This window comes from Chaetodon trifascialis, chromosome 5 (assembly GCF_039877785.1).
Source record: "Chaetodon trifascialis isolate fChaTrf1 chromosome 5, fChaTrf1.hap1, whole genome shotgun sequence".
NCBI lineage: Eukaryota > Metazoa > Chordata > Actinopteri > Chaetodontiformes > Chaetodontidae > Chaetodon > Chaetodon trifascialis.
In genome coordinates, this window is record NC_092060.1 from 5,120,849 (window position 1) to 5,178,666 (window position 57,818).

The 57,818-nt window shown below is 40.3% G+C and overlaps 3 protein-coding genes across 4 annotated transcripts in view; 1 reads left to right on the top strand and 2 right to left on the bottom strand.

Moving 5' to 3' along the window:
- Nucleotides 1-6,379: 6,379 nt before the first annotated feature.
- trappc11 (trafficking protein particle complex subunit 11) lies at nt 6,380-23,948 on the bottom strand. Its single transcript, XM_070962552.1, has 30 exons — nt 23,585-23,948; nt 22,665-22,893; nt 22,274-22,443; nt 20,311-20,381; nt 19,335-19,449; nt 18,941-19,040; nt 18,629-18,702; nt 18,212-18,308; nt 17,630-17,763; nt 15,644-15,785; nt 15,032-15,125; nt 14,824-14,903; nt 14,320-14,398; nt 13,875-13,929; nt 13,408-13,553; nt 13,150-13,211; nt 12,605-12,737; nt 12,241-12,371; nt 11,691-11,816; nt 11,280-11,473; nt 11,025-11,173; nt 10,742-10,863; nt 10,461-10,580; nt 10,166-10,231; nt 9,758-9,914; nt 9,513-9,624; nt 9,257-9,348; nt 8,955-9,088; nt 8,285-8,452; nt 6,380-8,187 (listed from the first exon to the last, which is right to left on the bottom strand). Exons 2-30 carry the CDS (start codon nt 22,869-22,871, stop codon nt 8,143-8,145), a joined length of 3,375 nt encoding a protein of 1,124 aa, XP_070818653.1. The 5' UTR covers nt 22,872-22,893; nt 23,585-23,948; the 3' UTR covers nt 6,380-8,142.
- Nucleotides 23,949-25,679: 1,731 nt separating this feature from the next.
- On the top strand, nt 25,680-47,217 carry LOC139330835 (uncharacterized). Of its 2 annotated transcripts, XM_070961954.1 has the most exons (7): nt 25,680-25,861; nt 39,501-39,556; nt 40,533-40,755; nt 43,259-43,321; nt 43,653-43,716; nt 44,780-44,956; nt 45,049-47,217. In XM_070961954.1, exons 3-7 carry the CDS (start codon nt 40,554-40,556, stop codon nt 46,928-46,930), a joined length of 2,388 nt encoding a protein of 795 aa, XP_070818055.1. In that variant the 5' UTR covers nt 25,680-25,861; nt 39,501-39,556; nt 40,533-40,553; the 3' UTR covers nt 46,931-47,217. The 2 variants fall into 2 exon arrangements, with proteins under 2 accessions (XP_070818055.1, XP_070818056.1); XM_070961955.1 differs by lacking the exons at nt 25,680-25,861; nt 39,501-39,556 and adding an exon at nt 39,607-39,637.
- Nucleotides 47,218-54,483: 7,266 nt separating this feature from the next.
- Nucleotides 54,484-57,818, bottom strand: part of LOC139331555 (F-BAR and double SH3 domains protein 1-like) — a 15,997-nt gene continuing 12,662 nt past the window's right edge. Inside the window, exons 14-21 of the mRNA XM_070963059.1 lie at nt 57,593-57,721; nt 56,959-57,042; nt 56,642-56,786; nt 56,385-56,485; nt 55,138-55,254; nt 54,892-55,042; nt 54,716-54,771; nt 54,484-54,547 (exon numbers count right to left, since the gene is read on the bottom strand). Coding sequence (XP_070819160.1) covers nt 54,497-54,547; nt 54,716-54,771; nt 54,892-55,042; nt 55,138-55,254; nt 56,385-56,485; nt 56,642-56,786; nt 56,959-57,042; nt 57,593-57,721 — 834 coding nt within the window. The 3' untranslated portion in view covers nt 54,484-54,496. The remainder of the gene's footprint in view (nt 54,548-54,715; nt 54,772-54,891; nt 55,043-55,137; nt 55,255-56,384; nt 56,486-56,641; nt 56,787-56,958; nt 57,043-57,592; nt 57,722-57,818) is intronic.

Here is a 57,818-nt window from a genome sequence, read left to right on the forward strand (position 1 = left end):
ATCACTTGCAGGATTTAACTCATCATTTGCAGGATTGAACTCATCATGTGCAGGATTTAACTCAAAATTTACAGGATTTACCTCATCATTTGCAGTATTTTCATCAACATTTGCAGGATTTAACTCATCATTTACAGGATTTACCTCATCAGGTGCAGTTTTTAACTCATCATTTGCAGGATTTACCTCATCATTTGAAGTATTTACGTCTTCACTTGCGGTATTTAAGTCATTGTGTGCAGAACTTAATGAATCATTTGCGGAATTTTCATCATCAGGTGCAGTATTTACCTTTTAACTAATTTAACTGATCACTTGCGATATTTAACTAATTATTTACAGTATTTAACTCATTATTTACTGTCTAACTCATCATTTGCAGTATTTAAATCATCATTTGCAGGATTTAACTCATCATTTGCAGTATTTAAATCATCATTTGCAGTATTCAACTCATCATTTGCCGGATTTAACTCATCATTTCCGGGATTTAACTCATCAGGTGTAGTATTTAACTTACCATTTGCAGTATTTACATCATCATTTACAGTATTTATCTCATCACTTGCAGGATTGAACTCATCATGTGCAGGATTTAACTCAAAATTTACAGGATTTACCTCATCATTTGCAGTATTTAACTCATCATTTGCAGGATTAACCTTATCATTTGAAGTATTTACATCATCATTTCCAGGATTTAACTCATCAGGTGCAGTATGTAACTCATCATTTGCAGGATTTACCTCATCATTTGAAGTATTTATGTCTTCACTTGCGGTATTTAAGTCATTGTGTGCAGAACTTAACGAATCTTTTGCGGAATTTACATCATCAGGTGCAGTATTTACCCTTTAACTCGTTTAACTGATCACTTGCGATATTTAACTAATCATTTGCGATATTTAACTAATCATCTGCGCCATTTAACTCATCATTTGCAGTATTTACCTCATCATTTGCAGTATTTACCTCACCATTTGTGGTATTTAATTCATCATTTGCTGTATTTAACTCATCATTTTCAGTATTTTACTCATTGTGTGCAGCATTTTACTCATCATTTGAAGTACTTAAGTCATCATTTGCAGTATTTACCTCATCATTTGCAGTATTTACCTCACCATTTATGGTATTTAATTCATCATTTGCTGTATTTAACTCATCATTTGCAGTATTCACCTCATCATTTGCAGTGTTTAAGTCATCATTTGCAGTATTTTACTTATCGTGTACAGCATTTTACTCATCATTTGCAGTATTTACCCCATCATTTGCAGTATTTAATTTGTCCTTTGCAGTATTTAAGTCTTCATTTGCAGTATTTAACTCATCACTTGCAAGATTTAACTCTTCATTTGCAGTATTTAGATCATCAATTGCATGATTTACCTCATCATTTGAAGTATTTTCATCATCTTTTGCAGTATTTAACTCATCATTTGCGGGATTTAACTCATCATTTGCAGGATTGAACTCATCATGTGCAGAATTTAACTCAAAATTTACAGGATTTACCTCATTATTTGCTGTCTTTAACTCATCCTTTTCAGTATTATCTCATCATTTGCAGTATTCACCTCATCATTTGCAGTATTTACCTCACCATTTGTGGTATTTAATTCATCATTTGCTGTGTTTAACTCATCCTTTGCAGTATTTAACTCATCATTTGCAGTATTCACCTCATCATTTGCAGTGTTTCAGTCATCATTTGCAGTATTTAACTCATCATTTGCAGTATTTTACTTATCATATACAGCATTTTACTCATCATTTGCAGTATTTACCCCATCATTTGCAGTATTTAATTTGTCCTTTGCAGTATTTAAGTCTTCATTTGCAGTATTTAACTCATCACTTGCAAGATTTAACTCCTCATTTGCAGTATTTAGATCATCAATTGCATGATTTACCTCATCATTTGAAGTATTTTCATCATCTTTTGCAGTATTTAACTCATCATTTGCGGGATTTAACTCATCATTTGCAGGATTGAACTCATCATGTGCAGAATTTAACTCAAAATTTACAGGATTTACCTCATTATTTGCTGTCTTTAACTCATCCTTTGCAGTATTATCTCATCATTTGCAGTATTTAAGTCATCATTTGCAGTATTTACCTCACCATTTGCTGTATTTAACTCATCCTTTGCAGTATTTAACTCATCATTTGCAGTATTCACCTCATCATTTGCAGTGTTTAAGTCATCATTTGCAGTATTTAACTCATCATTTGCAGTATTTTACTTATCGTGTACAGCATTTTACTCATCATTTGCAGTATTTACCCCATCATTTGCAGTATTTAATTTGTCCTTTGCAGTATTTAAGTCTTCATTTGCAGTATTTAACTCATCACTTGCAAGATTTAACTCCTCATTTGCAGTATTTAGATCATCAATTGCATGATTTACCTCATCATTTGAAGTATTTTCATCATCTTTTGCAGTATTTAACTCATCATTTGCAGGATTTAACTCATCATTTGCAGGATTGAACTCATCATGTGCAGAATTTAACTCAAAATTTACAGGATTTACCTCATTATTTGCTGTCTTTAACTCATCCTTTGCAGTATTATCTCATCATTTGCAGTATTCACCTCATCATTTGCAGTATTTAAGTCATCATTTGCAGTATTTAACTCATCATCTGCAGTATTTTACTCATCGTGTACAGCATTTAACTCATCATTTGCAAGATTTACCTCATCATTTGCAGTATTTACCTCACAATTTGTGGTATTTAATTCATCATTTACTGTCTTTAACTCATCCTTTGCAGTATTTACCTCATCATTTGCAGTTTTTAACTCATCATTTGCAGTATTTTACTCATCGTGTTCAGCATTTTACTCATCATTTGAAGTATTTACCCCATCTTTTGTAGCATTTAAGTCATCATTTGCAGTATTTAAATCATCAATTGCAGCATTTAAGTCATCATTTGCGGAATTTAATTCATTATTTGCAGTATTTAAGTCATCATTTGCTGTATTTAACTGATCATTTGCAGTATTTACATCATCATTTGCAGTATTTAACACATCTTGTGCAGCATTTTATTCATCATTTGCAGCAATTAATTCACCATTTGCAGTATTTAACTCATCATTTGTAGGATATAACTCATCATTTGCAGTATTTAACTCATCAGTTGCAGTATTTAAATCATAATTTGCAGGATTTACCTCATCATTTGAAGTATTTCCATCATCATTTGCAGTATTTAACTCATCATTTGCAGGATTTAACTCAAAATTTACAGGATTTACCTCATCATTTGCAGGATTTAACTCATCAGGTGCAGTATTTAACTCATCATTTGCAGGATTTTCCTCATAATTTGAAGTATTTACGTCTTCACTTGCGGTATTTAAGTCATTGTATGCAGAACTTAATGAATCATTTGCGGAATTTACATCATCAGGTGCAGTATTTACCTTTTAACTCGTTTAACTGATTACTTGCGACATTTAACTAATTATTTATAATATTTAACTCATCATTTGCAGTATTTAAATCATCATTTGCAGTATTCAACTCATCATTTGCAGTATTTAAGTCATCATTTGCAGTTTTTACATCATCATTTGCAGTATTTAACTCATCATGTGTGTCATTTTATTCACCATTTGCCGTACTTAACTCATCAGTTGCAGGATTTACCTCATCATTTTCAGTATTTAAATCATCATTTGCAGTATTCAACTCACCATTTGCAGTATTTAAGTCATCATTTGCAGTTTTTTACATTATCATTTGCAGTATTTAAATCATCATTTGCAGGATTTACCTCATCATTTGAAGTATTTTCATTAACATTTGCAGTATTTAACTCATCATTTGCCGGATTTAACTCATCATTTGCAGTATTTAAATCATCATTTGCAGGATTTACCTCATCATTTGAAGTATTTTCATTAACATTTGCAGTATTTAACTCATCATTTGCAGGATTTAACTCATCATTTGCAGTATTTAAATCATCATTTGCAGGATTTACCTCATCATTTGCAGTATGTAACTCATCTTGTGCAGCATTTTACTCATCATTTGCAGTAATTACCCCATCAATTGCAGTAATTACCTTTTAACTCATTTTACTGATCACTTGCGTTATTTAAATAATCATTTGCAGTATTTACATCATCACTTGCAGTATTTACATCATCATTTACAGCATTTAACTACTCATTTGCGATATTAACTCATCATCTGAAGTATTTACATCTTCACTTGCGGTATTTAAGTCATTGTGTGCAGAACTTAACAAATCATTTGTGGAATTTACATCATCAGGTGCAGTATTTACCTTTTAACTTGTTTAACTGATCAATTGTGATATTTAACTAATCATTTGCCATATTTAACTCATCATTTGCAGTATTTACATCATCATTTGCAGTATTTAACTCATCATTTGCAGGATTTACATCTTCACTTCCGGTATTTAAGTCATTGTGTGCAGAACTTAATGAATCATTTGTGGAATTTACATCATCAGGTGGAGTATGTATCTTTTAACTCATTTAACTGATCACTTGTGATATTTAACTCATCATTTGCAGGATTTAACTCATCAGGTGCAGTATTTAACTCTTCATTTGCAGTGTTTAACTCATCATTTGCAGGATTTAACTCATCAGGTGCAGTATTTAACTCATCATTTGCAGGATTTACCTCATCATTTGAAGTATTTACATCTTCACTTCTGGTACAACCCAAATCTAACCCCTCCTCCTCCCCTACATTTCCTTTAACACATTTATGTATATGTCTGTCCAGACTCATATATAATATGTTGTGAATACCTTGACGAATGGTAATAAAAATATAATAATAATACTAATAAGAAGACGATAAAATTAATAAAAAGGCATTAAGTGTCTTTTGGGGAGAAATGAAAGGTCTCACTACATGACGTGTGAGTCCAGTGAATAATTTCCACTGAGAAACATGCTGTCTCTTGTTTTTACAGAGGAGGACAGAGGACTGTACCATGGAGTTTCAGGGCCACGTTGAACAGAAAAAATAAAGTTGTACTATTATGAGGAAAAAATTGGAATACTATGAAAATAAAGTCATAATATTATGAGAATTAAGTCATTTTTACGAGAATAAAGTCATAATATTACTAGAATAAAGTCTTAATTTTAGCAAAAAGGATATTAGGGTACCTATCCAACAACAGGAGTAAACAAAACAGGCAACAGCAAGGGCAGCCCTCCACCAACACCTGCGTCGTGCCGTCACACGTCAACATGTTATACGTGAAACGTTGATTGAACGGTGCTGCTCGGGGTTTGAGATACAGTAAAGTTACTTGTGATTTTTGGCTGCTTCTGTCACAGGGTGAAACGAGCTGCTTAGTTGTAGCCACTGTGGTTTGTGTGCATTTATTTTTGGTGTGTGTGTTTCGCTCCCCTTTTGATGTGTGTTTTTTTGTGGAGGGGAAGCAGTTTATTTCATTGCATGGACTAAACCTTGTGGACATTAACTTTCATAGTTCCGCCCCCTGTCACCTCCTTCTTTTCCCCGTGACTGGCTGTCAATTAAGACAGCTGATATAAAACAGCTGGCGATCATCAGCTCGCCCTCTTCCTGGCGTGTCAATCTGTGGGTCGGGGCGATCAGTCGTGCTGTGCTGTGACGAGACGAGACGAGACGAGACGACGCTGCTGCTGCCACTGTGATACTGTGATGAGCCAGATATCTCGATAAGTAAAGGAACGAAAACCCGCCTGATCTGTCTAGTTTGTGTGAGTGGGCTGCTAACTGCTGCGGTGCCCATCAGTAATTGTGACTGTTGATGATTGCAGCAATACGGAACGACGACGAGTGGAGAGACGAGAGCAGCGCAGGGACAAGATAGTTTATGTTACTGATATTACAGAAATGAAAGACTGAGTGGAGGGACATGATTTGGGGGCCTCCTTTATGAGTTTTGTTGTAGATGATGCATCTCTAAAGATTTGACTTTTGTTTATTGTTTTTGTTAAAATTATGGGGGTTTTTTTGTTTGTTTTTTTTAAAGGTCCATCAGTTAATTCCCACAATACTATAAACCTGCAACAAAGACATTGCACATGCTTCTTTACCTGTCCCTGTGGTTGTGAACATGTTGAACGCAAAGAAATGTCAACCTCATGATAGTGTTGGAGGAAAAGTCAAAGGATCACCAAAATTCAGGATTCATCCTCTAGGGACTATGAATGTTTGTACAAAACTTCATGGCAATCCATCCCAAAGTGTTGAGACATCTCAGTCTGGATCAAAGTGGTGGGCTGAACAAACTACTGACAACAAATGAAGATAAGGCCACCTCTGTGAATCCCTAAAAAGCAGTAGGTAGAACAAACGCGACTCATTTTCAGATGATTTATTTCTCTTGACATACAATAATATGATCGACCGACATCTGTTTCATCTCATTTTTAAATTCTAATGATGTAATCTCAGGTTTTTGGAAGCTACATATTGGTTCTGTGTCACACTGATGCCCTCTACTGTTCTGGCTTCAACACAGGACGTCTTCCACTTAGTTTGTCTGCAACACTATGGAGATGGGTTTGGCTATGCTAGACTACCATTGGCCATTCCCCCTTAAATGGAAATTAAGGCTTTCTGGATGATTCCCCCCCCCCCCCCCCCCCCCCCCCAATCAAATGTCACAGTCACAATTAAGCCCTGGACACACATTAGATATACACACAGTATTTCTGGATGTCCTGTTTATTTTTTATTACACTTTGTAACAGTTGGTATGAAAACTTTTTTAAAAGTAAAAAAGTTTTACTTTTAATGTTTTAATTTGTTATAGAAAACATTATGTGGACTTTACACACACACAAAACTCAAATTGATTTTTAAATCATTGTGGTGCACAGCAAATTGTGCGAAACCTCACAGCTAACACAAACCTTAACACAGCACATCTGTACATGTTAAACTGCATAGTAGCGTAAACTGATTGATTACAACTGATAAGATGTGATCATTCACTTGTACATTTTGCATTTTTGGACCTGCCACCAGAGCACCACCAAGTTTTAGTCTCAAACGTACACAATAAAAGTTCAAGAAGCTTGTTATTATTAAATCAGTGATACTTTGGTTCAGAGGTGCTGCATCAAATGTAGATGTTGTTCTGTAATAATGTAATATGTTAGTCAAGTCAATGCACTGAAATGTCTGAAAAGCCCAGAGATCAAATATAGTTTCATTTGCCCACTGAACACATGTGGGCTCATGTGTTTTAATTTCTTGGTTAATATTTACACTTCATCTGAGTCACAATGTGATGTGATATTCATAAATTAGCCTGTTACTTGTGACATTATGACAGCACTTGGCATCAGGTGAAAATGTTCTCATACTGACAGCAGGATTATATCTTTCTCGTGTAACTCTGTATATGTCTCAGTTATTCTCCTCTCTTCTTATCCCACTAATGTGTCTACTACATTTATTGGATGCAAAACGTTCAGAACTGAGAACTGAACGCAACTCTCTCTGAAGCACCGGTGACATTTGAAGCTTCAGACGTCATCAGTTATGTGGGTTTCTTCATTTAACACAACGTCCTGAAACAGTGACTTCACAGGAGGGAAATAAGCTTCAGAGCTCCGGTTCCATCTGCCCATCTCGAGCTTCTACATTTCTGTGATGCAAAGCATTGTGGGGCAAATTTTAAGTCTACATTTTTTCACATGACCAGTAGAAATAGAACACATACTGGAACTCTGTCACCAGTCTTTGTACAACATGCACATAGAACACAACTAGTTTACATCATGTCAATTTAATTAAAATTTCAACACATTCAATTTTCATGTATATCACTCTTTCCAAATTTCCGTATAGTTCGCCTCAGATTCATCCATGATTTCACTGTTCATTGAACACGAGTCCATTCACCAGCCGTCTATCATGCTCATCATGTCGTCACATTCACTCTGAACAGAAACACTGGAAATAAAGGTCTCCTCACGTTTGGTCAACAGATGGGTTTCCTGGTGTCTTTTTACACAACATATAGTGTTAATATTGTCATCTGTGAGGAATCATACATCTACAACAACCTACACAATGTTGCTTTGTTTTCATATTTACAGTAAACAGTTTGTGTGTTCTTCTCAAGCTGCAGCAATGGAGGCATCGTCCAGCTGTCGACCCTGAGGCTGAGGAGAAAGAAAACAGCACGTGTTGCTTTGGAACGTTGAACATCTTCACATTGTAACATCATAGATGCACATATGCATTTCACTGACTGTTTACCTTGACAAAGATGCGCTGGGGCAGGAAGCGTCTGAGTGTCTGTGTGTTGGTGTTTGGGCAGCGCGGCAGGCTGATGTTGAGCTGTGGTAGTGTTTGGTAACCAGCCATCAGTGGGTAGAAGTTATACAGCATCTGCTGCTCTGAGCCAGGAAGGATACGCAGACGCACCTGCACATACACACACGCACACATACACAGAGACAGTAAATCCCTGTTCACTTATTAATCTCTCAAGTATACATTTTCCATTCTGACAGTGAATATGGGTTTGTGTTAAACAGTTAAACAGTAATAGTATCAAACCTGCAATAATATTCAAAACCTGTAACTAGTCTCTGGTCTTCAATTAGGTGCCTGTTCACGAGTCAGCATGTAAATGCTCTGAACCGTATCAAAGTGAAAAGCAGGTGAAACAGTGAGGTGGTTTTCTTGTGTTCTTCATATATACATCAAAGTCTTTCAGCAGTTCCTCATTAGGTCAATGAAACATAGGCCAAACAGTGACTGTCCCTCTGTAATATAACTGCAGAAAATGTCTCATTTTCATCCTGTTTCTAACTTTTCATTGTGATTCATGAAAAGAAAATAGTTACTTGTTTTGACCCATCTGACGCAGCTACATTGTCTTTAATATTAAATCATCTTTATTTAAAAGTGAACACAGTTGTACCTGTTTGAGTCCAGAGAACATGAAGGCATCAGAAGGTTCAACAGCCATCTCCACCTCCTGCACCAGAGCTGTTCTGTTCTCTATGTGGTAACGAACTGAAAGAGACTCTCTAACTCGCCCGAATGATGGCAAATCTACACCGAAACAAAGACAAAAGACAAAAATAAAATGTCTACCTGTAACACCACTGACTGATTCGAGACAAATTCTAAATGATAAATGTAAAATCAGACCCATTAACATAAAGTACCATGTGCCATAAGGTGTAGGGCGTGTGTGATGTGTGCATGCGGTTGACTGACCAGCGTGGATGTAAAGGGGGACAGACTCCAGGATGACATGAGGTAGAGTGACTGTAGTTTGGATGAGAGGACTGTCTGCACTGGAGGACTTTCTGTACGACACAGTTAAAACAGGGTTAAGAGCTTTAAAAGCCACTCATCAGTCTTCCACATCCTCTTAAAGTGTGTGTGTGTGTGTGTGTGTGTGTGTGTGTGTGTGTGTGTGTGTGTGTGTGTGTGTGTGTGTGTGTGTGTGTGTGTATGTGTGTATACGTACCTCCTCCATGATATCAGGTACTGTCCTGTAGCTACAGTGCTATTGCTGTTGGTCAGTGATGGGCACCGGAGACAGAAACACTCGCTGGCACACTCACCTGTTTGCAGAACCACTGATGACACACACAAAAAGACACACATACACACACACACAATATGTTATAGTCATAGGACTTGCACTTTTTAATAACATCTATGAATCTAAAAAAACATCCTTCACAGTGACTGTTAACACTGGACAGGTACCTTCCTGCAGCTGTGACTGAAGCTGTGGTGTGTTGCTGGTCATTGTAAGCAGCTGCAAGGAGGAGGAGACCAGCAGAAGAGGCCAGGGAGACGATGAGAGGATGTCTGTCATCAACAAGAAGGGGATGTCCACGGCGACTCGGTCCAGAGGCTCAAACTGCAAACACACAGAGAGGCACACACAATAGTTCTAATAATAATACCACTTCATCCACCACAGTTGTAAGGCTCCCTCTGTAAACCAACAATCTAGACAGACAGACAGACAGACAGACAGACCAACAGAGGGACAATCCAAAGACATAATGTCTCCAGCCATGGCTGTTGCAGAGGCATAAAAATGGATAGAAACTACGAGCACTGGCACACCTGCTTTATTGATAAATCAATAAAGCAGTGGCTACAGACCTTGGTGGACACAAACTTGACAGACACCTCAAACGGGACCACTGTCTCAATAGCCACTGTCTCATCCTGGAAGACAAAAGAACAAGAGAGGAGTAACCCAGATGAGAAAAGAGTAAAAAGTGCTGGAATTTTAACACGAACAACACAAGATGACAAGCACTCATTTAACACGGACAATGGACAGAGTGCATACATATGAATACAACATGACAAGTCACCTCACAGAATGAGAATATGTGAATAATTGAATAATCGGGTGACGAGCTGTGTCTGCAGGGCAGACAGGATTCTTTACCTTATGACATTTGCAGACAATCTGCCGTCCTTCCACTGTGGTATCAATGCTGTAGGCCACATGGAACAGGAAGACCCTTGGTCCAGTTGACAGACACTTCACATAAACGCACCTCTCCAACTACAGATGAACACACACACAAAGATACTGGAATTACTACTTTTCACTGTGGGCAAGCTGAAAATGTACACAAACATGCATGTAAGGAAGTTACAACGCAGAAAAGGTTGTGTTACACGTTTCTCTGCATATTCCCATTCTATCTGAACATGTGTGTTTACCTTTTCGCCTGGTTTCAGATCGCCTAGAGGTACATCAGGGAGCAGGGCAGGTGCAGTGTCGTCACAAACCTCCGAGCCGTCCAGTGTCACGTGCGTGGTCTGGCCTAGATTGGCATCCTGGCCTGCACAGACCAATCAAGACGACAAACGCAAAACCATGAACTGATGCTATGAAGTACATTTGAAATAACTGCTGTCAACATCATTTCAAACGAGACGACTGATGTCTCGTCTCTTGCTTGTTCAATCCATACACATACACAAATATAAAAGCTCAGTGTACCTGGTTTGAGGCCAGCGGTCAGTTTGACGTCCTTTGCCACACCCTCCTCCTGTGATTGGACAGTGAGGTTGATGCAGTACATTTCATTATTGAGTGCAGGAGGCTGGTGGCTCAGCTGAACAGAGATCTTTGGGACTCTGGAGATGATCCTGAACAACAAGCAGGAACAAACAAAGTAAACATGTCAGGATGCAGTATGGATGATATACTTTTCCAGGAACACCGGGACTGTGCTGTGTCTGAACGAAGCCTTACATGGTGCTGTGCTGCATTGTCACGCTGTCCCAGTCCAGCTCTTGACGTGCCTCCATGCACCGACCCCATCGACGAGATGACCTGCTGGCCTGTAAGGCTTCGTGGGTAGACGCCGCATCTCCACCCGCCCCTCGCCAGCTCACAAATACACAGCGGCCACTGTCGCTGCCCAGCATCACCTCAATACCTGTCATCTAATGAGCCAACCCAGGAACACACACTTAGTTACACAGTCAGTAACAATCTCTTTCTCTCGCTTACACACACACACACACACACACACACACACACACACACACACACACACACACACACACACACACACACACACACACACACACACACACACACACACACACACACACACACACACACACACACACACACACACACACACACACACAGCCTCACCTCTATCTTCTTGCCAACGTCTTCAGTCTTGGCTACAAAACTGAAGTTGAAGCATTTGTTTTTTCCTGGCAACAGGCTCATATTCTCCTGGCCTGAGGACTCCACCACACACCACTGGTTGTACTCCTGTGCACACGCACACACACACACACACACACACACACACACACACACACACACACACACACACACACACAGATGAGGAATTAAGTGGTTAAAATAGAATGCCCTCACCAATTAGTCAGGTCATAATGCATGCAGTGAAGGCTTTGAAGCAATTTAAGAAAATGTATTAAGTGCGGGTATCACTATTCTGACGTATGACTCCAGTGAATTATTTCCAGTGAGAAACATGCTGTCTTCAGTAGCTGGACTTGTTACTAGCTTTAATGATACTGTAATTCTGCAGAGGCAGCAATGTAAGAGGCAATCATTACGATCTCTGCTAACTAAAAGCTATTTGAAACAGTTTTCCATGACACTGTCTTTCTGTGCAATGAAAATCTTACAACCAGTCAGTGTGCCTGATGCTGGAGTAAAGAAACGTTACCTGGTTACTGAGGCTGACAGCCAGCTTGTTGAAGGCTACAGGATGAGGACAGTCAGCTCGGAGGAACACCTGGAGCTGGATGGGCTGGTCTACGTGGAAACTGGGAGACTGGAACTTGGCCTTACACTGGACTGGAGTGAGAGAGGAGAAGTCAGAGTGGAAACACACTCCTATATAGAACAGAAAGCATAACATATTTGTTTGAGATGAATTATTAGCCTCATGCCTGAAGCTTAAAATGCTTGAGGAGGTTTTTATTTCAATTACCCAATTTTTATGACATTGTTTTCATCTGAAAGCCAATGACATGAAGGAGGACAAAACTGACTTGAAATGTGACTGTTGAGTTTGAGTGTTTACTAACTGAATGGGATGTAGTCCTGCACTTCTATAGTCAACTCATTTGACCCAGCCAAAGCCATGCGGTCACTCCACAGCGACCTGGCTGCACTAACAGAGGACGCGTCACACTCTGGCTCAGCGTCAGGGACCTCATTCTGAAAACGGAAAGACAATGTAAATGTACACGAATGAATTCAAATATTTCCTGGTGTGTGACCTGGTTGAGCTGTGGGTCAGCTCATCACTTGCTGGTCAGAGTGTGGGTCGTGTGGGATATAAGAAGTCATCCATAACACCTTCAACAGAAAGAGCTGCAATGTTCCCAAAAGAGCCTTTTCCTATTACTGTCAGGTATTGGTACCATGTCAAAAGAAGCCCACAGTTCATGCATGTAAATCAGACCCTCAGTGCACACAGTGACAGTCTGACATCGCTCAGTATTGCGACTGGTTTTGAGGCCATCAGCTCTTTGATCTGAATCTCAGATGTTTTGGTGTTGAGTCCTCTGGCTGGCTGACTGATTTGGTGAACACGCTGTGTTGAGCCGAGTGTCATCCTCCCACTCACCATCAGGACTCTGATGAGATTCTTCTCAATCCTCGACTTCTGTTCCTCCTTCAAGGTTGAAGCTAGAAGACAAAATGACTGAACCATTACCTCCTCTAACATGTATTATGATATCAAAAATGTCACAGGAAACAACTGAAGTTGAAGTGAAATGCTGAAAGGTCTGTATAATCAATCAAACACTGTGTTGCCTCCATCGTGCCAGAGAAGGACGACGCTGATTTCCTAATAATGACTCAGTGTAGCCTTCTTGCTTACCTCTGCCCAGCAGCTCCATGCAGTATATGATGTAGTCTTTAACACTGGCCATCAGATAAGCACAGCGCAGAGCTGTTGTCAATATGGCTGTCAGGAGGCCCCACCATCGCTCCGTGCGGTAGTCACACATCACGTAGTCCAACAGCCTGATAACATAACACACATACAAATACTCAGACAACTTGCTCACAAACAGATTAAGGAAATTCTACGGGCAGACATAAACGGTGCTGTGTGGACAACAGACTCACCACTCATCATCCATTACATCCAATTTCCACACAGGGTGGATACATTCCATTATAGGTTCTACTAATCTGACTGTGAAAGTTTGGATTCTTCTCTTGCAGGACAAACTGTGTCGTGTGCAGTGTGCATGTTTGATAGTTTCAAAGATTTCAGGTGCAGTATCACTTTAAGATGAAGTCTTTCCTCAGCATCTAGTCAGAGGGTGACCTTGTCCTTACTTTAGGGCTTTGGTGTAGTCTTTAGCATGGTAGTACTCCTCTCCCATCTGCACCACTGTGAAGGAGACAGGCAGTGAGGCAAATACTGAGTGTAACGAGGTTAAACACAGCAGGGGCAAATACAATCTTAAAGGACCAGTATGTAAGATTTAGGAGGATCTTCTGGCAGAATAAGGCAGAAATGGAATATAGTATTCATCAGCATGTTTTCAAACATTGGCTTTCGAGAGCGCTATTTGTGAGTTTCCTGGTCATCGTAGGCTCTCTTAGACGCTTGGAAAGGGAGAGTGAGGCGAAGGGTATTCATTAAGTTGCGATCTTCAACTTCAGTGACAGATGCCACTAAATCTTACACACTAGACCTTTAAGTGTGTCAGAAAGTGATTCTACATGGAAAAAATAAAGTGTTTAAAAAAGGACACTAAGCGAGCCCTATGATACTCACTGAGGTGACTCTTCATTCGAGGGCACTTGTACTTCTTAAACTGAGCGACAGCGTTACTGAGAAGTGCTATTATCAGCTCCTGTAGGGGCAGAGACAGAGAGAAGTATGTCAGCGGGACAACACATCCACACAATAGCTAGATGGAGTGCACACTGGGACATCGATGAATGTGGGGCTGTGATGAAAAAGAATCCATATCTAACAGCAGGAGGTGCATCTTTCTGAACGCTGTGAAGCATTTTGAACTGCAGGTGCTTCAAACAGCTTGTCTCTCAGGACTGAAAACATTGCTGCTGATAGATGTTAAAATCTCATATCAATTAAACACTCCTCATAAATAGCAAGTTTAATATTTGCTGCCTAAAATGGTACAATGAACCAGGGAGCACCACTATGGCCACATTTGTGTTTTCTCTGTGTGTGTGTGTGTGTGTGTGTGTGTGTGTGTGTGTGTGTGTGTGTGTGTGTGTGTGTGTGTGTGTGTGTGTGTGTGTGTGTTCTTACAGAGTGAGGTACATCTCTCTCCTTAATCTGCAGGGCCAGAATCCCGGCCTTCTCCTTCTCAGCATCTGGAGGATCAATACCTGGGAATACAATAATAAAGAAGTCCTCTTTTACCCAACACCATGTCAGAGACTCATTAATGGACAAAAAGATGTCATCAAACACTTTTTAATTAGACGTGAGACAAACTATTCATGTATGAACTCACTCTGGTGTCCTTGTCTCCAGGGTCTCTGGCCATAGAAGTCCAGTCCTCCACTCTGGGTGTCCAGTGGTTCAGGGGAGGGATAACTCGCTCCAGCCTAGAACAACAAACTCATCAAATTAAACCACGAACTGGTGTTTTACGGGAAAGAGTGTAACAAAAATGCTCTATGACAAAAGATTAGCCAGTACAAGCTGCACCAATAGCATGAAATGTTGTACCCTTCCTGTCTCCTAAATGGGTGTGGTCACCTCTCCCACCTATCCCCATTGGGTATTTTTAACACTACTGCATTATTGAAAATACAACACCAGATAGAAAACTGTAGAAATGTATACACTAGATACAATCCAAATGGAATGTTTGCACCTTTTGCTGCTTGTTTTTAAGCAAGAGAAAGTTGAACTCTAGTATTAGCGTTCAAGGTATTATGTGGAGCAGCAGTTCCAGCAGTGAGAGCAACATCATCATGTCTGGCTCTTCACTGCACCTTCATGTGTCAGGTACAAAGCCTTTAGATTTCTGACGTGGTCTGACAACACGCTGCATGAACCCTTCTTGTCTAGCATAAGCTGGCCCTTAGAGAGACGTTAACAGTAGCTGTAGCGTTGTCACCTGACAAAGCTGCTGTGCCTGCTGTTTCCTGTCCTGGCTGTAGCAGGCAGCTTGCTGGTAGTAGAAACCAGGGTTCTGGGTCTGGATGGCAGTTAGACCCAACTTTATGGCTTCATCGAACAGCTCACCAAACGACTGGAACCTGTTAGGAAACAAAGACGGATAAATAGTCATTTGAGTTTGGGATCATCATATCCTCCTGACTACCAGCAGTTCAAATATGTCCTCTGTGGAGGACATTTGTAAACCTGAATATCTCCCACCCACTGCATACCACTGAATTAACTTTACTATCTACAGAGGACATTTAGGGCTTTTCAATGGTACCAAATGTGAAGGGGTGGGGCTTTGGTACCTTCTCTTTCTCATTAAGGAAAATGGCGTCCATCAGTGCAAGCACATTTTATGGGAAGAGGAAAAGTAAGTGCAAAATACTTTTTATTGAGCAAATTTTGGTTTTAAATGTTGTTGGCATATTTTAGATAAGTCTCTTAACAACACATTAAAACTCTGTCTGAATTATTTTAACTGTATTTCAGCATAGTATTAAAGTGTTTAAGAAGTATCCTAAAAAATAAATCTTTTTTTTTCCCCAAAAAATTTTTATCAGCATTCTAATTACCTTACAAAGATTGGGGAATTTAAAAAAATGTGATTGGACAATATTTTTTTTTCCTGGTGGAGGATATATGGGCACTGCATGGACGATGTACACGTTCACCCTTGTCAGGCATAATGATTAGTTTCAAGAACTAAATTGCTCTGACAGCACCTAGTATTGGACAACTGTGTTTAAAAACGCCCAAAGTGTCTTCACAAAGTCTCCTAACTCAGCTTTTTATTTTTTAATCTGGCTAAACTTTCCTTTCAGGAGCACAGTATATGAGCATTTTGCACAGGTGAAAAAGGCGAATGATGGCTATCTGAGCTGACTACAACAACACACAGGTCTGTCAATAACAAAAACCTATGTGAAGAAAAAACTTCCATTGTTGAAGCAGGAGGTTTCAGGAGCAACAGTGGAGAAGAACGCTGCTGGTGCTGCTGGTGCACAGGTCTATCATGTCAACAGAACAAGCCTGGCAACCACAAAAACACTGAATGACTCCTGCTTTATTGTTGTGGAAGGATTAAGTTCATCAGCTGTGCATACAAGTCAGTAAAGACCTCTTAATTTTGTTTTTATCATTTGTAATAGATGTGTATTCGTAAAGCTGCGGCAGATAACTTGTATAAAAGTAATTTTTTTGTCATATTTGCTAAAACTGTCCCTACGCCCAGACAGCAGTACATGAAACATGTAATCTGTGAAAAAAACGTCTCCATTGATCCCACCTACTGCTCCTACTGCGGTTTACAAGAATCCACCGCACCCGACACAAAACAACCAATCAGAGCCAGAGGAGCGTCTGCGGGAGTGTCTCACATCTGTCAATCACTACTCACAAACGCTGAGAACCGCCCCCTCCCTCTACTCATGCTGCTGGCTGACGCTCAGTCAAACAGCTCTGTGAACAGCGTCAGGAGGCTAGTGGAAGCTATGGCGGAGCAACAGCCACCACAAAGGAGAAACTGCCCATACTGCTGCTGCCAACAACAGCATACGGCTAAGACAACTAATAACCATGAGGCTAATATGGTATGGTAATACGGTGTGTTAGCAACTGTGATGTAGCGGCTGGGCAGAGTTGTTTCCAATTTTAAGGCTAACATCACTGGTTGTCACGGCAGCTGCACAGACGTCACAGGGAGGAGGGGCTTGGAGGCAGGGCATGAGTGCAGCGGAGAGGGAGGGGGAGTGACGAGGAACATGTGTTGGTTAAAATTTTCAGGCTGTCTTCTCTCCTCTCCATCTTACCTACTACAGCTTTCATAAAGCTTAAGTTACTTTAACATGTTACACACAGGGTGTGATAGGTCTGCATTCATGACTACACATTGCATATGTGTGATTTTATGTGTATTCATAGAGGGTGTGTCTCTCACTGTTTAGACATCCATGCGGCATGCTCGAAGGCCAACTCAGCACTGCCTATCTTCTTCTTGCACAGGTCAATGTGCTTCCTGAACTGGGCTATAGCATCGAGAGGAGTGTTATGCTGGAAACACAGACGGCAGATCTAAAGAGACAAAAAAAGGAGAGACACATGAGGAGAGAAAGACGAGACATATCTGGCTGCCTCCTAAACACTGATGATTTAAAACATCAGTCACATCTTTTTCTCAATCAAATCACTGCACCTTGTTTTTAGCTGTGCCACTGTACACAGAATAATGCAGGATAACAGCATGGCAGTCTGTAAACTTAAAGTTGTGTCTCAAAATGACCCAACTCCAAAACTAACTGCAAAAGAAACAGAGAGGGGTGATGGAGACAAAGGACAGCATGACTCGGATTGGTGCACCTCTTTACTTCTGACTGCTCCAGTGTTGAACGCAGCACCATTAGCTGAACTACAACAGCCGTCAGCAGCCCCTCAACTGATCGATACATTAGTGTTTGAGATACCATGTCACTGATCAGAACATTTTCACCTCACAGCTACAAACATACAGACAGAGATGTACCTTATAGTTGATGAATCCAGCCATAGTTTTGATCTCCAACATGTTGGTCTCATGGGCTCTGAGCTCGTGGACAAGACTGTATGCAGTTCTGTAGTACCTACAAACACAAAAAAGGACTTACATAAGAGAAATATGTGTCTAAACAATGAGCAACTTTTAAAACGGTGTGCTTAGGTAAGAAGCACCATAGCTGACAATAGCTAAAGAGCAACAAGATCCCTGTGTCCAGACATTTTTTAAGACTTTCTGATTTTCCATTGCATACATCTTTCTTGAGGTCTGATATTATTTATTTCCTTCAGTCTACTGATAGAAAAACACTGCTGAAAACATTCAATCTCATAGATTCCAAACCGGAGCTGATCACAACAAGAAAGTATCACTGTATCCATTATGAAAGAATGGGCTCAGACTTACTTGAGAGCATTCTGGGTGTCCTGTTTCAGCTCACTGAAGAAGGCAATTTTAAACTGGTGTCTAACAAACAGCAGCTGGGAACAGAATCACAAAGCAGAGAAGAGATGAAGAGGAGGAGGAGGTGAGGTCAGGTGTGAGGAGGAGGCATTTTAAAGTTACCCTCAAGTTTACCTTACATCCCAAGCAGCTTTATTTGTACACCCAATATTTGCATTCACACAATGGGGTGTGTGTGTGTGTGTGTGTGTGTGTGTGTGTGTGTGTGTGTGTGTGTGTGTGTGTGTGTGTGTGTGTGCATGCGTGCCTTCCTACCTGATGTGTTGTCTTGTTGAGGAACTCTTTATGTGATTTCACTCGACGGATCTCAGTGTAGTAGTATGTCTGAGCATGCTCATAGAAAGCATTCTCCAACCTAGACAATCACAGGGAAGAATACAAATTAATAAACAGACACTGTTTGGGAGAGATTTCATGATATTCACCAACTGCGACTGTTAGACATTTGATTAAATTCAGAGTGTGAAGACTGCACCACATTAAAACAACATAGTTTAACGGCTGTCAATATCACACTGTCAATAACACACACACACACACACACACACACACACACACACACACACACACACACACACACACACACACACACAAATTCAAAACTTGTGTAAAATGTTTATCGATATAGCATTAGTGAATTGGTAACTACCGTATAATGTAGCCCACTAAGTGGTCGGTGTGTGGCAGTACAAAGAGACTCTTGCCAGACAGATCACAGGCGTTACAAAGAGCTGCTGCTCTCTCTGATGCGACCAGGTCCTCTCCTGTACAAGCAAGAAGCTCAGTGATGTTTTGGCAGGTAAAACAAACTAAAGACAGACAGAGCAGATCGCTTGCGTTGTGTTAAACAATAGATGTAAAGTTGCTGTATAATGTCTTCAGCTAGTCTGGCTTTGGACCACAGGTTGACAGTTCTAAATTCACCTTTAAAAGGGTCCACTGTGTAGGATTCAGGGGCATCTATTGGCAGAAATTGAGTATAATATTCATAAATACCTTTTCACTAGAATCACCTGAAAATATGGTTGACTTTTCGTTACCTGAGAATGAGCCCTTATAATATCTGCAGAGGGAGCGGGCCAAGAATGGACAATCCGAACACTAGTTCTAGAGGGCAACTTTTGTGTTTTCCATAAGTTTCTTATCAAGTTTCTTATCCACCGTGATCTTCAACCTCACCACTAGATGCCACTAAATCCTACACTGGACCTTTATGAATTTTGAGATGATTATAAAGCTGCTGAAATGTTTTTTAGGTTTTCCAGTACACATGGGATCCTGGTTTATAAAATGTACAACAGAATTTTAGACTTCTGCCAGTCACAAAGAGAGACTGGGATATACTGGAGATACAGAGTGAAACAGGATGTGACACATGACCATAACCTAATACAGGGGTGGGCAAGCTGTTCCACAAAGGGCTGGTATGACTGCAGGTTTTTGTTCCAACCAAGCAAGAGCTCACAGTTTGACCAATCAGCTGTCTGAAGAGTGAGATCAGTTGATTGAATGAGTCAAGTCTGGTGTGCTGCTGCTTGGTTGGAAAAAAGACCTGCAGCCACAGTGGCCCTTTGTGGACCAGGTTGGCCACCCCTGACCTAATATGATTCAGTAGAGATTCTGACCTGGAGGTAAAGGAGTTTTCTTCTGGATGAGCACCACAGCCACCTTGGTATTCCTGCCCTGAAGACTGGTCCTGAAGTCAAACAAACACAACACAGATGAGTGCAGGTGAAATTTAATGCAGTTACAGTTCTGCTCGGCGTGTCGATGGCTGATCAGCAGTGGGGTGGGGTATGTCCGGACTCTAGGCCGCATGTGGCCTGTGAGACAGGTTGATCCAGTCCATGACAATATTTAGAAATACAAAACTACCAAAAAAATCCAGAGACATCAATTACTTTTTTCCTGCAACAGAAAATAACATAGGATAGCAGAATAACACATCCTATGTAGGTGGTCCCATGTAGCAGTTGCATGTAATGGATGACATGCATCATGGTGACTGTCAAGGAAAGAAAAGTAGATGCAGAGTGTCATATTCTCAGACAAACGATTATTTTTTTGTTGACGTTAAAGGTGAGCCGGTGTCCCCACGTTAGTTTGCTTGCAAGCTTGCAGTCATGACAAAACCTTGAGCGTCATTACAGCTCGAAACATGTTAACCTGGATGAGCTGCAAAAGTGAATGTGCTTGGATGAAGTTAACACTTCAGCAGGGTTTGGGTGCCCAACAAGCAGCTTTCACAAGACCCCATTCTGACAGACAGTGTTAATGCAGCAAGTTTTGTGGTGAGCGAGCTAATAGCTAAGAAGCGGAAACTTCATTCAGAAGGAGAATTTACGAATGAGTGTCTTGTTGCTGCTGTGGAGCTGCTACAACTGGGCAAAGTAAAATTGGGCTATGGCTAGTGCAAGTGGAGAGGGGAGCATTTTTCTACTCTGCAACAACAAAAGCTTGCACTCACATGTGAAAATGCTGGTGGGTGTGAAAACTCTTTAAGGCATTTGACAACAGATTTCAGGACATGAAAAGTAAAGCAAAGGAGCATATTTGGTATGTCGTTTAATGTGGAAACAGCAGATGTACCTGACAACCTACAACCAAGGTAGGAAATTAACTTTTTAAAACACCAGCCGCTGGCACCCAAATGTTCACGTTCACCAGGCACTCAATAGTAATTCATTTGTGTCTGAATTTACCAGCCAATTTCATGTGTTAAACAGCATTTGGCTGGTGGTTGGTGCTAATTTCCCACCCTGCCTACAACACATCAGTGTGCAAAGTAATGGTGAGCTCAAAGCTACGTTCAAACAACACCCGTGTGTTTGTGTTCTAGAAACTGTATGTATGGCCTGAGGATGCACAGAGGTCTGCATGTCTGTTTGGGACGACCTACTCCTGAGAGCAATTCTTTTCAAAACTGACTCTTGCAAAGACTCAGTTCTGTTCAAGACTGACTGGCCCAAACCTGGAAAACCAGCTGTGAGCATCATCATCATCACTACAATCTGACATCGGATGCCTTACCAAAGAGAAGCAGCTCTAGCCTTCGCAGTAGAGGTTAGTGTGATATATGTGTTCAATAATTTAGTGTGGCCCTCAAAGGATGTTATAAAAATTTAAATGGTAAGGGTTCAGCATTCCTCATCTGCAGGATACTGTCAGTTATACACATCCAGCTCCATTCCCAATCATTTCATGTTATTCAAAGTATGGCAGCCATCAAAAATGCTCTCAGTACAAATATAACAGGAAAAAGGAATTAATAAACATGATTTACTATGAGACGACAGCCTTCTCGCAGCAGCATTTATAAAAGTTATTCTTTTCAAACTGGAATAATTGCAATGCTGAGAATCCACATGACCAAGTTGTGTCAGATGACAAAGCCAACCAGCAGAAATTGAAACCATCAAGGATTCCTCTGTGTAGAGCAGACCCACACATATACGTACAGTACATAAAACCAGTTTAGAAACTCTACCAGCTGAGTGTGATAAAACAAAACCCTGAAGCATCTACCTGCTCTCTCATTCTTAATCACCCATTAAACTCTTTGTGAAGGAAAATTAAAGGTACACCAACCTGACAATCTCCACTTTAGTTGCACATTCAGACTGTTTCTCTTTCCACTGTGGGTCATCCCAGTCCAGTTCGTAGAAGAGAACAACCAGAGCTGGTACCAGGTTCAGATGTTTATTCATCCAGCCTGTTTTCAGGATGCCTTTAGGGATGTACCACTCATAGGATGTTCGCTAGACAGGCAGAAAGATAAAATAAACTGTTTAGAGACAGTGACTTCACAGCTCCTTTTTGGGGGTGTTTTTCCATATCTTAGCACTGATGCAGTAATCTGCAAGTGAGCAAATACAAACTGAATTTCTGTTCTTATTCCATGCCATAGGTTGGGTTTTATTGGGACATTATAGTGTCTCTGTTGTTGAAGAACTTCTAGATCTCTCTATCCACTGCTCACCTTAGTGCGACACTTGGGATACTCGTGGTCTCCTGGGAGGACTTTGAAAGAGATAGGAACTCTGTCAGCTCGCCGGTTGGCGCAGAAGGCATCCCAAATGGCCCGGTGCACAGCATTATACACCACATCTAGACCAGTTAAGGCCACAAAGGCCATGGGCCGACAGCATAGCTCTGGAGGAAGCTCCCACTGGGAACCTGCCGTCATGATGGTTCATTAATGGATACACCTACACAAAACAAAACAACATCACTGCAACAAAAACGCATTTTTACACAGAAAGTATTTCCTCAGATTCTCATTCTGTGCAAAATATCCTGGGACAGAACGGTTATCATGCACTGTACATGAGCAACAATGCTTTGAGGATTACTATCAACATTTTGGGGACAAAACTGAACAAGGTGTTTTTGTATTTAAATTGACTAAAATGCATTTCTCGACTTAATACTAATATCGTGCAGGAAACCAGCACGGCATCATTAAGAATTACAACACAAAACCTTCATCGACTCACCGAGCATGAACAGTCAGAGCCATTGTGAAAAACAACTTAGCTGTCACAAGACTTGCAGGTTAGCACTAGCTAAGCACAGCTGAGCTAAGTTGATGCTAACATAAGTTGTTTACATCTTAACGTTACAGACCGGATTCGACTGTTCAGCCCCCACTGGGATTTACGGATTTGACAAGGAGATATGTGCCAATAAAATAATTTAAACATCTGCTGTACATTCAACAACCTGGTGACACATTATAATCATAATTATTTTTTGTTAGCAAAGTAAATACCTTAATACAGAGCCCGGTAAGACAAAAGCGGAAGTGAGATAACCTAAGTCGGCTAACGACACTGGCATTGCTGCTGTCCGGTTAGCAACATATTTGTGAACCCATGGATACATTAAACGACAACATACCTTAGTTGCATCACTTCCACTTAACAGTTAAAGGTGCTAGGTACAGCTAGCTTGGCTGAATTAGCTAGCCACACTTCAAAGACTGTCAGCAGTCCAATGGGGATGTCTATCAAGGTTAACTGTTAGCTATGCTAGTGGGCGAGGTTGTAAATGTAGCTAGTTAACTAGCAAAAACGACAGTGCAGTTTTAGTTTTAGGCTTCCTGGCTTCGTTTTTGCCAAGTTCTAGCGCTGGTCAACATCCATACGGCTGGTCACCGATGTGTCAAACTCGAAAGAAGCAGAAAATAATAGCTAATTTCGCCGCTATTACTGCAGCGACAAACTAGCTACTTTCCTACTTGTGGCAGAACTTGAATAACACTTCCGGTTCGGCTTTTCAAAATGAATGTGCAACGTCACAAACAATACGTGCAAATGACTGCAAAAAATATTTGTAGCAAGCAAGGCAAATGAGGAAAAAAATGTCAATAATAATGATGATAATACCCATAATAACCTTGTATCTCAACATAACCTCGTAAAATAAAGCAATCTGTTTTCAAAGGATGCCATGTTAACATTCATAGGCCTGTAGTCTATGATGTGTTACAGTAGCAACAAGCTCACCTGGATTTCTAATCTATGACCTTTTATTCAGCCTTTGATACCTGTTGTGGCACAACCTTGGTGCTGTAAGTGAGGAAATATGATGTGCAATGAGAAGGTGGAGAAAAAAGCTAATATGAGACTTTTATATGATATCAGTGTAATGTTATGTTAATATTGCAGCTGACAAAAAAAAGCTCTAATTAGATGTGTCATTTTAGCTCAAATGAGAGGTTGCACTGGCTGATAACATTATTGCTGATGACACCTTGACAGGCAAAGTGCACACTACCATACTCTGTTATCCCTGTGTGAACAGAACACAGCACATTATTAATAAATAGGAGCAACAGGTGATCTCCACCAGCCTGGAGCTGAGAAACAGTAGAGCTTAGAAACAGTGCCTCAACAGATCATGATGTGATGAGCTCTTGAGGGATGAGATTTGGAGCAGAAGACACAGTTAAAGATAAAGCTTTTTGTGAGACGCAGCAACTCAGGTGCTGCAGGTTCCTTTTACTTTCTGAATGAATGGGATTGAAGAGTGGCAGCAACAGTGTTTTGTAGGCTCAAATGGATGGAAAATGGGAGTGTTTAACAACAAGAGTAGAAATGGATCAGGATCAGTCTCTTAAAAAAAGTTTAAGAAAGAATGGCAAGAGAAGGTCTTAATTTAAACAAAGGAATAAAAAGTTTAGAAAATCCCAAGGGCTTCAGGACTCAAACACACATGAAAACAAGATTGTAATCATAAGGAGAGTAAGCCAGGATGGAAAGTTGATGACTTAACACAAAAAAGGAAACGTTAATTATTGTCATCAGTTTTATGCAGGTGGCAAAGGCCAAATACAAATGCTTACTAAATGTACAGAAGTAATTGAAAAAAAAAAAAACTACTAAAAATGGGTTTCCTGTGTGTGTGACAGTGCATAAGGACAGAACAGAATAGATATAATACAGTGGAATAGAAAGGACACAGTGAGTTGACAGCCACATAGTGGCGACAGATTCAAGCTAAAACTTTTCAAGAGATCCTCTGAAAGTGTTGTTATCTGATGTGATGATTTGCTGTCTCGAATTGCATTAGAGCACTCACTGCCTCCACCTCTGAAATAAATGGGTGTTCAATCACTGATCCCATTATTTAGATAAAAATGATTTTTGATATCAACACACAAACCTATCAGGATAGTTTTGGAAGGAGGATATCTTTCCCTTAGATAGTTCAGTTTTTCTTAGTTTTTATCAGTTTCAAAAGGGTTCAATGAGACCTGGTTACTTTTTTCAGGAACAATTAGTCAATTAATCAGTTAGCTGATCAACTGCAAATGTAATTATCTTTTTTTTTTTTAACTGTAGTAACCATGGATAATCATTTGTTCAAATAATACAGACATTGTAAAACAGGGTGTGTGCTGCATAGGTGGAGGGTAAAACCTATAAATAGAACAGATCAGCACAGCATATTTCACTTTCTCTGGATAAACAAAGGTTACATGCAAACTTGCATCAGGAGCAGCCCATGGTGCAGACAGACAGATGCCTCCCAGCTTCCTGTCATTCTGCCCTCCTCAGCAGACAGTCGCATCCTCCTGCTCCAGCCAGAGGACACGGAGGAGGCTGCAGCCATGGGACAGCAGTGCGCCAGCAGGAACACTGGAGAGGACCGCGTGTCCCTGCCTGACTGAAGGTGAATATCCCAGCTACATGTCTCTGATTTGTGATGCCTGGGGACCAGTAGTCTTAACATACTGACTCATTAGGTGTTTAACCTTCAGGATGCAGATAAGGTCTCACCGTAGCTCCGTGCTGGCTCAGTGAAGGAGCCGCTTTGCTTTGGGTGATCGTGCCTGCAGAGATGGTGATGGACGGTGGGGCTTGGGTGTTATTGACTGGGTGGGGAAGGTGGTGCAGTGAATCAGCGTGGCGGTGTGGTATAGACGTCTTGTACCGTGCATGAAAAATGACACGCCAAACTCCATTGAATATTTTCCCACTTGATGGTTTTCTGCCAGTGGAATGTGCCCTCACAGAATAAAACACAACGAAAGGTACTTCGAAAAAATATATGGGATCGACTGCTAAATTCGGCATTTGACATGCAATATCAACTAATGTCAGTGTCCTAAAGTTTAGAAATGTTTCGCATGTTATGTGAAGTCTTCAAAAAAAACAAACAAAAAAACACCAAGCCGCGCCTCGCTCAGCCAGTTTCAGCGTGTGAGGTGAGATAAATTAGGAAAAGGTTATTAACGGATTTTGTGTGAGCCGAATTTTAAGAGCAGCGCCACGTGATTCAGGTGTTCAGATGTTTTTTTTTTTTAAGAGCTCTGTAGCTGCCGACTGATGCAGCCGAGGAAGGTTGGAACATTTTCGAATGACGTCTGGTGTGAGTGATTCTCCGGACTGTTCAACAGGACGACAGCCTGACCTGACGCACAACGGCGCCGTAAAGCTTCTTAAAGACCAGTAGCAATTTAGAAAAGCTGTTGATGGTGAGGGTCGTCAAAGTGGAGTAGAGTAGGCCCACAAAAGAGCTTTGGATAAGGTTGTGGTTTTTCATTCAGTGATTGGACCGCGGACGGTTGTGGACAGTTTGGATGAATTTTCTGGAATGTAGCCAAGGGTCGAAACTACAAAGTTCCCAGTCTTCCCACAGGAAGTTAGTCAAATATTTATCAGAGCACGGGTGTTATTTCAGATGTAGCCTAGTGCATGCTGGAAGGCAGAATTCATGCGCAGAAATGTTGCTGGAACAATTTCTGTCACCAGTTGTTTATTTGATGTGGGTGTTTGTGCGCTTTTTTTGTGCCCCATGACGCACAGCTTTACATTTCAGGATGAAGACTTGAGTTAAGGTTAGATTTAGGTTTAGGTTAAGGTTAAGGGAAGGCAAGTAACGGTTAGGGTTAGGGTAAGTCGCCAGGGAATGAATGTAAGTCTATGTAGTGTGTGTGTGTGTGTGTGTGTGTGTGTGTGTGTGTAAAAGGTGATCGTCATTCTTTAATATGTAGAAAAGTCCCCTCACATTTTACTCATGGAAGGAGCCCCTCCACACCAAGCATCCCATCTAAAATGACCGTGAACACATTAAGACATGAACACATACTGTGGTCGACTGTAAAACATCCTTTAGGAGGAAGAAAAGAGCAAAACCTGCATACAGCACATACACTTGACACATAACTGACTTGTCATACACAGTTAGGGCTTACAATCCATCTGTACATATTTAATAGAAAAATCTTCATATTTGCACCGTGTGTGAGTCTGAGGAAGACAATGCTCATAACCCCATTCAGAGATGGATTGTGTACATTTTTTCCTGTTATTGCTTGCGGATAAACAGTTGTTTGACCAGTAAAACAGAAGATGTATGAGAATAATTACTGTTTATTTCTGTTTATCCATCATTTTGTCAAACCTGCTTTCTCCTGTTTGAGTGTGGGTGGTCTGGAGGCTTGCTCATGCTATGTCTAGCATACCCTAATTCTACACATCGAGTGGAAGGCGAGGAAAACACTGGGCAACCCGAGAGAAAACACTTTTATGGAAAGTTGTGTTTTGGGTTCACCTGAGATGCATGAATGTCTGACTGTTTTGGACTTATTTGCAAGTATTTTGGATTGTAGGAACTCAAGTCAGCACACGGAGGACAGGGGCTGATACAGTGCTAAACATGAAGGCAAAGAATACAAATGACCTACTGTCTGAGGTGATTCACTCCTTTTAGGTGCAAAAGATTCAGGGGAAAATTTAAAGGGATAGTTGGGTTTGCTTGAAAGGTTTCTATTCTTCCTTTGAATTCAAGAGTTAAACAAACATATGGATTTCTTTTTTATTTCTATCATAAGTGTTGTGTCAGTGTAAATTAGAAATATGGTGAAACGGAATGAAAGTAAGGCTGACGATCGTGATGGGTGATGTTCATGTAATAATAACGAAGTAGTGTTGTCATTTTTGTGTGTGTTTTAAATGAACTATAAACTAGCTTCTGTTCTTGCTCCAGAGTGACAAATATTGTCGGCATGAATTAGCTACACATGCTGTAGATGGTTGTGCATTGATTTCCATTAGGTCAGATATTTTTGAAAGTTGAAATTTAATAAGAAGCAGTAAATAAACAGCTTATAGGCAAATGATGAACATCAGAATATCAGAATATTTACAATTAACAAAAAAAACAATCAGCCAATGTAAAGATTTGTTTATGTTATGTGTTTATGTAAACACATAACATAAACAAATCTTTAACAAAAGGTACCTTAAATTTGGCTATTAAACAAGATGTATTTTGAGTGGCACAAATTACTGCCAGTGCTCTCTAGTGGACTAACAATGTACTGGAGACATTAATGCAGAGGGGGATATGTCTATGATAAGATAATATCGGCTGTTATATTGGCATGGTGGATTTATCGGTCTAAATCTAGATTATAAGCAAATGCAAGGATTCACACATGTAGCACTTCCTGCATATTTAAACCCTTATACAGCCTCGGTCAATTTAAAAACATGCCACAGACACCAAATCCTGAAGTCAAAGCATTTATTAGACATGACATGTAATGTTACAGTGCTGATTGATATCCATAAAGACAAGCATCATAATTTCTCAAATACTGTAGTGACCAGGGCCTTTATTTGCACCAGGGTTATATTAGAGGCAGGCCTTTATTTCTAATTCCCTCTGTTTGATAAGTAGAGTTGATCATATTTTAGTACAAAGCCTGCTTTTGATCCACTCCTGTTTGCCTTGTTAAAGTTACTGCTTCACATCAGTACAAACAACACCTGTATCAGTTTCAAATTAAAAGCCCTCTAACTTTTCAGAGACAGAAACCCTTCATTTGACCATGCCACCAGGCATTATTTGACTACCATTTAGCATTGGAGGACATGCAGTAGTCACCTAAGTTGAGGGAACATAGAGCTAGTGTCCATCTAGCCTAATAATTAGTCAAAGAATCGACCAATGAATTTACTATTTTATTACCACTTCATAATTCGTTTTCAGTTGATTATTATGCACTACCCAGTTGTCCCAGAGACTTATACAGTTGCTCTAACCTCATTTCAGCTGACAGTGAGGAAGTGTTAGCAAGTCTTTATCATTCTATTCACTTAAGTTTAAAGATTCAAAGAGTTAAAGATTTGTAGTCACTGACTCTATATTCACGTCTCTTCCCAATCCAAGCAGTTGCACCCCTTGTTCATGGACCTGTGTGTAGGAATTAATGTGGTGAGTTTGCAGATTGCAACCAACTTACTCGCGAAAAACTTCTTTAAAATCAGTTTTTGGTTTGTTTGTTCTGGACTAATGTAGAAACATGGTGGTGCAACTTCACTATACATTACAGCTGTATTATGGTTTGTAATAATAATGCTATAGCTACTATTGCCAGCCTCAGCATAACCTGGTCTCTGTATGATTGGTTTTGACAGTACGTGTGCAAAGGTGAGGTTGATGAGCAGTAAATTTCATTTGATTCTCTGATTATCTGTTTGGGTTGACTGGGCAGATATGTGAGCGTTTGGGACAAGAGTGGCTGCTCATGGTTTTATATGATTCAACATTGCTTTGCTTCGTCACACTAGCCAAAAACAACTAAGAAGAACACAAACCCACAAACAATGACAAAACAAGTTGCAGATTGGTGTTTTCATGCATCATTTCATGTTAAAGAATTGCTTTAGTCTGTGTAATACATGTACACTTTTGGACTCAAAGACAACATTTTATTGATATATTTTTTCTGTTTCCACAGAGCAGAGAAAGAACATGATAGCTGACTCACAATTCACCTGTGTGAGGCAATCAATACTATTGCTGAATTGCACGACCTAACTATTAATAGCCATTGTACTATTCATAGTTTAGTGACCTTTTCCAGCACACAAAGGACAAATGTAAAGGATAGAAAATAGTTTTTGTGTATAATATTACACATTCAACATTTTGAACTGAACACACAATGAAGGGAATGGTGTAGCGAATCATAAACTCAAGTTTAATCAACTTGTCAGTCTGACCATACACAGTCTGGCTGGTTTTACTGCATCACTAGAGTAAATGGCGTTCCACCCTACCCTCTCTCCTCTCTGTCGACATGTACGTAAACTATTCTAAATGCCTGTGACGTCAGAGTTCTCTGACGTAATGACTGCAACCAAACATACCCACCCCTTCACACGCACACCACGCATCTCCATCCCTCCTTCAAAACACTGCACACACACACGCGCGTCACTGGAGGTAATTCTTTGGAGGTCATGATGATGCTGAGTCATCTCTCTGCTTTTTTCAGCTCTTTGCCTCTTTAAGTGAGTGTGTGTAAGAGAGAGACTGTGTGAGTGGGCATACATCAGCTACCTCTCAGCATCAGACATATTCCATCAAGTGGGTTTAACAAGAAGTGTTACTATCCACATATATTATAGTTGCTGTAAAAGACCTTGGGAACATGGAATTAAAAAATGTCAGAGGTTTTATTGAGAATAAATGTCTCCTCTATGCTGGTTTGGACCTTTCGACAAGTTACTGATTTAGTTTTGCCCTGTTAACAAAAGGGCCGATAGTACTCATCTTTCTGGTGTGACAATGCTGCAAGAGGCTGTTAAATTCAGACAGAGGGCCAGAAGTGAAAACTGTAATGGATGAGATTAAGGAAAGTTCTTACTGGGCTAATTTAAATGAAATTATAAGAGAAAGGAACACACAGAAAATCAGAACATATGTTAGGTAAAAAAATGATTTTTTAACTGAACTAGAAGATTTGCCTGCTACTGAGGCAGTAGATAGAACAAACTACATGGTCCTTCACACATCGTTCTACCAATGAAAACAAATGAAAGCAGACAAAAGTGTGGAGACAAACAACTTTCTTGTTAGTAGTTGGGTCCATGACCTCAGTACGTCAGTAAGTGCTCCAGGATGACCGTCTTTTGTTCTAGGGTGAGTAGCTTTTATTTTTCAGTGGATTAACCGAGCAGCATACTCTCAGTGCCTCGGTGCTGAATGATGATATTATATTGCAGTTGTTTGCTAGGCTAGGTTAACGTTAGGTTAACATTAAAGGTCCAGCGAAACGTCCCTAAAGACGTGGATCATCTCGAAACAAGACAGGGTACATTATCTCCATTCACCTTTCTTACTTGAAACCGTTCAGGCTGATTTAACAACTGTTAGTTGTGTTGCTTGTGGCTATTACTTTATTCTGTCACCATAGATTTAAAACAATAGCTAATGTTACACCATTTCCACCATTAGCCGACTCGGCTCCTCTCAGACAGTTAAGAAGACATTTTTTTCCAGTGGTTTTCGGTCCATTTCCTGCATTTTTCACCCTTATGAACAACAACTTTTGGTAGTCAATAAAAGCTCCTTGTGGTTTCTTGATTTGATCGATCTGAGCAACCGTAAACGACACAAAACATCGGCATTTTGAGTGTGTGCTATATTGCTTTGTATGCAGAAAATCACTGCTGGCCCTCCATCTGCAGTTAGCGCCACAACAAAATGCAAAACAACTGCAAACAACCTATGACGTGCCCACTTTTCAATGTTCAAATCAAATTCCTCCAAACATGAAGTCCCGTCGGAAATGCATCACAATATGGAAGCTAGAGGCTCTCAAAATACCATTTCATCAGGACCTTCGGTACTTGACCAGGAATGTGTGCTTGCATTTGATTGGCCAAAGCAGTGCCATGCCTGCAGGATGACGCATTGTGTTGCAGCAGAAGTTGTCCAACTGTATTGTAGAGTGTAGGGAAAAGTGCCCTCCCTAGTGCCTGCTATGGACCATAACACCCTGTCTGTGCAGATGTGCTTCAGTTTTGATGAGTACAGCTGTCTACACAGACCTTTAAGCAACTTAATTGCTACATGTGCTTTCTTCTGACTCCAGTATGTAACTCCTTTGAGCACACTGAGCTGAACAGTCAGTGTGACACTGACAGAGGACTGCAGCTGCTTTTGTTCCTCTGACGTGTTGCTTTTGCATCACGGATGGTTTAGGTTTAGTGTGGATCCTCCTTCAGTTAGATGAAAACGGTGTCTGCCATGACTCACTCAATTGTTTGAAATGCTGCTGGCTAATGTACATTTAGATTACCAGTAGTTTTTAAGTGTTATCTTTGAAAGTAAATGTTCTCAATGCTTAAAGTAAAACTCAATACTACTAGTCCAAAATCTCTGGTGTTCTGCACTCTTGCTATCAGTAAATAGGAGTTTGAATAAGTCAGGAAACTGTACAATGTAAAAGGATACTATGCTGTGTATGTATTTGTGAGCTGCTGTTAAACTGAGAGCAGCTCATTCATATGGCTGTTTGCGTGTGTGTGTGTGTGTGTGTGTGTGTGTGTGTGTGTGTGTGTGTGTGTGTGTGTGTGTGTGAGTGACCCCTTACTCTCTTAAAGAAAACAGGAAATGGTGGTTGACCATGACAGCTCATGCATAACATATCTGTACAGAATATTTAGTGCAGTTTTAAAAAACATGGCCATAAATTTGAAATGTTGTTGATAATGTGTACATTAAATTAAGAAAACCATGTGAAAATGGCAACCTGAGGCATGACTGCATGTACATCATGTGAACAAGAAGGCGGCAGTGAAGCTTGACGAGCGAGGTTAGAACAATATAGTTAAGATGAGGTGAAGGTTTTGGTCATGGTTAGATAAGAAGATGCAAACTGTCTGTGGAAAACTTGTGAGCTGGGACTTAAATCGGACTAGAGGGTAATTTATCTCCAAGCTTGGGAACTTTCCACTGCACTAATTAATTATTGTCAACTACCATACCTATCTTACATTTATATTAACAAAAATAAGAAAACATTTTCCCATATAAGAGAAAAAAAAATCAACTCAGCCATATGATGAACGAGACAAATAAAAGAGATAAACGATTTTGCATCACTCTCATTCATCCTCTCGACTCCCAGGGGTGCTCAGTCTGAAAAACAAACCTTACATGAGAGGGGAGTAAGAGGGGCGGGACAGAGATAGAACTGACAGTAAAAATAAGGTTTGGGAGAGAATAAAGGATTTTCCAGAAACAGCTTGTGTGTTTGCACAGGAAGTTGGATTTTTACCTGCTGTGTAATCAGGTATGAAATGGTTAAATAAACACACATTATTAGCAATGAAGACAATAATAACTGCATATAAAGAAATATATCTCCAAGTGACAACATCACCAAGACCAAGGAGCTGTGCTGTGGGAGCAGAGATAAATCAACCACCTCTCCTCCAAGTCCTCAGTACTGAAGGCCAGCTGGTAGAACAAGTACAAGCATTTACCTTGGGGTGGAGATAGATGCCTCCTTGTCCTTTCGCCACCACACCGACTCTGTATAGGAAAGCCTGGTAGCACCTCCATCTGCTGAGGAAGCTCAGGACTTTTAATGTCAGTGAGGATGTTTTAGCTCTCATTACATTTAGGAAATCAACTGACTCTATGCTCACCTTCATCCTGGTACACTCTCACCACCGAACACAAAGCAAAATTCTCCTTCATAACTAATCAGGCCAGTTGCTGCAATCAGGTCACCTCTACAAAGTCCCACTGGCCCGGAAAAACATCGACAAAATATCTTTTATTCCATCTGCAACCACCGGCCTGAACAGCAGTGTCTGTGTTGCTTTCATTTATTTTTGACCAATATTATTTTTGATGGCCGAATAAAAACATTGACATATGGCACATTAGTAAAAAGCAGAAGCTCAGTCAGCAGATACACAGCAGCGTTTGCATTGATATGGTGTCGTGTTTGTGTCCACGTGTTGAATCTAAGTCCAATATTCACTCTGCTTTTAGCTCAGAGTTTGGTTTCCACCAACGTCTGAGAAAATGTCTCTTTAACAGCTAAATGTTTGGTGGCGCAGCAGGTAGTGCGCGTGCCTCACAGTTGCCGGTTCGATCCCCGGGCGGGGCCTTTCTGTGCGAAGTTTGCATGTTCTTCCCGTGCATGCGTGGGTTCTCTCCGGGCAATCCGGCTTCCTCCCACAGACCAAAAACATGCTCATTAGGTTAATTGGCTGCTCTAAAATTGCCCCTAGGTGTGAGTGTGAGTGTGAATGGTTGTTTGTCTTGTGTGTTGCCCTGCGATCGACTGGTGACCAATCCAGGGTGTACGCCGCCTCTCGCCCGTTGACAGCTGGGATAGGCTCCAGCCCCCCCGCAACCCCGAAAGGGATAGGCGGTATAGAAAATGGATGGATGGATGGATGGATGGATGGATGGATGGATGGATGGATGGATGGATGGATGGATGTTCCTCTGTGTTTACCAGTGAGTCTCTCTGCCTGTTTGCTGAGCAGGAAGCGCACAGTGGATTTATTACAGCTTTTTCACTGCAAACAGCTGCCTGCTGCTGCTGGAAACGAGCTTGATGAAAGTCATGAAAGTGAACCAAGACCAAATGCACAGTCTGATGATGATGCCCTGCTGGTTCGTCACTGCATGCATCTTTCACATTACACATAGTCATCTGATCCATTGTTCATATAAAAAATGTTGATTGTAGCAGCTTTAAGAAAGCAATTTGTTGTGTTTTTTGTCATGGGATTACTTTATAGCTCTATGAATTTCATTGCAACTTAGCAATCACAGCCATTAAATTATCTGGCCACGTACACTGCAGGTAATGGTGATCATATGTCGGATATATATCACTGTTTATGGTTATAGCCTTAATGGTCCCCTATGGATTCATTTAAAAAGTACTGCTGCAGAAATGCTGATTCCTCTGTATCTGATAAGAGCCATTCACTTTGCGGTGCCTGGGGACCCATTCCTGCTCTAAGCTTAGTGCCTTGGTTAGGAGTGTTAACATAAGAGTTATTCAAAGATACGTTTTGATTAATTGATTAATAATAATAATGCATTTTAACTGGAGCAGATGACAGTGTTGTTCAAGGGTGTATTTTCCACAGTGGATCCTTAGTTTGTTCTTGCCAGCACTTACAGTTTCAGTTTACTAAAATGTTTTTAGATAGTGTTTTCATACTCCAGATGTGAGGAGCTCTGAGTTGATAATGAGACTAAGAGTCTATAGCCATGCTAGTGGATTCGACTCTGTACTTTGAGTTAAATGCTTAACAAGGTATGCTGTTCACACTGAGAATGTCAGTATGCTGATGTTTAGCAGATTTGGTTAGCATGCTTACAGCTCAGGCTGGTGGGAATGTCATTGCTTTTGCAGGTCTCCAAAGTACTGGAGAACTTGAAAATTTGACCTGAGTATGGCGCGAGAGGAAAGGCTGGAAGGGGCCATGAAAATGGCGACCGAATGTCATGTCAACCAATCCAATAATGACTGAGACATTTCACTTAAAACCACATGTCAAACTCATGGAGGCACTAAACAAACAGGGGTTGAGCAGAGTCATGAGGGTTCGCCCTCTGGGGACCATGGATATCTGCATTAGATTTCATGTCAATCCATCTGACTGTTTGTGAGGATATTTCACAAAAGGCCAAGAATGGCAAACTGCAGGTAGTGCTAGATGAAAAGCAGGAGATCACCACTGCCTTTAGGATTCACCCTCAGGGGAACCATGAATGTGTGTATCAAATTTGGTTGAGATATTTCAGTCACTCACCTCTGTTGCCTTTACTGTGCACTCACAGCATAAACTCTACCAGCAGTCAGTGCTCTCTTTTTGTCTTGGGTTGTGCCTCTGGGGACACATGCAGGCTGCACTGACCCTCTGATTGGTGGGAGTTGTTGGGGCCGAAAGCAGCCTGAGAAACTGCAGACACTGCACAGGGCTGACAAAATTAGATTCACTGAATGATTTTGGTGGGAATTTTTCCACCCCCTCTTCTATACATTTCATCGACATTTTTGAAATTTGGATACTGAAGAGTTAAGAATTGAACATCAGACAAAGACAGACAGCATGAGATAGAGTTCTTTTTAGTGATAATGCAAACAAACATTATCTTTTTTTGGCTTATGCCCCCCACAAAAATAAATCTGCACCCTTGGTGTTGCAAGTTGGAAGAGTAATTTTGCTGAAAAATTGAGCTTTTGTACTAAGGTTTGTATAAATAGGTGGGAAACTGAAAAAGCTTTGGGTTGTTTGTATTCTGCATGTCTCTCCCTCCTTGACAATTATATAACTGTACTGTACAACTGTGTGAGTGGATCAGCTCAAGTTTTGTACCATGCTACACGACCTATGCATAATACAGACATTCTGTACATTCAGTGCATAGACGGAGCTGACCATTTAATCAGTCATTTTACTCATATCGTCATTATCATTATTCAATTTATGAAATATCATCAACAAATATTTGAACGCAGAAAGATAATGAAATAAAATTGAGATGTTTTAAAATTTTCAGTAGTGAGTGGTGATGATATGTACTATCAACGCTTAACCACCCTAAAAACGTTTCAGAGGAAACAAGTGCTGATAAGTGTGTGTGTGTGTGTGTGTGTGAGGGTGTCTCTAATGAACGCTGATAAGCCAGCGGGAGGCCAACACTGATAAGTGATGTAAGTGAACTCATAGTTTACACTGCATGTGTGCATACATGTGTATATTTACATATTTCTGCACATTCAGGACATGTTATGTCACATATACACATAATTATGTACATATACACATCTGTATCATCTAGTATGTAAAATACCTTCAAGTAATGGAGAAAATGTATTACAGCAGTAAGATAGTGCCATGTTTTTAGGCATGTTAATGTGTGCTTTTTCATTGTTAAACCAGTGAAGATGAGTGTCCTCATTTTGTCTTGTTGTCTTTTCCTGCTCACACTCTGTCTCTGAGCCTCCGTCCTCTGTAGATAGACAGAAAGGTGGGGCTAAGGGGGACCCATAGTGTTTAGGAGGGGCACACACTGTTCACTCGTTTTAGCGTCTTATCCTACGCACATATTTTTAGATGGTTTATCAACCAAATGTCAGCAACTGTTTTCCGTGTTCCTGCTGGCACACTTAAAATTGACCATGCTGACATGTTCGGATGTGTCCACTGTTGACATGCAGGAAAATGGTAAGAATGATCTATTTGTCAGCTATCAGGCATAAAGAAAGATATTACAAGGATCCTGTACTTTGCAAGGCTCGTGCATTTTTTGGAAAGATTATAGCTTGGGCAAAGTTAAAACCAGTTTCTAAAGTAAATACATCCCAGTATGATTATGGCTTGATGGGCTACACAGGTGTATCCGTATTTACAGTAGCATGAAAAACTTTGGGCAACCCTGGTCAAAATTTCTGTTTGTAACTATGTGAGTAAACACATATATTATTTTCAGTAAGATTTTTTTCCCCCAGTGTTTCAAAATAACAAAACAGGAACACAGAAAGCAGGAGTCTTTCTATTCTTGTTTGGAGGATTTTCATGCATCCTGAGCTCTATCTACAGATCATTATCCTGTGCTAGAGGCCATCCTCTTTCCATACAGACAGTGTGGTGTTTGCTTTCGGGTATTTAATTGAATCATGCTGTCCCTCTACCAGTGAAAGTTTCCTGTTCTACTGGCTGCAACACAAGCCCAAAGCATGATTGATCCACGGTCATGCTTTCCCTGCCAGTGAAAGCCGTGGCCGTGGCATACCAGTTGTATAAATAAATAAAGGTCAAATTAAAATTAATGAGTCAGTCTAGAAATAGCAATCCATTGATCATGTTCAACCGTAAGGTGAAGTAACATTAACATCAGTAACATGTCTTCATGTCCTCCTGAGAAGTTATTACCTCTGTATACTGTAAATAAGTAGTTAGCTGCATTAGTGCTTTGCTTGTTAAGAGTTTATGAATCTATACTTTACAAATCCTTACCTCTACCTTCTTTGTAGAAAAATCCTTTAACCAGAATATGGTGGACCATCTATTATGTACGGTATGGTTGAATGAACCCCTACAGCTCTCTGTTACAACAATTGCAATGAAGTTTTGCAGTTACACAATATGCACCCTGTCACCTGCAAGTGCCCATAATGGCTACAACAGACTATTTAACCAGCTTTGTTGTACAGTATTTTGCTGAGCCAGTAGTTGGGCTGGAGCGATACCTGTACATGGATTTACTGTGTGTCAAATCAGTTTGTTGTAATATAATGCAACATATTTATTTAGGAATATGCACCACAAGGATGGTCTTAAAATGACATTTTGACACAGAGCCATGAAGTTAGGTAATAACCAAGGCTCTGTCCTAAGGCCCTTATCACTTTAGTAGGTAATGTCCTTCAGCGGTGTATATTCCCAAACAAACTCCCACAAAGCACTGACACACAGTGAATCTTGGGGTTTCAGGGATTCTGTTGGTCTGGAGTCAGGAATCTAGTCTTTCCATCTTTTGAACACAGAAAGCTAGTTAGCAGAGCTTTGGGATGATCAATGTTCCAACTAATCTTTTGCATTTATTCTAGGCTATTTTACCCTATTAAGCTAAAGTGGCTTGTTATGTACAAAACTGTTACCTCATAAAAGTTATATTTATTACCATAGTAAAAATATGCTATTCCAAGTGCATAAAGTGTAGAAGTACATCAGAATATTTAAAAACAACCCAATGAAAAAAGAAAAATAAATAGGCATGGCTGAATTCTGAAATGTTAACTTGAGGTACCAAATGTTACCATGTGAAGATTCTACATGAATTTTACTTTCATTACAAAGCTAACGCTGCCTTTCACCCTAATTAAGTCAATTAACATCCTTCAGAGTCATTCAGTATTATGCTAATGTAGCTCACTGGGTAATTTAGCTTATTGGCTCAAGTCTCCAAAACTTTATTTTAGAGACATGTTAAAGTTGTGTATCAGGGTGGCGATGGGGGTGTGGTAGTATTGCAGGTATTGCAGCGAATGGAACACTAAAAATGTATTCGTCTATTGCAATTTATTACAGATAATATTCAATCAGTAAATTTAAATCTATGTAATAAGCTACAATAGTTTCCTCCACTTTGGACTTCTCAGCTGTCCATTCCCTCACAGTTCAGCTCTGTCGAGACGACTTTCTATTGTCAACTGAGCAAATTTGCAGGTCAAAGTTCGCCAAAAGCTGAACTTGATTTTAAAAAAATTGCATGGATTTATTGAACACCTGCAAGTGATGTCACTAATCCATAATTCTGTTGAAATCAATTGAGATTATGAAACAGTGGGACACTTAAATGGTCATCATTAATGGTAGGCCTATCTCTGTCTGTGCTTCTCTTATGATGACAGCTCCAAAATGCTGCCTTGTGCTGTCAAAGCACAAAAGCAATGTTGCAGATTACATATTTGTGTTACATAATCTGACTGGGATCTCTTCCTCCCTCTCTCTGTTTCCCACAGACTGACCGCTGACGCATCAAAAAGGCTCGAAGATGATTGAACCAACCAGAAAGCCTGTATGTTTTTCTAACTTATATTACTTCCTCTTGACTGAGGTTTAGATTGAGAGATGTTACAGTATATTTAAGCAACTACAAGTAAGATGGCTGTAATCCTTCCTTCTCATTCTTATAAAACTCAGAACACTGAAACCCTCACAGCTGTATTTCCCAAAAAGACAACAGTGTCATTAATTACTACTCACATCGATGCAGCTTTAATTGGTTTAGAAATCTTCCATTTTCTGTATCTTAGTAATTAGAACGTGTCTGTAATACTTGGTGCTGTATAACATTCTCATATTTTTTTTGATTCGAGCCAAACAAAACAGCATAAACAGAAATGGATGATGCAGTTACAAAACAGTTATACAAATGTTTTTTTTTTTTTAACAATCTAATGTCACAGTTTATACATCCACTGAACAATGTGCCTCAATCCTCAATGTTTTATTCACCTAAACTGAATTCTAACTTTATCCTAGTAGCCTTTAAAGGAGTGAGGGCCAAGCAGTAATTCAACAATAGAGTCAATATAGTGTCATATCAGCGGAGTGTTCACAATGAAGGAGTTGTAACTCCATCCATCCATTATCTATACCACCTATCCCTTTCGGGGTTGCGGGGGGCTGGAGCCTATCCCAGCTACAATGGGCAAGAGGCGGGGTACACCCTGAACCGCCAGCCGATTGCAGGGCCACATGCAAGGACAAACAAACATTCACACTCACACTCACACCTACGGACAATTTAGAGTCATCAATGAACCTAATGAGCATGTTTTTGGTCTGTGGGAGGAAGCCGGAGTACCCGGAGAGAACCCACGCATGCACGGGAAGAACATGCAAACTTCACACAGAAAGGCCCCGTCTGACCCGGGGATCGAACCGGCAACCTTCTTGCTGTGAGGCACGCGCACTACCTGCTGTGCCACCGTGCAGCCCGGAGTTGTAACTCAAAATGCTAAATTATTCAAACTAATCTCTCTCTTTAGGACTCAGCTTGAACCTGCGTTATGACTGAATTAGAAGCCTCGGGGTTGGGGGAACATCCCCCGCCCTACATGATCTTTGTGGTGGTCTTCCTCTTCTTCCTCACCGGACTCTTCGGCTTCCTCATCTGCCACCTGCTGAAGAAGAAGGGCTACCGCTGCCGCACCGGAGACATGGACGATGAGGAGGAGGAGGAGGAAGAAAAGCTTCAAGGAAATGCAGATGGTGAGTTGAGAAAAGACCAGTTTACTTGTCTTGGGCAGTACTGTTCAGCTTGTGAAAACAATTGCATAATGTCTTTGGGGCTCTGGAGGAGCTTAATAGTGTCAAATATAATCCTGGGGATGTCATCAGGCTTATCTTGTGCTGGAGGATAGATTACAAATTCATAGCAGAAAGCCTGCATGTGAAATAGAGGTGGGCGATATGGCCAAAATTTGATTTTTATTTGCATGTAATATCAATGAAGAGGTGGAGAACAATATACAGGCAAGCAGAACAAGGTAAGAAGCAGCTACAAAGCTACACTCCGTGCAATGTCATCAACAGGCCTGCTCACTGGCTGTGTGGGGATAAAGCTTCAGGGACAGCTCCCACAGTGGAAACAATATAGCCAATCTCTACTGGTGTTGAGATTTCTACCATTGCACATATATACCGTCATACTGCCCAAACCTAATGTCAAACTAGAGTTTGAAAGGAATGGCAGTTACCAGAAAGGGATGCAGGACGGTCCCAAAAAAGACAGCTCCAACTTTATGGGAGTGCAAAGCCACATTGCAAAATCAAGTCCCCATTTCAATTTAAAGTGTCATTCACTGTATCTGTAGAGAGACATTTATTTTTTTCTGTATTTTAAATGAGAGAAAATACTGCAAATTAGCGTATTGTGTAGCTCCACTGTGGGACTAATAAAGATATACCTTATCTTATCTTATATTATCTTAAACATCCATCCATACCGCGTATCCCTTTCGGGGTTGCGGGGGGTGCTGGAGCCTATCCGAGCCGTCAACGGGCGAGAGGCGGGGTACACCCTGGACTGGTTGCCAGTCGATCGCAAACTTGCAACATGCAAACTTCACACAGAAAGGCCTGACCCGGGAATCGAACCAGCAACCTTCTTGCTGTGAGGCACGAGCACTACCTGCTGTGCCACCGTGCTGCCATCTTAAACATCTTTTTCACAATGTTACTGTAAAATGACCTGACTATTAAGTTTATTCATAATGTTATTACCAGGGATCCACAAAACATTGAGGTATATGCTTCTCATTCAGAATGTTAACCAACCTGTAGTAAAAAACTACTGAAACTACTAAACAGAAAACGTAGGCTTTACTTGTTCTGGCAGAACTTGCTCCGAAGGGTGTTTTAGGTTCCTCCCAACTCTATGTGCCATCTAGTGACCTTTTTGAGTATCGTAATGATGGAGTAACAACAAGTGGAGCACAAAGCACAATGGAAATGACATTCACTAAATATTTAAAGACAAAATATTTAAAGACAAATAATGAACAATACTTTTAATAGTCTGTTCTGCATTTTATATATAACCTTTATACATTTTTGGTACCCTTTACATTAGCTCAGTGTGAGGAAAATGGCCAATTACAGGAAGAAATTAAAGCTGCATTGATTTCTGGCCTCTTGCGGCCAGTGGAACGGGCTGTAAACACAATATTGATATGTTATCATATTTTGACATGTTAGCAAACTGCTGCCAAGTTACACATCGAGCAGACACACAGCAGCATTAGCATACATTTGGAGTCATGTTTCTGTCCACCAGGTGAAGCAAGTCCAATATTCCCTTAGCTGCACTGTGGTCTCCATCAGAATAACACCTGGTTCAAAATCCTGCTGGGCAGGAAGTTGAAAACAGCTGGCTGCTGGGAACATGGGAATCATAGGAGCCAAATTTACGACCAAAAAAGTAAAACAATGAGCTAAAAGAGGCTAAAAAAGTCCCTAGATGTGAGAGGAAGTGTAGAGTTGGTGATAATTCTCTGTGGGCTCATCATGAAAGATGACACCTTTCACATTGCACAGTCATTTAATCCATTGTTAATAAAATAAAAGACAGAATGGATAATGTGACATTGCCTAATGCTGTGGATGGAAACTGTCTTATTTGTGTACTGGTTGAATGTTTAGTTAATTTTAAAAGTCATATCACAAGAACGGTGGATTGAGATGATCGTGGTAATGGTGCTGTTGAGCAGGAGCAGAAAGAAGATGGCTTGGATGTAAGTTAAAAGAAAAAAATGCATATTTCTTTCCATCTCTGTCTCTCTCCCTGCTGCACTTGTCTCACCACAACACTCAGAGAGAAATACACAAACACTCACAAACCTATGTGATCTTCTTTGAAGTTGGTGTGACGAATGCTCTCACACACAGCATTATTACAACATACACTCACTTTGATACAGCAAACTTTCTGTGCACACATATTGGCATTCACACGCTTGTAAACACAGACAGACTCATGCTTAGATGACTTAAGACAACATGAGATGGACTTCAGGATATGCATCATGAGCAATTTCTCTCTTCTCGTCCTCTGTTTTAGTATCTCCGAACCTCTCTTTTTAAATTCCGTGAACTCTGGTAACCCCTAAATTTGTATTTGTTGGCAGACAGTTGGGGTTTGGTGTTTGAACAGAAAGACTACAACATTAAAATTGGGTGGATTTGATCTGTTTGTTGTTCTGCTGTGTTTCAGATGAAGATGAGGGGAATCAGGATACAGTGGAGCAGATTCTCAAATGCATTATTGAAAATGAAGGTGAAACTTTTAAGAATTAATGAACAGTATTTTGAATTGAATTCTGTTTCATTTTGTAAAGTTTATCAGCTTTCATTATCTTTTTGTTTAGTTTCCTCCTTTCCTTCACTTCACTGTGTTCTGTTGTGCCATTCTCTGCTAAATTGTCAGGATACATGACATGGATGAGAGCTGCTGATGTGATTTCTAGACCATTGACCATTTTAATGCCCGAAAATACAAACATCAAATTCAATTCTTATTAGATTAGATCAGTATGCATCAGCAAATCGATCTGACAGTACTTGGTTACTTATGCTCTGAAACATGTACTTGTTGCTGTCACCTCTAGCTAACATGGAGGCCTTCAATGAGATGTTCGGAAACCAAAATGTCTGTGTGCGCCATGACCCAAGGTATGCTCATCCAACACAGTCTGTATTAGTGTATGACTTTTACCGTCTGCTGACTGCACGTTAATGTCACAAGAAAACAACATATTCATTTTAATCATGACATCCACAAATTGTGGAATCCATTAAAATGAATGTTGGATTTTTACCTCTCTTGTAGCTTGAACGTCACAGAGCACTCATTACATAACCAAACTATTTCCTGAATCTGACTACTGTATGCAATATAATCAGCTATTTTGAAACCAGCATTCATTTTTACATGACTTTACATGTTCATGGCTTCAATGCCAAGAGTGAACAATTTGAATTTTTGAGACTGATTATGTGATTTTTCCTCCCCATTGTCACTTTAAATTGTCTGACCAACTAAACCCAATGATTTACATCATTTCACATTGGCAAAATTCCGTATGTATCGATTTGACAAGTTCTTTATGACACATTCAGGGTTAGACTCTTAACTTGGAGTTATGCTTCTGCAGAGATACATGTTAAAGCTTTTGAACTCTCAACTGCCACACACACCACCCAATCTCAACAATATGTCAAGCAAGCTGAATGGCTGTTCCAACATCCTCATCATCAATATCATCCAGAGTTGAGGGTACCTTTCAGTATAGCACTGCCAGAAATGATCTTCTAGCCAAGAGGTGGAAAAGAAATTCCTTTTCCTGGCACTTTCTGATTGTTGCCTGTGTTGTCATTTATGATGATTCATCCAAATTCATTCAGAGTTGTTCACAGATGCAGTGGCTGTTGTTTACTCTGTTGTTTACTCTTTCTGACTCTCTGTCACAGGGATTAAACAGATTTCTGTTTCCTTATATCTTCTACATTTTTGTATTACGGTGTGCTAAACATGATACTGTTTGCCAGTGGACATGTATGTTATTTGTACATGTAGAAAAGAGACACATGCAAACATGTCACACGTGACATCTGAACATCTGCTTACATGCAGCCTGAAGAAGCATGATTCCATCGTTAGACTGTACACATTCCATATTATTACAAATACTAATATAATAATGTTCATAATAATAATGATAATACTGATATCCAGGTTGCGTAAGGAGTCCATAGGTGGTGTTCCTCCTCATCACCACACAGTCCACTCAGGCACCGACCACAACTCCTGCCACCTCTGTGCGCAGGTACGATCTAAAAAGGGCCGACGACAAAGCCGAACCCCCCGCTCCAAACAGCGACCTGGAGAACAGACTGTCTTCTCTGTTGGCCGGTAACAACACACAATTAAACCACTAGTACAGAGTGCATGCTGGGATCTAGGAGAAGAAATGATTCATCCTAAATGTATCATTATCTATTCAGGTTCCGGGTGACGCATCATGATAAGAAGGTTCATGGAGGTCCTAATCCATTGGTCAGTTCAGGGGACCGGCTGGACCTATCCCAGGACAGCGAGGACCGGAAGGAGGGCGGGTACAATCTGAGAAGCATGTTCAAGGATGTCCGACCACCGTCAGAGAGCTCCAATGGGATTGCTACAAATGTGGGGAAACGCAGGAAGAGTGTAACCATATTTGGGCTGAGGCGGGGCAGTGACCCTGTTGGCATTAAAGGAGGGGAGGGCACAGGTAGGGAGACTGGTGTTAGATTTGCTATTCAGCAGCAACCTGTAGTGCTTGAGGAACTGTCACAGACAGAGAACATTGAAGTCGTCCCTGGACGTGGTACTAAACCTGCCATCAAACCCGAAACTGCGCCAACAAAGAATCAAACGCCTGCTTCACCTCAACGTGAGGTTAAAACTGTAGGTTCTATTAATTCTCTCTCTTCCCAAAGTAAGATTCAGGCTCATGACTCAAGTCCTGCACCCGACAGTGGCTCTAAACATGGGCTCAGTCCTGAACCTTGTGCGAACCTTTTGATTGAACCTTCCACCGGCAGCACAGCAGCCTCTGCCCCCACCTCTCTTCCCATTCCTTCTCAGACTTTAAAGACAACAGAGAAAGGAGGAGATGTCAAGGATATGATGTTAAAAAATAAAGAGGCACATGATCCTGGGCCGCTACAGACCTCTACACCCATTTCCCCGATTCGTGGATCCAGTCCAGGTTTTACTTCTGTCATTCCTACTGATCAACCTGAACTTGATTCTATCACAGGTTTTCCAGTTACCCAAACACCCCCTGACCCCAGATCCAGCCCAGATCTGGAACCAGGTTTTGGTGCTAGCCGAGCTTTGATAAGCTTAGGTTCATCTCCACCATCTTCAGTCTCTTCGTTAAAAACTCCTACCTCACCCCTGGTGGTCAGACCAAGCCCCAAACTAAGTTCTAGAAATAACCCATCAGAGGCTACAAAAACCAGTCCAATCCCCCAAATCCCATCAGGCAGTGCGATGTCTAGCCAATCCCCTATTCCATCTTCATCTTTTGGAGAAAGCGCCACTCCATTACAAGCCCGAACTCCCTCACCTGCTATTACTGCTAGTCCCAAACTTGACACCATGCCAGTATCACCACAAACCCCCTCTTTTTCTCCAGCTGGCCAATACTCGTCCTTTGGAAGTTCACCTCGTCTGACTTTGAAGTCAGATAGTGTGACGTCTGTAACATCTATAACCAAAGGGGATTTGGTTTCAAGCCCATTATCTCTAAGGGAAGAACAGCTTGAGGGAGCCAGACTCCCAAAGACAGAAGGAACGACAGAACTAAAGAGGGCTGGGATCCTCAAAACAACTAAACTCTCACCAATTGAGGCAGATTCTAAAGTTTCTGCCCTTTCCTCCTCCACTGATCAGTTTTCTAAAGACAGACTGAGCAATTTGTCTCTGTCCGCTTCTAGTCCACTGTCCCCCTCTTCACCTATAGGGAGCAGAGTAAGTAATGTGACCATCATTAAAGCCAGCCCTGACAGCAAGCGAGAGTTTTCTGTTGTCACTATGATGGAAGATGAGGAGTCCTCTACCTCAATCCAAGACCAGAAAGGAGAGACTTCTGAACTTCAGGTTGAACCAGAAAAAGCAGGAATTAGTCCGGCAGTTGGTCAAGGAGGAAGGATTTCTGTTTCAGGTGTTGGACAATCTGAAAATCAACGTGGGGAGACTTCTGTAACAGAAGATAGGCCAATGGCAAGCCAAGAGAAGGATGATATGGTTGAGATGGAAGATATTAGAGACTGCAAAGTGACGCAGGTGGAGGAAACAGAGAGAGGGGATGAGGAGCTGGAGAAAATGGTGAACATTTAGTCGAAACATGACTGACAGGTCAAGTCTCATATCGAGATGGTCGAGAGTTCAAATTCTCCTCTTATAATCCAAAGAAAGAAGTGAAGAGGAAAAGAATTGTAGTCATAATAAAATGAAGCAATTATGAACAGGCCTTTAATCATTTAACCACAGCAATGGATATATTGCAGCAGGACTGGACTGGCTGGTTACCTGACAAGCTGGTTGACGAATGGAGAATCAAATCAAATACTTAAAGGATCATGCAATGGCTGTTGCATGTTCTAGCCCTTTAGCCACAAATCACATATACTGCATACCATGCTTTTGTGTTCCTAGGCTTTTCTTTCCTACTTTGCAATCAGGTTTCCATTTATTTCCAGGGAGTAGAATAAAAGTGTGAGCCTCATATGTTGGAATCTAGAAATACTATAAGATTCCATGATCATGATACAATAAAACAAAATCTACTGAGGAGTCTACAGCCATGGTAGAGGCACTGTGGGGTTGTACTGAGCAATAACAGTGGTTAGACCTAAATAAGATCCACCTTTCAATGATGAATAAATCCTAATAAATGATAAATGCTAATTTCAGTCTGCTAACATGAAATTCGTGTTCACAACTCTAAAGTACAGCTGAGGCTGATGGGAATATCAATAGTCAGAATTAAGTTGGAAGAAGTTATTAAAATGAATCATGTCTGTCTGTACCAAATTTCAGGTATTAAACTATTAAATAGTTGTATATATGTCACTCAAAACCATAAATGTCAACCCATTGGTGGCGGTACAGGAAAATTAAGGGGCTTACCAAAATCAGTAACCGTTGTTTATCCATTCAACAGTTTCAAGATATTTCAGTCCAGACCAAAGTGGTGGGCCCACCAACCGACTGAACACAGACTAACATCACCATTCCTATATCACAGCTATGGCTAAAAATTATTTACAGAGCATGATGTTAATTGTCATGAATTACACAGCTCAAAAAAGTTTCAATATTTTCATACCATATGGAAATGAATGGAAACAAATGGCTACCTATAAAAACACGTCCTTAAATTTAAAATTATACAGAATGCATTGCGCAAATGGCAAAACTGTGAAGCATTCATGATTTGTAGTTAAGAGGAGGGTAAGACTTGTTATTCACTGATATAGTCCTTAATCCAGCCTTTGGTCTGTTTATGGACCATAAAATGAGTAATGCAGGGTGAAGTTTTACTTTAGATAATTGTTTCATATGTGACCACTTGTCTGGCTGATTGATTACTTAACGTCAAAGTGATGACTTGCTAACAGGCTGATTACATTTAATTCTTTAACCAGAGGTGTGTGATTCATTTATTGATTTGTCATGATGCTTTATTAATGTATAAAGGTGCTAAGGGCTGACAACCTCTAATCTCATCTATTGATCCTCCTGATTGTGAATTAAGATTAACAGCACAAACACAGAGGAGCAGTTGTTCTATGAGCAGCTTGGCCAATGGAGATGTATCAAATTAGTGAATTTGCAACAAGTTCTTGCAATTATGTTTAACCCCATCCAACAATGTAGTTGATTGGCAAGTACAGTATATTGCCAGATAGATAAAACAGCCTTTTCATTCCAAATCCCCCCCCTCCTTCTCCACATTAGGCCATTTCTCTCATGTGCTTTGTTTTATAGCAGAGTGAAGAGCTTCATCATGAGAGTGTAACCCTTATGGATGGTCCGAATGCTCCCCCTCCCTCAACAGATCCACCCTCCCCTGCACAGGCTGCCTGTTAGTGAAGCACTGGCTTTCCACCATACCAACACTAACAGCTGTAGTGAACATTGGTCTGATGGAGGGCACCACCGAACACAGTGCCAGCAGTCCATGTAGAGTAGTCACAACATATTGTTGTTATAAGAATGTAATCATGTACTTCCACTGGTAAATATACTACACTATCTGTATACCAGTCACTCCAGTCCCAGACTAGGTCACTTTGCGATACTAATATACATCTCGTAAAACACTGGCTTTTTTTCTTATTCTTCACAATACTTCTTTCTGCTCATGCCATTCCATTATGTGTTTCACATAAACTGAATGCTTATGAGGAAGGTACAAAACAACAAATGACCACTGAAGATAGTGTGGCAGTCCCATATGTGAAATAAGCTCTCTGACATCAGAGACATGAAACTTCCACCAAATAAACTCTCCAGTCCTTAAAGCTGTGAAACTTCGAAATAATGTATTTTAAAATATGATGTGTATTTTGAAGTATAATGGAATATGTTAAAGTCTAACTTGGAGAGCTTCCACATTGGATAAAAGACTGATTGTACAGTCATGACAACAGTGGAACTCTCCACTCATAAATGTATTTTCTTCCCACTCATTTTATTATACAGTGGAACTCACTAGGTTGTAACATGTTACGACACAACATTTGTGTCCGTCATACCTGTCAAACTATTCACTCTGAAGGATTAAAAAAATATATATACCACCATGGTTATAGGCAGTAAGAGGTGTGGATCTGTCACAGTTACAGGTCTGTAACATTATACATAAATTAAATATGAGTACACAACTTCACATTTCACCTTTGCTGTACAGTCTGTCTCTATACTCTATGACAATAACATTGTATACCTTGCAGCAACAATCTAAAGGTGTGATCCAGAGGGCATGTGGTGTGGAATTCTGTCAATTTTGACAAAATTTGAAGGAAAATTTAATTTACAATTTACAACATCAGTTAATGTTTGTAGTTTGGGTAGAATCTTATTCACTGAAGTAATGATGAAATCTGGAGACAGAGAAACAGTAATTGCACAAAATTTGGTTTCACAAGGTTTTATCTAAGGTCTGTATGAATGTCTGACTGCTTGTGTAGATGATAGAAGAGCGATCATAGGAATGGTGGCTAAAATTACAATTAATTACAATTACAGAGATAATGATTCAGGTTGTAAAAAGATGGAACAAAACAAATTGGCAGCAAAAGCATCCTTAATAGATAAAAGGGGGAAAAAACTACCTTCCCAATACTTTTTTCAATATAATGTTAACTAAAAACAATGTAAGTAATAATCTAAAGCATTTTTATGTCAGCCCCCATTCAGTTCACAAAGTTTGTACGTATCTGTTTGTTTGGAATACATAGTTACTGTCGGTGAGCCACTAAGACTGGAGAAGATACATTTGAACCTGATCAACAAAAAGTTCAACATAAGACGACATCACAGCTCTGACCACACACTGCACTGCCAAACATCACAGAAACCAGCAGCAAGAAATAAAGGAAGCAAAGTTAACCAGATGTACACTTGCTAAAAAAGGTAGTGTGATTGCTGAGAGCTCTTGGAGCTTGTTTTAAGTTGTGAAGCATTTATTTCACCATGTTCCAGCTGTTTGCCAAGTTTCATTTCTGTATTTTTTACAGTTTGTGAAATATTGGTGTTTTTCTGCAGTCCTCATTTAAAAATGAATAACTTTCATTTTAACAAATGTCAACAAGCTGTTTACAAGCGAATGCGGCCGTGACATTTTAAAAGTGGAACCAGGTTTTCGAGCCTTTAGTATCTGGAGTCATGATTTGTATTCAGCAATTTGTGTTTGTTTTTTGTTTTTTTGTTTTTTTTTGTGATACTAAATTTCTTAATCTTAATTATGGTCTCAGTCTGTAATCTTGAGACAAATTTGTTTGCAAATGAGGCACTCCTGAGTTAAAACAGTTTGAAGTAATTTGACCACACCCACAAAAGTCTGTTAGCCAACTATGGAAAAACGATGCATGAAGTTAATTATATGGGTCATCCTCGGGGCGGTCCAAAACATGGTATGTACCAAGTTTGATGAATACTGAATGAAATATGTACCAATAAGGAGTCAAAAGTATGGGAATGATGGGAAAATTTTAGTGGTACTGTAAATGGGCCTATATCAAGCTATTCAGCATCGTCCACTAAATCTATAGAAACCAGAATTTCTCTTCAATGCCTCATGGTTGCCGAGATATTAAACAAAACATTTGAAATATTTGTTAGTTGACTTCCCATAACTATGTTTCTAGCAACAAGGGTGTAGGACAAGTAGCATGTCAAAAACAGATGGAAGAAAATAGAAAGGGTAAAACAAAGATAACAGTAGTGTCATTTCCTTCAGCAAAAAAGAAAAAAGGAAGTTGTGAAGTACTTCAGTCTACCTAGTTCAAGACATTCTGCTCCTGAGGGAACCACATTTTTGTAATACTGACTTCTTCTCATGATGTCGTCACTTTTCTTTCTTTTCATCCATTCAAAACAAACTCACGTACGGTCACTTCCTCAGTAGTTGGCCATGTACATAGATTTGGTTTTATGTGCTCAGGTTTGGAGACATCTGCCTCTCAAAGTTTAACCAGCACCTGGATAGGGAATTTGAATGAAATCTCCTTGGCAGATAAAATTATGAGTGAGAAAATCTGTGTGTAATTTCTACACTTTGATTGAAGTGAACCTTTAAGAATTGTGTATCTGTGGGGATCATGGGAATCCATCTTGTTCCTAAACTCCAGAAGAGAGTCTGTATTTGTTAGGATTTGTAGTTGCAGGCATTCAGTCCAGTATACATTCAAGCCTCTGGCCCTGGAGACTCTTTCTGGTTAGAACAGAGGCAGTTTACCAGACAGCTTAAAGGTTTCAGGTCAGAGGTCAGCGTCATTTCCTGGTCTTTATGGAAAGCCAGCTGGGAGGCCAGTCTGCTGCCTCAGCTTTCCTCTCACTCTGTGTCTTTCCTCTGCCCCCAAATTTGAATTTCAAGCCTCTTCTGTTGTGAATTCTTTTCCTTTTTCTCAAACTGACATGTGGACATCATGTCTTCATCCACTGAAGTCTAAAACACTGTTCAGCTGGAAGTACAGGACATTATCTTCATCCAGACCTTTACAGTATATTTCTGTTTGTTCAGGATCTGTTCAGGTTTTTTTATTTTGAATGAAAGTGTGATCATGATAGACTGTGTGTCACCCTCTGCTGGTCACCACGCACATCACACCTTCACATGTTAGTGTATTTTCCTAAACTGCTGTGTCATCTTCAACATGTTTATTCTATTAACAACACGCTGTTGTATTACTTTTCAACACAGTGCGTGCCCATGTGTTCACCTGTTGAAACATACATAATAATCTTGTAAATTATACTGCTACAAATAAGTGTGTATAAAGAAAGCCGTGCTGTTTTGTTTGTTTTGTACTTCTGCACTATATCTAAAACCATTTTAGAACTATAACAATTAATTACATGCATCTTATATGTACATGGCACCACACACATAGAATCGTGTCGATAAACAAAGTTGGAGATGTCTTAATGGTGCAGCTATCAGTAACCACATTAGTCAGCACAGATCTATGTGAAGCTCTGTGGGTATGTATTTTCTTCCCTCCAATAAACAGCAGTTTGCTGTACAGTAGATACGAAATTTGCATCGACTGTCTCCAAGTTGATTTTAGCAGCTGAGGTCAAAGGCCTGTCCTGCCAGTAGCATGCCACAACATGGAGCAACTCTCCAGATCAAGTAATAAGGTTGAGAATGTAAAATCAAACTGGTGGCTGCACTCTGAGTTTCCTCTCTTCTTTTCAGTTTCCTCAGTGTATGAAGAGAAGCCCACAAGGGTTAAGTTAAAGTCACCTGATATAAGAAATAGTTTGCCACAAGCTGCTTTATATTGGAAAAACTTATTCTTATAGAAAAACAAGATTTTAAGATACAATGCTAAATTGATATTTTATTATAGTATTTAAACCAAGTACACTAATAGCACAATCTCAATAAATGGTGTCCTTTGAAAAGAACTGGCACCCAGTAGTCAGGAGATATTGTTACTAACTCAGCATCTTTGGAACTAACTTATTATTGCTTACTGAGTTGCAAAGACACTGAATTTGGCTGAAGTAGTATGAGGAAATGATATGCCTCCACTGAGGTATTGGCATTGCAGATTCATACCTGGAAATAAGATGAATGGTTAGTGAGGGAAACAGTGTGAACATGCTTAAAACTATAATGAATAGTTTGCAGTTTTATAACTGTATGAATAGAGGACAAATCCAGCACAACTGAGAGGTGCAGTGTGTTGTTTTCCTTACACTTTCCAAGTCAGCTGCTTCTAAACATTACTTGGATTTTAATTTGACATATAAAAGCAACACTGTGTGGTCCATCGATATACACAATGTTTTTGTTTTGTTTTGTTTTTTCGACAGTGGGACCAGTAATTAACACATTTTGGCAACATATTGTATGTACCATGTTGCTTCTGATCTTACAATGCAGAGAAAATACTTCATTATAAATGCAAAAATTTGTGGCACTACTAAAAAATGGACAGAGGTCAAGCATTGCACACCTCAGCAGCTATTGAACTATGCACACTGAAGAACCACTGGAAACCACGAAATCTAAAAAGCCTTTAAACTCATTATTCTCCATAATCACTATGAAGTTGATCAAACAGTGTGATCAAAGTCTTGTATACACAGAATGACAGAATAATACACATGATATGAGAGTCTTGTAAATATGCATATCTATCATAATTTAACCTGATGAAATAAAATACCAGAACTATGCTTTTCAAACCTGTGTGAGTGTGTGTTTTGTTCTTGATGAGCTTGATAATGTCACGACATGGCATCAGTCAGTGACCCATGTAGCTGAGCTGTGCGTCATGCCAACATGTTGTAGAAATAGCCATACTATCACAATGAACCTCACCAATAAGATTCATTTAGAACCATAATGATAAACATAATACAAAAACAGCAATACAAAACAGGGAAATGCAAAATGAAATTATTTTTATGCAAAAGATTAAATAGTTTTATTTGACTGAAATGAAAATCAATACTCACATCTCTATAGAGATAAAATATAAACAACAGCATCCTTGTTGGACCTCCGTGCAGTCACTTGATAAAATCCAATCTCATAGTGTAATGTAACTGTGCAGTACTATGTTTACTTTGACGAGCACTTTTACTGGTAAAGTTACTACCAGCGGAGTATAATCCAGTATGTTATTCTTCAGTTAGCTGTGGTAGCATCTGTAAAAAAATTTGTTGTTTCAGTATTCATTCAGTGTTTTAGCAGTTCATTGAAAGTCATTAAATATAAAGGAACATTACAAGAAACATTTATGAATACAATAAATGACATTTTCTTGTTTTACATTCTTATCTGTTCGCTGTCATGGGTCTTATGCTGATAGCTAACATAGTAAAAGCTCAGTGGCCAGTAAGGCTAAACCTTCACACCACTTGACATTTCTTATGTTTCATAATTCATGATATATTCATGATTTTTTTCCCCAAATCCAACATGTTTTAGAAATTGATTAGAATTCTTCTTACAGTTAATGTTATATCACTCTGAACACTGAATACTGGTGCACTTTATTAGAAACTAGTTTGTTCACATAGTCCACTGTTCCACTTTGCTATCTGCCGTAAGTTACATCAAGTTGACCAATGGATAAATCAACAAATATTAACAAACAAATACAAGTTATTTGTTCAAGGCTACAGTAAGTCATTAATTGTTGTGACTAAGTCTTTGTCTCAAGGCTGAGGTGAAGGCTTCTGTGTTGGAGGAGGAGGAGGTGCCCGACACTAAAACAGTCCAGAGGGAGGAGAGAGATGGGTTTATTATCAGTGATCCCTGATGGTTCAAGAATCATCTCCACAATTCCAATTAGCCTTTACGAATCCTCATTTATCATTTATCACTGAGTCATGCTGTTACGCCCAAAAATATCGTCATAAATAGAGAAAACATACTGGTCTTAGTCGAGTGCTTGAAAGATCTGGAGAATTATGGCTGCTGCCTCCAGCCTCTGATGGGACAACACACACAGAAAGACAACCTTACCATCTTAATTAATATATTTGTTAGAAAAAGTGACATAGGAATGGAAGCAGACAAAAAGAGAAAAGTAAAGTCTGACACCACTCACCTTTTGTGTCGTCTGCAAGCCAAGGGGGAAAGACCTGCTGTTTGTCCTCCACACAGCTAGAGGGAGCAGCACTAAGTGCTGAACTGCAGCCAGGGTTCGAAGGGCTTGGGATGGGGGGTAAGTAAGGAGGCATGGTTGGGGTGGGGAGAGGCTGGAGAAAAAATACGAGGAGTGAAAGGTCATTCAGAAAACAAATGAACAATACGATGAGCTGGGCAGATGCTGTGATTGAGAATACAGTCTCACCTCCCCCTCCTCCTCTTCCTCCTCTTCCTCCCCTTCATCATGGATGAGCTCTACCACAAGTGATGGGAAGACACCGACACGTCCATTCAGTTCTCCCTCCCAAAAACCATCATCCACCTGCAAAACAAAACAATCACTTCAACCATGCAGTCAGATACCATCCATCCATTCATTTTCTATACCGCCTATCCCTTTCGGGGTTGCGGGGGGCTGGAGCCTATCCCAGCTGTCAATGGGCGAGAGGCGGGGTACACCCTGGACCGGTCGCCAGTCGATTGCAGGGCAACACACAAGACAAACAACCATTCACGCTCACACTCACACCTAGGGGCAATTTAGAGTCACCAATTAACCTAATGAGCATGTTTTTGGTCTGTGGGAGGAAGCCGGAGTACCCGGAGAGAACCCACACATGCACAAGAAGAACATGCAAACTTCACACAGAAATCGAACCGGCGACCTTCTCGCTGTGAGTAAACTAATCTTAACTCAAAGTTCACTTACTAGCTTTTTCAGTGCTTTCAAACCACATCTCATGGTCTTCATCAGCAATCAGAGTTTACTCAGTTGTAGTACTTCTGTCATGTGATGACAGTTGAAGGAATTCCATCACATCTGAGAGCAAACTACAAACCTTCTTGGTGTAGATGTTGAGGTTCATTTGAAACGTCTAGAAAAAGCTGCTGTGGAGTTTCTTACCCATCTACTTCTGTTAACACTTGAAAATGTTCATCAGTAGTTATTATTTATTGTGTCACGTTCTCTCACAGATTTTTGATTGGCTCTCAATAAAATGCACAATGTCCCTTGCTGGCCAGAATACAAAGATCAAGCTGAGGCTGATGAAAGTGGAGCCCAGACTCACCAAATCCAGCCAAAGAGAGCCTCAGTGAAACCACAACTTTTGGGTTCTGTTTGAGAAATAAGCAAACTGAGCTCATCACTAAAAATCCTGGCTTTCTCGACAGTGTGTCATGTGACTGGACAATGGGAATCACTTTGGGTGGACAGTTTATGTTATGAAGCTGTTATGACCCAGCAGACACTGCTCCTGAACTACAGTGCTCCTCGTCAGTAGTCCAGTCTGTTCTTCCGTTACTTGCCCACATCACTATGTAACACAGCACCATCTCCAGCTCGGTGACCGTCCTCCACCTTGCTGTCTGCCATTGTTATATGAAGATATGGAAGCAAAGCAGTCAGTCTCTGAGGGATTCAGCCCCTAAATTGGTACATATCCTACACACCTCTCCATGCCGACAGCGTATCAGCTGAATTAGTGCCCCTTCCTGGAAGGAAAGCTCCTCTGCACTCTGGGCCTGGTAGGAGTACAGAGCTCTGACGACACCTGACACAGGATTCAAGTCAGACTGCATTATTAACATCATCAACTTCTTATGAAGCATTTGTGCACACACTTTACATGTCTCCATGTGACCATGTTTCAGACAGAATAAGTACGTTGATATATTCAGTGGTACTGTAAATGACACACACTGCTGACCTCGGCTTGCTGCGCTGTCTTTATTCTCAGTGGACGAGGTGGAGCTGAAAGAACTGTCCAGCTGTGTGGCGTCCACTGCTGGTAGACACAGGAACTGCACATAACGCTCAGGAACATACCCCACCTGACCACAGGCGTTACACACCTGGACAGACACAGACACAGATGAGACGCTGGAGAACATACACAGCACAGACTGCGCTTCAATCTTAAGTTAAAGATGATTCATCTGTCAAAATAAAAATGAGGTTTTTCTTTTCTTAAAGGCTGATATTATTCTGATACTGTATGTCAGAAAACAACAGAGCAGCTGTTACCTTCAGCCAGTCCTCCATGTCTCCATCCTCAATCACTTGAAGTTCCTCCCCTTCCATGATTGACAGCTCATCTGACTGGTTAGCCTAGAGGAAGTACCGTGCTTTTGTCATTTTGATGAATTCTTCAATGAAGTGAAAACATTATCCAACGTCAGGGCTACATGTACATGCACAGCAGAGAACATCACCTGTACAACTGCAGTATTTCCTGGAAATACAACATTCTACTATATGCTTTTAATAACATCAGAAATACTTCATCTACTTATCTAGATGATATATTTATACAGATCAAACTACCAGGCAGTATTTGACCTTTCATCTTCCTCCTTGTTGATCTGTCCGTGTGTAACACATGGTTGGTTTTTCAACATTTCTGCCTGTGACTTCATTTTACTTCATGACAACATCAGTTGTTGTTGTTGCGATGTCAGGCTGACATGTTCACATATTTTGTTTCTTTCAAAAGCATGCAGCATTTTGAAAATTCTTATTTCTCTATGGAAAACATGTGCTGAAATCTTAATAATCCACTCTCAGAAGTCTCCCATGATGCCATTTGTGTATTCATGACGTCATGTGAAGCCCAGATCCCAGGGCTCAGGGTTTGCTGGAACACTTTTGAAGACACTACCTGATAGCCATAGATAACTCTGCAGGCTGCAGGGTAAACACACACTCCAGATGCTGACACTGGATCTGCAAAGATGTCTCCGTTCTCATCATCGTAGTCCTCAAAGTCAGTCAGCTCAAACTCATCCTCCTAAAAAACACACAATAAACACGAGTGTAGCATGAGTGTTGTAATGAATGCTGCTAATGATGTCACACTTCCAACTTACTTGACCTAAAATTATGAA

What these genes read in the sequence shown, in the direction of transcription:
- LOC139330835 (XM_070961954.1), top strand. Translation starts at nt 40,554, where the DNA reads ATGACTGAATTAGAAGCCTCGGGGTTGGGGGAACATCCCCCGCCCTAC. An exon ending in ATGCATTATTGAAAATGAAG is followed by an intron (nt 43,322 to 43,652) that starts GTGAAACTTTTA and finishes TGTCACCTCTAG; the next exon opens with CTAACATGGAGGCCTTCAAT. An exon ending in ACTGTCTTCTCTGTTGGCCG is followed by an intron (nt 44,957 to 45,048) that starts GTAACAACACAC and finishes TTATCTATTCAG; the next exon opens with GTTCCGGGTGACGCATCATG.
- trappc11 (XM_070962552.1), bottom strand. Translation starts at nt 22,871, where the DNA reads ATGACGGCAGGTTCCCAGTGGGAGCTTCCTCCAGAGCTATGCTGTCGG. An exon ending in TCAACAAGACAACACATCAG is followed by an intron (nt 18,703 to 18,940) that starts GTAGGAAGGCAC and finishes TTCTGTTCCCAG; the next exon opens with CTGCTGTTTGTTAGACACCA. An exon ending in GCCGCATGGATGTCTAAACA is followed by an intron (nt 15,786 to 17,629) that starts GTGAGAGACACA and finishes GTTTCCTAACAG; the next exon opens with GTTCCAGTCGTTTGGTGAGC.